The sequence below is a fragment of the Arvicanthis niloticus genome, unplaced genomic scaffold (assembly GCF_011762505.2).
Source record: "Arvicanthis niloticus isolate mArvNil1 unplaced genomic scaffold, mArvNil1.pat.X pat_scaffold_727_arrow_ctg1, whole genome shotgun sequence".
Lineage (NCBI taxonomy): Eukaryota > Metazoa > Chordata > Mammalia > Rodentia > Muridae > Arvicanthis > Arvicanthis niloticus.
In genome coordinates, this window is record NW_023046332.1 from 1 (window position 1) to 59,201 (window position 59,201).

A 59,201-nucleotide genomic window follows, 5' to 3' on the forward strand; every position below is an offset into this window, starting at 1 on the left:
GTCTCAGCCGCTGAGGAGGGCGAGGACTCTGAGACCACCTGGGTTATATAAAAAGAAAAGGTAAGCTTTGCTAAAAACAAAGCAGGAAGCACTATTTGTCACTGGAGAGGATAGCTCAACTCTTACAGGCTCACAACCAAAAGAACAAAAGGTTTTTACAGGGCTGGGGATGTGGCTCAAATGTCAAGCGCTTGTCTACTGCATACAAAGCCGGTTCCGTCCCTAAGACCTAAGAAACAAAACAAACATGGATAGGGCACGATGGTAAACACCTGTCATCTCAGCACTCAGGAAGCTGAGGCAGGAGGATCATGAATTCTAGGCCAGCCTAGGGTATATAGTGAGATTCTGTCTCAAAAAACAAACAAATAAATAAAACAAAAAGAAAGAACTAAGGACTGCTGTCCGGCCTCCACACAGGGCATTTCTGGGGACAGGCTCTGATGACTGCCCACTTTGAGCGGTGTTCCCATGTTCTTATGCACCGGCAAGAACTCCTCACTCTTATGAACCACACAGCTTGAGGGCTGGGCTGAGTTCCATTTCGCAGATGAGAAGAGCAAGGCCCAGTGTGATTGGTGCCTCTCTTGCAAGGTGATGCACATGTAAGGCACAGTGGGAAGCAGCTGCCTGGTTGCCTGGTGGCAGTTCATGTCATTCAGGATGTGTGATGTGCCTAAGGTTACCAAACTAGCAGCTGGCTAACTGAAGAGCTGAACTAGAGAGGTGCCCAGGGCCCCAGTCCACCCCAGTTTCTGGCATTCCTCCTCCAAGGATCTTCTAGGACCCACACTCCACCCTCCTCAAGCCCTGGCTGTGGCCCTTACCTTGAAGGAGAATTCAAGTTTGACCAGGAACGGGAAGTTGACCGCCTGCAGGATGCGTTTCTCATTCAGAGTGTGCTCAATCTGCTTCAGCTTAACCACCTAAGGAGAGCAGAGGCCGAGAGGGGCCTCAGTCCCTAGCCTGGGTCAGAATTAGAAATATAGGACTGGGGACCATTTCTTCAGTCAGAACGATGCAGATAACCACAGCATGGCTGAGTGCTGAGAGCCAAGGGGCCACACAGATCAGAGCAGACAATGTGAGTACAGGAGCCCCACAGGACAGAGGAACCAGAGCTTGGGAGAGGGAGCCTCGGGCCTATTGATGCCCAGATGAGGCACCTGGCAAGATCTGGAAAGCAGGGGGAAGCAGGGAAGGCTGCCTGCAAGAGGAGGGACTCAGCTGACACCACAGAAGCCCAAAAGCTTTGGAGGCTTAGAGATCAGCTCCCTTCTCCAGGCAAGCATTTCTGAGCTCGTGTGGTGCTGAGCACGGAACCCAGGGCCTCTGGTGCTAGCTCTCTGTCACTGAGAATACTCCTGGTCCGTTTCAAACTTTGTATTTATTTATATTTATGTTGGGGGCAGCCTATGCACAATAAGGCATCCATGTGGAAGTCAGACAACAGGCTGAGGAAGGCTGTCGCCCTTTCACCAAGTGAATCCTGGATGTCAAATTCAGGTTGTCTGGCCTGGTAGCACCTTTACCTGCTGAGCCACGTTGCCAGCCCCATCCTACCCCAGCTGCTCTGAAGCTTATGTGGAACAGTCATGACAGGGACAGCTTTTCAGTCTCGACACCTTTTCTTGCCTTTCCATGTATTTGTAAGTACAAGATGATCTGAGTTTGGTGCATACTTAAAAGACTGAGGCAGGGGGATCTGGAGTTTAAGAGCAAATCTGGCTATACAAAGGTGCTAGCCTACGCTGTGTGAGACCTATTCCAACACACACACAGGCACATATGCACATACCAAAAGTAAAATACAGAACATTCCAAAGCTACCTAACATGGAAAAAAAAATCACAAATGTTTCACTAGGCATAGTGGGGCATGCCTGTATTCTTGGCATTCAGAATGACTTCTGGAGGACAGCCTAGGCCACATATCGAGACCCTGTCTCAAAAACAAGGCAGTCAACTTTGATCCAAGTCTGGGTTCAATCCCTAGAACCCACAGGGTAGGAGGAGAGAACCAACTCCTGAAAGTTGTGTCTGGCTACACTTTTGCGAGGCTCTCCCCAACCTCCCAATTAAAGATGCCATCAAAACAAGCAGCAGCAACAGCAACCAAGACTGACATGGAAATGCACGCCTATAAATCCTAGCATTTCAGGGGCAGGAGAATCAGGAGGAGTTCAAGGCTATCCTTGGCTACACAGAGTCTAAAACTAGAACTTTGATCAGTAAGACTGTCTCAAAATCACCCAGCCTTTACAGATATTGGTAGCCTGGAAATGACTAGGACAGGTCACTGTATTAACTAGAAATTATGGTTAAAATCCATTGCAGGGCTGGAGACGCAGCCCTGCAGGACAGCATTTGCTTAATGTGTGAGGTCTTGAGCTCTACGCCCAGCAAGGAAGGAGAAAAAGCAGTTCACCTGTTTCTTTGTACGTGTTTGATGGGCTGACTAGAAACTGTGGAAATACCTCTTGTTACGGTACGGGGTAGCTCAGCAGTAGGGCAGGCACCGAGAGTGTGACAGGCCCAGATTTAACTTCCAGTACCACACAAAACCAGTTATAAACTCTGGTAAAAGAAATTCCGTGACTCAGGCTGGGTTTCTGTTGGTGGACCTGTTCCATGGCACTGTTAGCATCAGACAGGGGTCAGAAATCTTCATGGGTCTGGACAGCTGGCTTAGTGGGAAAAAAAAAAAAAAAAAAAAAAATGTGTGGACTTGGGCTGGGCTGGAGAGATGGCTCAGTGGTTAAGAGCACTGACTGCTCTTCCAAAGGTCCTGAGTTCAATTTCCAGCAATCACATGGTGGCTCACAACCATCCGTAATGGGATCTGATGCCTTCTTCTGGTGTGGCTGAAGATAGCTATAGTGAACTCATTAAAAAAAAAAAAAAAAAAAAAATATATATATATATATATATATATATAAATGTGTGAACTTATTTTGCAGAAGACTGGAGTTTGATTCCCAGCACCCATGTCAGGTGTCTCACAAATGCCCATGACTCTAGCTCCTGGAAGATCCAATGATTCTAGCCACCACAGATACCTATAAACCTACCTGTAAGCACAGGCAGACAGGCAGGCAGGCAGGCAGGCAGACAGACAGACAGAGTTACACCTAAATAATTTTAAGGAAAGCCTTTATGGAGGGGTAGGAGATGGTTCAGTTGGTAAAGTGACTACCGCACAAAACATGGGAATGGATCCGAGTTCAGACCCCAGCACCCATGTACAAGCCAGGTTGTGGTGGGTCCATCTGTAATCCCGGCACTGGCACAGGGAAGCAAGTGAATCCCTGGAGTTTCCTAGTCAGCCAGCCTCACTCCAAGTTCAGTGGAGACTCAGGCATGGTAGCACATGCCTTTAGAAAAGGGAGAAGAAGGCAGATCTCTTGAGTTTGAGACCAGCCTGGTTTACAGAGTGAGTTTTAGGGCAGTTAGGTCCACATGGAGAAACCCTGTCTCAAAAATCTAATAGTAATCGCAATAACAACAGCTGATAATAATGTGGAGTGATTGAAGAAGAGACCCAGGAAAGACCTCTGCTTTGCACACATACACACAAAGACAAATACACACACAGTCTTTATGAAAAGCTACATATGGTGGTACACGCCTATCAATGCCAGACTCTGGAAGCAGAGGCAGGAGGATCTCAAATTTGAAACCCATCTGGGCTACACAGTGAGAGCCTATTTCCAAACAAAGCTTTTTGTTATTTTGAGACCAGACCTCACAAAGCCCAGGATGGCAGTGACCTCGACTTGGGGATGATCTGTATCTTTATCCTGCTTCTGGCTCGCCCCCTCAGAGCTGGGATGCTGCACACACCATTTTGTTTGGTTGTTAGGTTTTGGGTTTTTTCTTTTTCTTTTCTTTCTTTTTGTTTTCGAGACAGAAGGTCAACTCACTCTGTAGACCAGGCTGGCCTCAAACTCACAAATCCACCTGCCTCTGCCTCCCAAGTGCTGGGATTAAAGGCGTGCGCCACCACTGCCGGCTGGTTTTATTTATTTATTTTTTTTCCAAGAGTTTCTCACAGGGCGGTGGTGGCGCAACGCCTTTAATCCCAGCACTTGGGAGGCAGAGGCAGACGGATTTCTGAGTTCGAGACCAGCCTGGTCTACAGAGTGAGTTCCAGGACAGCCAGAGCTACATGGAGAAACCCTGTCTCGAAAAACAAACAAACAAACAAACAAGAGTTTCTCTGTGTAACCCTGGCTGTCCTGGAATTCAGTCTGTAGACCAGGCTGGCCTCGAACTTAAGAGATCCAGCTGCCTCTGCCTCCTGAGCATTGGGACTACAATGTGCCACCATGGCCAGCTTCCACCATATAATTCTGTGTGTGTACCTAGACATGCATACACATGTAGAGGACAGATGTAGACACTGAAAATTTTCTTCACTCATTTGCTATCTCCTGTTTTTTGTTTGTTTGATTTTTGTTGTTGTTGTTTCTCTTTTTAAGAAAATCTTTAGGGCTGGAGAGATGGCTCAGTGGTTAAGAACACTGACTGCTTTTCCAGAGGGTCCTGAGTTCAACTCCCACCTCATGGTGGCTCACAACCATCTGTAATGGGATCGGATGCCCTCTTCTGGTGTTTTTTTTTTTTTTTTTTTGGTTTGTCGAGGACAGGGTTTCTCTGTGTAGTCCTGGCTGTCCTGAAACTCACTCTGTAGACCAGGCTGGCCTTGAACTCAGAAATCTGCCTGCCTCTGCCTCCCAAGTGCTGGGATTAAAGGCGTGCGCCACCACTGCCCTGCGCCCTCTTCTGGTGTGTCTGAAGACAGCAACAGTGTATTCATACATAAAATTAAATCTTAGGAAAAAAAAAAAAGAAAATCTTCTGTGTGTGTTTGAGTCTGGGTGTGTAGCAGGTGTGGGGATCAGAGGACCACCTCAGGGGTCGTTCTTTGCCTTCCATCTTGTTTAAGGATAGGATCTTGCCTGCTGCTACATGACAGGCTGGCTGCCCTTGAGTTCACAGGGACTGCCTGTCTCTGCCCTATCTCACAGGAAGAGTGCTGATACATGTGCACGCTACTGTGCTGGGCTATGTGTCTGCTCTGGGGATTGAATTCAGGTCCTCATGCTTGCCTAAGAGGTGACTTCTCCATTAATACCTCTTCAGCCCTCCAGCTCAGTAAAGTTTTTTCTTTAAATTCACTTATACTATGGTATGTGTGCGTGTCTGTGTGTGTGTGTGTGTGTGTGTGTGTGCATGCGCAGGGGTCAGGCAGGTGGATGCTTATGCCATGACATACTTGTAGGTCAGAGGATGCAGGCGTGTTTCTGTCCTACAGTGTGGGTTCTGGGGATTGTACTTAGGTCATCATACCTGGTAGCAAGCACCCGTAACACCCTCAGCCATCTCGCCAGTCCTGTCTCTACCTCTACCTCATTTTTTTGAGACAGGGTCTTTCTCTGAACCTGGAATTGGTTATGCTTGTTGGCCAACAAGACACACACACACACACAAAGTTTAAAAAAAATTTTTTTTAAAGAACTTCTCTGTAGGCTGGGCAGTCGTGGCATGTGTCTTTAAAGTCAGCACTTGGGAGCAGAGGCAGGGAGACCTTTGAGTATGAGGCCAACCTGGGCTACAGAGTGAGTTCCAGGCCAGCCTGGGCTACAGAGCACTACACAGAAATATTTTGTCTTGAAAAACAAACAAGCAAACAAAAAACAACAACAAAAAAGACGTCCTGCACTTCTGTGTAATCCTTGTTTTCTCGGGTTAATCATAGGGCTGGATGGGTTGGGGATGCAGCATTTCTCACCCTTGGGTCTGAGAGATTGTGGATATGAATGTGGCTGAGTTCCCATGGGGACAGGTTCCAAGACACTACCGATCACAGATGGCAATCTGTGGAGCTCTGGCCTGTGTGTGCGGTGACACTGCTTGCACGGAGCTCTGGCTCGTGTGTACGGTGACACTGCTTGCACGGAGCTCTGGCCTGTGTGTGCAGCAACTTGCACAGACCCTCAGACCCTATTCCACTTTTTTCATCTCTTGCCGATGTGAGGATGGAGTCCAGGGCCCTGAGAATGCTGGTCAAGTGCTCTGCCTCTGAGCGCACCCCAGCGGTAGACAGCGCACCACCAGCGGAACACTCACAACGCTTAAGGAAAGACGCACACATCCCTCCACTCTCTGGACTCAGCACAGTATTTTGCTTGTGGCAAGGCCAAGTTGCCACTGGACCTTTCTAAATCCTGAGGTGCAGGGGAAGGCTGCACTGCTAATTTACAAACAGCTGCATGTATGTTCTGGTGGAGCCCTTGGCGCTGACAGCCGGGTGAGGTGAATAAATGGGCAGAAAAGCAGTATAGGTGATGTGGGCCTAGCACGGTGGGCAGCCGGGAGAGCCTGGCAGCTGCTCGTCTTACCTTCTGCTTGTCCAGGATCTTCATGGCGTAGTGGCTCCCGGTCTCCTTGTGCTTTACGAGCATCACTCGCCCGAAGGAGCCGGTGCCAAGGGTCTTGATTCTGTCAAACTGATCCAACTGGGCTGTGTTCTGTGGGCAAGAATGGGAGGGGTCAGGGCCACCTCCCAGCAGCCTTCTGAGCTGGGGAGTCCCCTGTGTCACCGGCAGAGGGGGCCCTGGGGAGTGGGTGGAGATGACCCAGGGGACATTCTTTCAGGCAGGGTGGCAGGGGCCAGATCCGGCCCTGGCCTGGGGCCCAGGAGCTGCTGGCAGCTGCATGGAGAGTGGGGGCTGCCAGGTGCAAGGGTACAGTGGGTGGGGGCCCAGCAATGAAAAGTGGAGGCACCGTGAGCACGTTAGAAGGGACTGGGGCAGGGCTGGGCAGGGCACACAGTGACCGAGCTGGCGACTGTAGCCTGGGTACCGCTTACTCTGAGGTGCTCACCTGAGAAGGGGTCTCCCATTTTTTCAGGAAATCTTCCTTGGCTTTGGCTAGGAACTCTTTCACTGAGGGAGAGAGACACAAGTTAGGTGATGAGCCCTTGCTTCGAGGCACATCAAGTTTTCCACTCTGGTAGGAAGTGGGGTATGGTTCTTTCAAGCCAGAATCTGTTATTTTACCAATGCCTTTGGGAGATCCTAGAGGCAACTTGGGGCATTTGATTGGGCTAGGGCCCAATATCCCACTAATTACAGAGGTAGGTATCAGATTCTTGTAACACCCAAAGAGGGCACATGGGCACTTGGGAAGACAGGACCAAGAGGCACATAGGCCAGTCCACCCCGCTCTCCCCAGCACTAAGAGACATTCCTTGGCCAGGGTTGTGCCAGCTGAGGTATTAATAGACTCTGATCTGGCTGCTCCTCTGTTGAGGCCAGGCCCTAGTGGAAGCCTACAGGGCTAGTGGAGCAGGTGCCCTTGGTGGGCTCAGCTGTCACCTTGGCCCCTGCTGGCTCTGGGCCTGCTTTTGCTGAGGGGAGAATCCTCGCCCCCTGAGCTGCTTCACTGGGTTTCTCCCTTCAGGCACGCTCGTCCCAGGGCTTGCAGCATTCTGAGGCCAGCATCTCACTTCCTAATGTAGAAGCTGTCCCTGGTGACTGGCTGAGGCACCCATTTCATTCTCTTTGATCTGTTTGACAACCTTCTTTACATCTGTTTTAACCACTTAATAGCTCAGGAAAATGAGGCCTAAAGACTGAGAGGCAGCTGAGGGACAGGACTTCAGGGTGAGAACTCAGAATCTGTTGGGATGTTGGCAAACTGTATGTCTTTTGACAACTCATCTCTCTCTCTGGGCCTCAGTTTTCTATAGGAGCAAATGGGGATAAAAACCATGAGGACTTTGTAGGGTGCTGGTGGGGAGACAGTCCTGATTTCACCCTTTTAAAGAGCTGGAACAGTGGTCTGGTACCAGGTTTATGGTATAGAAATGCCAGTCATTCTATCTAACGGTTAATCTTAGTTGGCAAATTAACTATATCTGGAATCTGCTAAAACCCCAGCAGTTGGGCACACTGGTGAAGGGTTTTCTTAATTGGATCATTTGAGGTGGGAAGACCAGCCCTAAACCTGGGCCACACCTCCTGGCAACAGCCCACATAAAAGGACATGGAGGAAGGCTACTTTGCCTTCTGCCCGCTTGCCCACACTTGTACTGGCCACTCATCTGTCCTGTTGCTGGTGCTAAAACCTACTTCTTCAGTATTCCAGTGCGGACTGAAGACCACCAGCTGTCCAGGAATCTTCTGGAACTCCAGCACTAGATTGGGACTGCTGACACATCCAGTCTTGGGACTGAACAACAACCCAAGCCACAGGCTATACAACACTCTAATGACCCCATATATAAGTACTCACTCCATCAGTTCTGCTCCTTTAGAGAAGTATGATCAAGAGTCTCTTGGGATTTTTTTTTTTCTTTTGAGACAGGGTCTCTCTCTACATAGCCCTGGCTGTCCTGGAACTCACTCTTTAGTGATTCCAGATTAGCCTCAAACTCAGAGCTTTCTGTGCCTCTGCCATCTCTTGAGTGCTAGGATTGGAGGCTTGCACTACCACATCTGGTAGAAAATCAAGGTCCCTCCCTTGATTTTCTGAGACAGGATCTTACACTGTAGCCCAGTGTAACACGGGGCTCACTATACAGCCCCGGCTTCCCTTTACTCAGAGCAGTCCTCCCGACTCAGGTTCACTAGTATGGGGATGCATATGAGCTACTATACCTAGACATTTGGGGTCACAGCACAGGGGGGACAGTGCCAGGAGGAGCAGGATTGGAGTGGCATCACAGACTTAAAGTATCGAGATCTGAGGCAGGATCCTGCTATCAAGGCCAACCTAGAATATACAGTAAGAACCTGTATTGAAAGAGTAGGGGCTGGAGCTGAAGCTGAAGCTCAGTGGTAGAACACCTGCCAGTGTGCACAAGGCCTAGGCTCTATCCCTAGCGAGACAACACAAAGAATATACTGGGCTATAATCCTAGAATTAGGAGGCTAAGACAGAAGGATCTCAAGTACAAGGCCTCTCAAAAACAAAAACAAAAAAAAAAAAAAAAAAAAAAAAAAAAAACAACAAACAAAAACAAAAAAAAAAAAAACCAACCAACCAAACAACAACAACAAAAAAAAAAACATGCAAAGGAGGTGGTGATGCAAGAACACGTGCCTAAAGCAAGAAGCCCACACTCACCTGCTGCCTGCCTCTCCCAGCAGAGTATGGCATGGGGGTTAGGTACCATGGGGCAAACTGGGGCCCACCAGTTCCCAGCCAGGATTCAGGGTGCTGACTGAGGCTTTAGTCCCCAGAAAGTGCAGCGCAGGTAACCCAGGAAACGGACAGCCAGATGGGCCCAGAGGAACAGCTGTAGCCACAGCTGGAAGGTGACATCGTCCTCACAATCACTACTTCCAGACCCCAGATCCATCCCAGGCGGCCCTGGGTTCTATCTGCAATCTCCTCTTTGCTGGAGTAACAAGTGCCTCTTGGTAAGGTCTGGGGGTTGGGGAAGGAGTTGGTTGCCACGGAAGCATTTAAAGGCACCTGCTCCAGGCTGGTCAAGGACTGCAGAGGCTCTCCGTGACAGTGGGAGGTAGGAAGATTCTCTAGAGGGTGTCCCCTCTGGTTGGCCTGCTCTTCCAAGGATGCCCACGGCTCCCAGAATGTCTCCCCAGTGGAACAGTCTGCACACGGTCCATGTACCAGAGTACTGCCCACAGACAGAGGTGAAGGAGTTAAGGCCCACGCAACAGGCACCCGCTCTCCCAGAGGTTTAAGAAAGCCCCAGAGCTACTAATTAGCTGAAAGAACAGCTGGGAAGGAAGGCCAGGGTGGAGAACAGTAGTAAAAACCACTTTATCTTCTCCTTTGAATTTCCTCTCAACACAGAGCCCCCAAATCCTGTTCCCTTGAGAGACATGGGCATATCTGGTTCTGTCTTGCTCCTCTGCAGGGGCGGAGAGGGGAACGGTGTCCCGGGATGTCCTTGGCCTCTGTCAAACCTTGCCCTGTGCTTGGCTCTGTTCTCAGCCATGAAAGTCCAAACCGGAAATGAATGGCTAAAGTTGAGTGGGGGAGGGGAAGATAGCTTTAATCATCTTCCTTCTTTCCAGGCTCCCAAAAGCTAAAAGCTCTGCAGCAGCCTTCCTGGGGCTGCCCGGCACCTATGGACTCATGCTGCCAACAGGAAGAGGACAAGGAAGGTAGCCCAGCAGCTGCTAGCTGGTGGAGCCTGCTGCCCTGCCCACTTCTCTCATTTGGAAGGGAAGGGTGCCATTGGCCTCCACTCTCTGGATTTGATATGCCGTGAAAACTCCAGACATCTCTAGGAAAGCCAGTGCCACAGCAAGACATGGAGATCACCTTGGATTCAGATACGGGGTCACAGCAGCTAGCAAGAGTGCACTGCACTATATCCCCAGTTTAAGGGGAACCCCACCAATACTAGGTCTCCTCTGTCTCCAGGCAGGGTTCAGGGTATCAAGCTCTACTGTACCCAGGTCTAAGGTGGACCTATCTTTATTCTGGGCTGAATCCCAAAGATGGTATGACTACTCCATGCCCCTGTCTGAGCTGGAGCCCCACTCCAGGTAGACCATCTGCTTTGGTCTGAAATGGACCATTCATCCCTGTTCTTCTTTCTCAGGTTCCCTAGCCCAGGATTTTAGGAGAGGGGTTTTCAGGGATATTCAAGGGTCCACAGACTCCTTCTCTCCACCTGCTCCCCTAAACCCCATCACAGCCCCTCCCTGACTTAAGGGGCAGACAGTGTCTAGGAAGTTGCTATAACAACAGGGCTCAGCCTCACCATCGTTGGAGCTGGAAGCCATTACTCAGTCTTTCTCAGGGCACTAGCACTACGGTGGCTGGGAAGCCTCATAAGATCTGCTGCACCAGTTTGGCTGCCAATCCTTGGGGGGACCCTGCCTGTAGAGGGAGCCAGGGAGTAGGGTGGGAACAGGAAGAGAAACTCAACCTGCAGACTAATGGGTGCAGGGGAGGGGCAGATAGAACCCTTCAAACTTCTGTTGGCCTGACTGGGGAAAAGGCAAAGCTGCCTGGGGAGACCCTCTTGGGCACCCATACAACTGCCGATGATAGCAAGGTTTTGACCCTTTTGAGCTTCTATAGGATGTTAGAAGGCAACAATTCTTTCCATGTAGAAATGTCCTGAGGATGTCTTCCCTCAGTGACTGGATCAGTTTGTTTTGGAGACTTCTTCAGGGCTCCCTCTTACCATGCCTGCCACTCTCCCTGCGGGTCAACTCCCTGGGGTGTGGACTGGCTGAGCTCTGAGCTCCACTTGGCTGTTAGTCCTGGGAGCCTCCTGAGGTTTGACCTTCCCCTCTGTCCTCTAGGCTTCTCACCCTGGCCCCTGTCAACATATATGTCATTTAAAGGTGAGTCTTCCTTTACCTTATTCTATACCGTGCTGCTTCTAGACTCTTGCCCTCTTTCTTGGTCAAAGAGACAGCAAACCTAGCCCCACCTGGGCATTTCGATGGCAGTACAGTGGGCTGTAAGATGCCTGTTTGGTGCCTAGGAAGACTCAGGCAGCTTCCTGACCTCAGGGGGGCAGATGTGCGGCAGATGAGGTGCAGGTGCCCTCTGCAGGCTGGTGTGGCTACTGCCCTGTCTTGCTTAGAAGAGAGTACCCGGCTTTACCTCTTCCTCTAAAGAACAGCCTCTTTCTTACCTCTTCTAAGACAAGAGATGCTTCCTTTCTCACTCTGTTCCTCTCTAGGGGTAGAGGGATGTCTCCAAAGTCTGACTAGGTCTCAGGGGCAGAACACAAAGTTATTCTGAGGATGCTTTAACATCCAGTTATATACATACAGATGTTTCGTGGCACTAGGTAGGGGTTGAACCCAAGGCCTTGCATATGCTATGCAAGTCCCGTACCACTGAGCAGGGTCTCTATCTCTTATTTGCTTTTTATAGAGCGTCTCCTTAAATTGCCCAGACTATCTTAGAATTTAAGGTTCTTGTGGTTAAGGTGTCCAAGTAGCTGGGATGACAAGCCTGTGCCAGAGACTACAACAGGTTCTCAGTCTCAATCTCAATCTCAGGCAGGAATAGCTTAGGACCTATGAACAGAAATAAGCAAAGTGTTTATTTCTTTTAAAGGCTGTGTGTCATTTGCAGCCCAGGTTGGCCTCAAACTCAGGTCCTTCTGCATCACAGTCTCTTGCTTGTTATGGGTTTGAGACGTTGGCCCTTTTATTTTTTAAAAAAATGTTTTACACATTTATTGTGTGTGTACACACATTCTTGTGTGTCAGAGGACAACTTGGAGGAGTCAGTCCTCTCCTCCCACCATGCAGGTCCCAGGGAGACAATTCAGACTGGCAAGCTTCGCGGCGAACATCTTTCCTGAAGGCCATCCTGTAGCACACGGATTCTGTATGTTGACACAAGGTCTTGCTGCTCCCCACGGCAGCCTTTCATTTTTGGGCTTCAGGGATCCTTTTGCCTCAGCCTCTTGGCCTGCTGGTAGTGTCAATATACACTATTATGCGGTTTGTTTTTTATCATTTTAAGAAAATATGACTGGGGTTTAACTCCTACCAATGCTTGAAGGATAGACATGGTGGTGAATGCCTTTTAATTCCAGCACTTGGGAAGCTGAGGCAGGCAGATTTCTGAGAGTTTGAGGCCAGCCTGGTCTACATTTCAAGTTCCAGGCCAGGTGGAGCTATACAGTGAGATCCTGTCTTTAAAAACCAAACAAACCAAAGAATGTCTGAGTTAAGACATTCCAGGGTCCAGGAGATGTTCTGGTAGACAGCTCTGGATGTAAATTCTGCCTGTATGCTGTCATCTGTGTCAAACTCAGATGGCTCATTTGGACAAAAATCATCAAAGTAAGTCTGCCTATGAAGACCATTTAACAGAGCCCTCCTGGGTGCACGGAGGGCTGCTCGCTCCTGCTCACTTCCCGAGCAGCTGGCCAACTCAGACTCGGATCTTTTCTTGGGAGCTTCCCTCCTCTGTGTGTGTATGCGTCTGATACGCTTAATGCTTTCTGAACTGTGCTCAGCTTTCAAAGGGGCCACTGCAGTATGCAGTCCACCGCACGTACCATCTACCTCCTGGTGGGCCTCACCTGCCAAGGGGGCTAGCCCTTCTCCTTCTGCCCTGGGGCCATTCAAGCCCAAGCCCAAGCCCTTTTTGGGCACTACCCACCTGCTCCTCTGTCATCAAGCCCTCAACTACAAGCACTTGCCTCTCTGTCCCCCGCCCATCAGTGAAATGCCAGGCCTCTTAAGGCTGCTTCTCTGGGCTGAGCTGTGCTGGTTCAAAGTGGGGGGAGGAGGAGGGGCAGAAAGTTCTTGGGCTTCTTCAGTGGCATTCTGGGGATTCAGACACTCAGAAGGGCAGAGCTGACCAGAGCCTCCTATTTGGGTAACTGAGAGGGGTTCTCAGCTGCAGTACGGCTTTAGCTTGGAATGACACCACTTTAAGGCGCAGAAGTATTGGGGACAGGGCCCAAGGCCCTTTCTGAAGTGATTTCAAATACAGAATCACTTTTTCCCTGGCTGGAAAAATTCAGCATATTTTGGGGTGGGGGAAGAGAATACGCCTCCCTTTGGGTGAGCTCTCGGTATGCACACACAATCCATCTATCTTAAGCAAACCAAATCACTAGCTGTCACCTACTGCTGGATGGCGTTACCACAATCCATGCAATTCTTCTTTCTGACCATCCCAATTCAAGTCAAACGAACCTTTGCTATTCATTTCATCCTCAGCTTTGAACCAGCCCTGGGGACTGGGTGAACGACAGAACCGCAGTTGTGAACCGACCATTTATTGAGGGGCCTTCCAAAGAACCCAGACCTCAGGGCAGGCCAGGAGGGTGCTCTGCTGCTTTACCTCACCCGCAACCCATGAAAAAGGACAGACGCAATGGCTCTGAGCAAGACCAGCTCGAACTTGGATGTGGAAGCGCAGAAGCAGCTCTCTATGTTCATAAACAGTCTGCCACCACAGCCAGGGCAAGACAATTGCACGGAGGAGGTGGAGTGACAGGATGAGAGGGGCAGAGGGACCCAGAAAGATCTTGTCCCCCATGCCAAGTGACACAGAAGGGAAAAACAATGCAGGAGGTAGCCCTGGGAAATATGCTCATGGGGTGGGGTGGGGGGGTTGGAGGTGGGGGCTGTGATGAAGTGAATCGGGCAGGGGTAGGAGAAAGATGGCGGGGGCTGGAGGGGAGGGGTGTGGTCACCAAGTGGCCAAGGTCCCTGCAGCGTGGACCCCACAGCACTCCCGAGACTGGCAGGAGCCTGGATCAGGGTCAGGCATTGGGGCGCTGTGTGGGAAAGGTGAGTGACGAAGTGGGAGGGGGGATTAGAATCTGGGGAAAGGGACTAGGGGAAGAGGGGGTGGGGTGGTGACAGGGCCCCATCTGGGGCCCCGGCGGTCATACATGCAATGGTTGGCAGTGACAGCTGGGGGGGGGGGCATGGCCTTTGCAGTGGGGGATGGTAGGCCATGGGCACGGGGCCCCAATTGGGGGCAAGGTACCTTTGCGGTGATCGGACCCCAACATGGACAGGGAGCGGGCAGGGGTGCAGGCAGACAAGATTGGGGGGGCATATGGGGGAGGGGCCATGCAGTGATGGGCATTGCGCGGGCAGGCCGCACGCAGCGAAGATCAGGGTGACGGCCGGGCACTCACCGCTCTCCTGCTCGCTGCCCTTCTTGGCGGCGGCGGCGTTGCCCATCGCGGCGGCGTCGCGGCCGGGGCCAGTCCCGGAGCTGCGACGCGGCGGGTGCTAAGGTGGCCGGCGGCCCCGGAGCGCGCTGGGCAGCGGAGGCGGCGGCCCCTGGGGCTGGCTGCGCTGGCTGCGGCGCCACGACCCCCGCCCAGCCCCTGCTTCCCGCGTCTCTCTGCGCCCGCCCGCGGGGGAGCCTCAGCCCAAGTCCTCTGTCCGTGACGCCCCGCAGCCCACCGCCCATTGGTTCAGGCCTCTCTGATTGACAGCCCCACGCTGCTGTCCATTGGGCCCCCGGCACCCTCCCGCGCCATCATAGGCTGCTGGATGAGTGACGCGAGTTGCAGACTCTCGGCCACTCACGGGCTCGTGAAGCCTCAGTCGGGCGGGCGAACGCGCGTGATTGGTCGAGAAGCCCATAGGGCTTGGGGCTGGCCCTGCGAAGCCGTCGATTGGAGGAGACGCGCGGCCCTGGCGGGTGTCAGTCCCGGGGTGGGAAGGCGGGGCAGCGGCGCAGGCTGCGGCCCGGGCGGCGGGCGGGGCGGAGGCTGCGGCGGCAGTGGCTGGAGGGTGGCCCGGTGGCAGGCGCTGCGAGGTGCGGGAGGCGGCCCGGCGGACGCCCGTGCGCCACTGTACGCGCTGCAGTCTCCCGCCCCTGCCCAGTGCGGCAGCGGCCACGGGCCAGAGGAGGTTGACGCCACGGCGGGCTGGCGCAGCGGCTGTCCACCTGCCAGCGGGGGAGGGGCGGGCTGGCGCCCAGGGTCAAAGGTCGCCGGGCGCCGTTCGGCGTCACTCTTAAGGCCTGACACTGAGCAGCCGTGATCCAACCAGCTCGGGGTCCGCTTTGGTTTGCTCGTGACACAACCGGAGCTGCAAGGGGATGCTGGACCTAGAACTGAGGGCGGGCTGGGCGGAGGCTCTGAGTCCACTCTTAGTTGAGGCTCAACCTTAGGCCCCTGAAAAGTAGTAACAACAGACGCCAGCCAAGTATATTACTTCTTGTACCTAGCACGTTGGGACTGTCATACTCCCATTTTGTGGAGGCACAGTCAGACGAGTTCCTTGCTCATAACTAATCTCCATTGCCTAGACATTGCCAGCATAACCTGCTCTCTGTGGGCAGGTGGAGAGCTATTCTCCATCCTTTAGGATGCTCATTTTTAATTTTTATTTTTATGCAATGCTGGGGATTGAGCACGATTCTTACTCCCTGCTAAGTAAGCATTGTACCACTGAGCTAGAACCTCACTCATTCAAGTGCTTTTTTGTCAGAACGTGGTCAGTTTCCCACTGTGCCATTGACACCAGGGGCCTGAGCATTCTGCTGGAGGAATCTTCTGCACACTAGGTTGGTATTAGAATCCCCACCCTCACACACTGGGTGCTGGTACTCTTCCATCTTTCTGCTGCCTGGGACAACACAAACCATCTCCAGATGCTGCTATATGTACTCCTGGAAACAAAATTAATCCCCACCCTCGAATAGGAGCTCTGTAATAGATGGTGGCCAGGGTGGAAGGTGCTGAAGGGACAATGAGCTACCCCTCCCGGACTCCAAAGGACTCTGAGTTACATATAACCATAGACTCACTGCTCAACACCCAGCTTCTAAGCCAGCAATGATACGTACTCTGGCTACCAGGTCAGCTGCAGTCCCCTAGGGGGAAAGAGAGTACGGTTCCTCTGGATTATGAGAGTTGGTTGAACAGACAAATGCTTCATCTCTGATTTGGGGAGTTTTGCCACAGCTAAGTGAAATTATCTAAATTGTGGCTGTGTGTCCTTGGGTCACAATGTTGCTCTATGCTTGAGGGTCAAGGTCAGAGTGAGAAAAATCACTGGCCATCATCTCTACTGAACAGCTGGCATAAAGCTTGGACAAAACAAAACCCAAAAAAGTAAAATAAAATTGGGCAAAGAAAAATAGGCTTTGACACTCAGGTTGTGGAGCAAACTGTATAACCAGGTGAGACTGAAATTAGGGGGGCAAGCAAAGGGAGAAGGTCCCGCCACTGTAAGGACAAGAAATTACTCCTGACATGAAAGTAACAAAGCCATTCAGCCACAGGAGAGCAAAAAAGAAACAGCATATTACAAAAAAATTTACAGGCACTAGGTGACTTAAGTGTACTGGCTGCTTTTTTGGAGACCAGTTCAATTCCCAGCTCCTACACGGAGATTCACAACCAATCCTAGGGACTCTAAAGCCCTCTTCTGGTCTCTGCAGACACCAGGTGCTTACTTGGCACACAGCCAGCCATATAGGCAAAATATCCAAGATACATAAAATTAAAGAGTTTTAATCCAGGCAAGGTGGGACATGCCCTTAATCACAGCACATGGAAGGCAGAGGCAGGTAGATTTCTGAGTCGGAGGCCAGCCTGGTCTCAGATGAAGTTCCAGGATAGCTAGAGAAACCCTGTCTCAAAAAAACTAAAACAACCAAAAAACCTCCAGCAAAACAAAACAAAAACTCAAAATACAACAAAACCACCAATACCAATAAACCCTAAAGAAAAACAGAAAAACAAAAACAAAAAACCCACCAATATTAAAACAACCCTTTTCCAGGTATGCTATTGTACACTTTCAATCCTAGCACTCAGGCAGAGGCAGAGGCAGAGGCAGAGGCAGAGGCAGAGGCAGAGGCAGAGGCAGAGGCAGAGGCAGAGGCAGAGGCAGAGGCAGAGGCAGAGGCAGAGGCAGAGGCAGAGGCAGAGGCAGAGGCAGAGGCAGAGGCAGAGGCAGAGGCAGAGGCAGAGGCAGAGGCAGAGGCAGAGGCAGAGGCAGAGGCAGAGGCAGAGGCAGAGGCAGAGGCAGAGGCAGAGGCAGAGGCAGAGGCAGAGGCAGAGGCAGAGGCAGAGGCAGAGGCAGAGGCAGAGGCAGAGGCAGAGGCAGAGGCAGAGGCAGAGGCAGAGGCAGAGGCAGAGGCAGAGGCAGAGGCAGAGGCAGAGGCAGAGGCAGAGGCAGAGGCAGAGGCAGAGGCAGAGGCAGAGGCAGAGGCAGAGGCAGAGGCAGAGGCAGAGGCAGAGGCAGAGGCAGAGGCAGAGGCAGAGGCAGAGGCAGAGGCAGAGGCAGAGGCAGAGGCAGAGGCAGAGGCAGAGGCAGAGCCGAGGCAGAGGCAGAGGCAGAGGCAGAGGCAGAGGCAGAGGCAGAGGCAGAGGCAGAGGCAGAGGCAGAGGCAGAGGCAGAGGCAGAGGCAGAGGCAGAGCAGAGGCAGAGGCAGAGGCAGAGGCAGAGGCAGAGGCAGAGGCAGAGGCAGAGGCAGAGGCAGAGGCAGAGGCAGAGGCAGAGGCAGAGGCAGAGGCAGAGGCAGAGGCAGAGGCAGAGGCAGAGGCAGAGGCAGAGGCAGAGGCAGAGGCAGAGGCAGAGGCAGAGGCAGAGGCAGAGGCAGAGGCAGAGGCAGAGGCAGAGGCAGAGGCAGAGGCAGAGGCAGAGGCAGAGGCAGAGGCAGAGGCAGAGGCAGAGGCAGAGGCAGAGGCAGAGGCAGAGGCAGAGGCAGAGGCAGAGGCAGAGGCAGAGGCAGAGGCAGAGGCAGAGGCAGAGGCAGAGGCAGAGCAAGGAGCAGAGGCAGAGGCAGAGGCAGAGGCAGAGGCAGAGGCAGAGGCAGAGGCAGAGGCAGAGGCAGAGGCAGAGGCAGAGGCAGAGGCAGAGGCAGAGGCAGAGGCAGAGGCAGAGGCAGAGGCAGAGGCAGAGGCAGAGGCAGAGGCAGAGGCAGAGGCAGAGGCAGAGGCAGAGGCAGAGGCAGAGGCAGAGGCAGAGGCAGAGGCAGAGGCAGAGGCAGAGGCAGAGGCAGAGGCAGAGGCAGAGGCAGAGGCAGAGGCAGAGGCAGAGGCAGAGGCAGAGGCAGAGGCAGAGGCAGAGGCAGAGGCAGAGGCAGAGGCAGAGGCAGAGGCAGAGGCAGAGGCAGAGGCAGAGGCAGGGCAGAGGCAGAGGCAGAGGCAGAGGCAGAGGCAGAGGCAGAGGCAGAGGCAGAGGCAGAGGCAGAGGCAGAGGCAGAGGCAGAGGCAGAGGCAGAGGCAGAGGCAGAGGCAGAGGCAGAGGCAGAGGCAGAGGCAGAGGCAGAGGAAGAGGCAGAGGCAGAGGCAGAGGCAGAGGCAGAGGCAGAGGCAGAGGCAGAGGCAGAGGCAGAGGCAGAGGCAGAGGCAGAGGCAGAGGCAGAGGCAGAGGCAGAGGCAGAGGCAGAGGCAGAGGCAGAGGCAGAGGCAGAGGCAGAGGCAGAGGCAGAGGCAGAGGCAGAGGCAGAGGCAGAGGCAGAGGCAGAGGCAGAGGCAGAGGCAGAGGCAGAGGCAGAGGCAGAGGCAGAGGCAGAGGCAGAGGCAGAGGCAGAGGCAGAGGCAGAGGCAGAGGCAGAGGCAGAGGCAGAGGCAGAGGCAGAGGCAGAGGCAGAGGCAGAGGCAGAGGCAGAGGCAGAGGCAGAGGCAGAGGCAGAGGCAGAGGCAGAGGCAGAGGCAGAGGCAGAGGCAGAGGCAGAGGCAGAGGCAGAGGCAGAGGCAGAGGCAGAGGCAGAGGCAGAGGCAGAGGCAGAGGCAGAGGCAGAGGCAGAGGCAGAGGCAGAGGCAGAGGCAGAGGCAGAGGCAGAGGCAGAGGCAGAGGCAGAGGCAGAGGCAGAGGCAGAGGCAGAGGCAGAGGCAGAGGCAGAGGCAGAGGCAGAGGCAGAGGCAGAGGCAGAGGCAGAGGCAGAGGCAGAGGCAGAGGCAGAGGCAGAGGCAGAGGCAGAGGCAGAGGCAGAGGCAGAGGCAGAGGCAGAGGCAGAGGCAGAGGCAGAGGCAGAGGCAGAGGCAGAGGCAGAGGCAGAGGCAGAGGCAGAGGCAGAGGCAGAGGCAGAGGCAGAGGCAGAGGAGGCAGAGGCAGAGGCGGCAGAGGCAGAGGCAGAGGCAGAGGCAGAGGCAGAGGCAGAGGCAGAGGCAGAGGCAGAGGCAGAGGCGGCAGAGGCGGCAGAGGCAGAGGCGGCAGAGGCGGCAGAGGCAGAGGCGGCAGAGGCAGAGGCGGCAGAGGCAGAGGCAGAGGCAGAGGCAGAGGCGGCAGAGGCAGAGGCGGCAGAGGCAGAGGCGGCAGAGGCAGAGGCGGCAGAGGCAGAGGCGGCAGAGGCAGAGGAGGCAGAGGCAGAGGAGGCAGAGGCAGAGGAGGCAGAGGCAGAGGAGGCAGAGGCAGAGGAGGCAGAGGCAGAGGCGGCAGAGGCAGAGGAGGCAGAGGCAGAGGAGGCAGAGGCAGAGGAGGCAGAGGAGGCAGAGGAGGCAGAGGAGGCAGAGGCAGAGGAGGCAGAGGCAGAGGAGGCAGAGGCAGAGGAGGCAGAGGCAGAGGAGGCAGAGGCAGAGGAGGCAGAGGCAGAGGAGGCAGAGGCAGAGGAGGCAGAGGCAGAGGAGGCAGAGGCAGAGGAGGCAGAGGCAGAGGAGGCAGAGGAGGCAGAGGCAGAGGAGGCAGAGGAGGCAGAGGCAGAGGCAGAGGCAGAGGAGGCAGAGGCAGGTGGATCTCTCTGGTCTACATAGTAAATCCCAAGCCTGCTGTTTATGGGTGGATGGGGATGGGGTGCAGAAAAAAAAAAAGCAGAACAATCTAAATGAAGTGCTTTTATTCTTAAGCCAACCATAACTTTTAATATAAAACCTTTTAATATACACACTGCAATCACAATAGCATACATGTAGCAGCAAGGGGACCAAGGCTTAGGGTAGGGGTAGATGGAGCGGGAGTTTTCAGGTCAGCCTGCCAAATACCTCCTTTATCCCAGAATATTTAGGTACCACATGAGAATGAACATGTGGTCAAAGCAAACCCTGATGACTCCATGGGGCCAGAATGCATGAAGCAGGACCTCCAATATACCTCCTACCCAGGGCAATCCTCTCAGAAAGCCAGGCTCAGTCAGGCGGTGAAAAGGTGGCTGTGACCAAAGTACCTACCATCCCTCACTAGCCTGGGGAGCTCACCTTTGGGGAGTTTTATAGTACTAGTTAGACTGAATGTCCTAGACACTCTGAAAGGACAGCCATTGTATTGGGTTGGCCTTCTAACCAGGACTCCTTCCTTGCCTGAGTCTCCAAGAACTCAAGTTGGAAGGAATAATAACCTCTGGCCAATGCTAGCCAGGCACTACCCAAGCAAGCCTCAAGGTAGGTGGTATTCAGAAAGCTTCTCATAGAAACTGATAATATAGAAGGAAAAATGACGCAAAGAATGAGAAACACAAGTACCTGCTTTTTAGAGGTCAGTAGATCATAAGTGAGATGATTCTTCTGGACCTGGATGGAAAAGATTGGGGCCCATTTTTTTTTTTCCTTGGGGCTGACAGGTCTGGAGACAGCTGGTGGTCCCCAAATCCTTGAGATGACCAAGCATGACTGTCTGAGGGCTTGTAGGTCCCCTCCAGGTGTGCAAGGAGACTGCCATGGGTCCTACTGAGCCCTATCTGCCTCCCCTGTCAGATGCAATCCATGGAGTTTTCAGGAAGGAGGCCTGGGATGCAGCTAGGGAGGCCCAGGCTTTTGACGGGAGTGCAACTAAGGGGAAGGCCGAAGTCCACATTGGGGTCCTGGTTTTCTATGGCTTCCAGCCTGTCTGGATTGTTGTCCCAGTTGATATGGAATCGGGTCACCCGGGGGTTAGAGGCCAAGATGTTCCGCTGTAGCTATAGTAAGAAGAAGAATGTCAGCCCCCACCACCTAAGTGTTTATTATTCCCTCAGACCTCCACTTGGAGCATGAGAGCAGACTCAAGCGCCCTTGCTGCTCAGATGCAAAGCCCTAGAGATGTTTGTACATTCTGGGTAGAAATAGGGCCTTCTCATCCTGGTTTTGCTCATTTGTTCTTTTGGTTTGGGTTGTTCTGTTTTGAGAGGGTCTCAACTATGTAGCCGTAGCTAGCCTGGAACTATGTAGAAGGTGGGCTTGAACGCATGACATCTGCCTGCATCTCCCCAAGTGCTTTAACCCCCAGTACTGGGGTTAGAGGTATGGACTACCATGCCTGGCTTATTTGATTTAAAAAAAAAAAAAAAACTTGTATATGGGTGTTTGGCTATACATATTTCTATGTCCCATATGTGTGCCTTGTGCCTTTGGAGGCCAGAAGAGGGCATAGATTCCCTAAAACTGGAGTAAAAGTTATGTGCCACCATGTGGGTGCTAAGAATTAAACCTGGGTTCTCTGGAAGAGCAGCAAGTTCTTATCCACTGAGCCATCTCTCCAGTCCATTCGATTTTTTTTTTAATATCTTTATTTTTATTGTATTAATGTTTTGCTATTGAGATGTCTGTCATGTATATGTCTGATCCCTGTGGAAGTCAGAAGAAGGCATAGATTCCCTTGGAATTGAAATTACAGGTGGCTGTGAAGCTACCATGTGGATGCTAGGAATCAAACCCAGGTCCTCTGCAAGAGCAGCAGTGCTCCTAACCACTGAGCTATCTCTTCGGTGCTCCCCAACCCCTACACATCTGGAAACAGGGTCTTGCTATATAGCCTAGGCTGGTCTAGAACTCATTATGTAGATGAGGCTGGCCTCTAACTTATGATACTCCTGGCTCACCATTCTGAGGGCTGGAGTGCTGAGATCAGTGTGCTCCACTGCACCCAGCTCTAGTCCTCATTCTGTTAGGCATACCTCCAGAAAAAAAAAAAGACTTACTGTAGCTCTTACTGCATTCCTAGCTCTAGCTTAACACTGCAGTCAGTATGATCTATTAACCTTGACTGACCTTGGCTCCAAACCCCCCTCCATTGTAAGAGAACTGGCCTGTCTAAAGTAGAAAGTGCAGAGACAGGTCCCACCTGAGAGAAGTCTGGCTTTGGGGGTGGGTTCTCCCGAAGCTCTGGGTTTGGGTACTCATTGTTGACATAGTAGCCAACACGGATGAACTCTTGTCCATGGTAGGTGCAGGTGATGAGAACCACAGTCACACCCACGGCGTCCGTCTCAGGAATGAGGGATGGGTTTGGGGCATCAGCCTAGGGAGACATATCCTGTGCTTTAGCACTGCCAATCAAGCCCAAATGTCATTAACACAAAGACTACCAATGAAGTGGGACTAGACAGACTGGTGATACAGATGACCATAAAGAAGAGATCATGAGTTTGATTTAGTAGCATGTTCACCCAGCATGCAGAGCCCTATCTTCCCTCCTCAGTCCCTCGTAATAATAACAATAAGAAACTCAAAACTGTTTAAACTTGATTAAGAGACAAAGGTGTTCAGGTGGAATATGGTGTACAAGGGGAATGACAATGAGATGAAGCTAGTCAGGTGGCCTGCTGGGTCAATTAAGGGCTTGGGAAAGAGCAATGCTTAGCAGGAGGTAAGGTCTGAAAAGACTGGTGGGCCGGGCAGTGGTGGCCCACGCCTTTAATCCCAGCACTTGGGAGGCAAAGACAGGCGGATTTCTGAGTTCCAGGACAGCCAGGGCTACACAGAGAAACCCTGTCTCGAAAAAAGAAAAGAAAAGAAAAGAAAAGAAAAGAAAAGAAAAGAAAAGAAAAGAAAAGAAAAGAAAAGAAAAGAGAGAGAGAAAAGAAGAAAAGAAAGGAAGAAAAGAAAGAAAGAAAGGAAGGAAGGAAGGAAGGAAGGAAGGAAGGAGGAAACTGGTGGTCTGGCTGCCGGAGGGCTGTACCATAAGTAGGGAGGGCCAGGCAGGAGTAGGCCTGGAAAGGAGCAGAAGCCTAAACCCCAGCAACAGAAAAAGAGTCACAGATCAGGGTGTTTGGTTTTTGGATGGAATAGTTTATGTTGGTGCAATAAAAAACCAATACAAATGAAAACATAGACCCTTAAACCAAAACCACCACACAGCTGAGGCATCACCAGTGGGCCTGCTCAATGGCCAAGCTGCATGCTCTGGAAGTAGGCCTTGGCTGAACACGGGGCTCAGTGGGCTTGAGAGGAGTGTGTGAGGGCAGGTAGCTTGCAATAGGAAAAGCAGTGGGAGGGAGGTGACGGATGGTGACCTTGGACATAGCACTACTGGAAAGTCACAGCCCATCTTTGTATTCATTGGTTCTGAGTTTACAAATCTGACAACTTGATACATCTAGAAACTTCAAAATCAACAAGTATAGTACTTTCATAATTGCTTACAGACATGTACATAGCAAGGAAAAACCCTTTGCTCGGGTTCTTGCTTCAGCTTTCAATACACCTTTTGGTTTCTTATGGTGAGTGTGGGTTCCTGTTTGTCAGCTTGTGAACAGTTTGCTGCACATTCCAGCACCACAGTATTTGTCTCTCTCCGGGCCTAGAGACATAAAGCTAAGCAACCATGAAACCCTGGAACCTTTCTTTGCTACACTGCCAACAATGCCAGGGCAGAAGATAAACAAGTTTTATATTCGTCACCACCTTTACTACACATCCTTGTATCTGTTCGTTAAGACAGGGTCTCACTATGTAGCCTCGGCTAGCTTCAAACCCAGAGATCTGCCTGCCTCTGCCTCCTGGATGCTCAGATTTAAAGTATAGCACAACCTGCCTAATTGTTTTTTAACAGCATCTGGCTGTGTACTCTAGGTTAGCCTTGAACCTAAAGCAATCTTTCTACCTTGGCTTTTCACATACTGAGATACAAACACAAGTACCACTAGCTACCAACCTTTAACAGAAACTGAATACTTGATTCTTCATTATGCATACAAATGTTTAACTCACTGATGCCAAATTGAGATGTTTTAAAAATGAGTAAAGACTTACATCATACAGCAAATAGCAAAATAAATAAAGATCCCCAAATGCAGTGCTGAAATGCTGCCTGGGTGAAAGCAACTTATGAAAACTATCTGTGCTGGGTAAGCTTTGTCCAGATATGTTAGTGCTTTCTGCTGTGTTCCTGAGTCAACACTTACTAGTGAGGTATTCGAGACAGGGTCTTACTACATAGCCCAGGCTGGATCCAAACTGTGTGTGCTGGGTATTAAGTATATACTGCTGTGCCTAGCTCCGGCTGATGAACAAGTAACAATAACTCTTAATCATTATTCTTCCTTGAGGGAAATAGTTCAATATTCATGAACTATGTTTATGGGTTTTATATAACTCCTGTGAACAGATCACAAATTAGTGGTCCAGCGGTCATTAAGAGCTGTGACCCAGAGGTCCCCACCTCTGGGGAGGGGTAGGACATCTGATGAGACTGGGTGAGTTCAAGGGTGGTAGTCCTTTAAAAGACATGTGGCTCAGACAGGCCTTGAACTTGTCCTTCTGCCTCACATCCTGAGTAGCTGGGATTACAGTAGTTGTGTCACCAGTCCCAGTTTAAGCATTTGAACTTAAGCCAGACTGCTAAAATCAGTGTGCTTTCAGGTAAAAGAGAAAGGTTCTAGGCTTGGGTGTGGCTCAATAGTGGAGTGCATGTTTAGTATGTCAGGCCCCGGCTCCATCTCCAGCCTGAGACATTTCTGGAAATGAAGGGCTAAGGCAAAACTTACTCACCTGAAAGACGAACATATGCCTTCCTGCAGGAACAGGACCCACCAGCACTGAGTCTAGGATCTGATCAAACTCCTCACTCTCAGCTGAGCCCACATAAATGATCTTCCACTCCAGGTCTGCAAGAACACGGGGGAATAAGGAAATTGAGGACTGAAATAGCTGGCGAGCACGGCAAGGGTCTTATGGTCAGCATTAGGCAAATCTGAATATACTAGAAGGTCCTCTGAACTGGTGTGTTTGCTGGGCAATAGGCTCCGGCACCACAATCCTGAATTAGAGCAAATATGAAGATCTACTTTAATGGAGACATTTTTCCTGTGGGCCTAACTAGGCCAAGTGACCTTGACTCTGGCTCTCCAGGGAAACTTAGGCCTCTCAGTAGCTGAGAGGAATTATATAGCAGAGGCTGACTCAAGAATCCTGTGACATCAAGCTTGTGAGGGAACAGCAAGGAGTTGGGCTACCTTGGTCTCTAGATAGGAAGTGCCATCCTCTTTCACAGAAGGATTGGTGCCACCTAGTAGAGCAGATCCCTCGATAACTGGGGCAGGGTGGGCAGATTCCAATCCAGCAGGAGAGCCAGGTGGCAGGAGGAGAAAGGCAAATCTGCAGGGGGGGGGGACGGACCAACTTGTCCCAAAGTTGTCTACATCTGGCACCAACTCATGCCTACTTGTGCACATTGTGGGACAGAGGCTTTGCCAACAAATGGTGTGTGACAAGGCATACCTCCAAACCCTGACTCCATACTCCATTGCTAAGTGGGCTCAGTCCTGGAGTATACCAACAAGAGATAAAGAAAAACGTACCTGAAGACCCTTCCTATTAATCTCAGGAGAGTCCCTGGTACCCCATAGCCTCTTGTAGGGGGGCCAAGTGTTACCAGGAGCAAGGTCATGCTAGTACAGAGAAGCTTGGCATCAGACCCAGAACTTATTTTAGGCTCTTTGAAATACACAACCCTAGCTCCAGCAGCTGGGAAAAGTTGCACAAGCTGAGATTTTCACAGAGAGCTCTTGGAAGCTGCTCTGGCTTCTTGGTCCTGTGTGGTACAGACATCCAACACTGGAAGCACACAGATATCAGATCATACTATAGAGTTTGCCACCTGAACCACAAAGCTTTCCTTTACATCCACGCCCTTGTTCCTTCACAATTTCACCTAGGTCTTTCTAGGTGACCCCATGACCATGGTTCACTAGGTTCAAACTCCAGCCTCAGTATTTTGAGGAAATTATTTAGCTATTTCATTTTTCTTGAGCTTTATTTTCTTATGTACCTTTCAGTAGTGGGAGGTATTAAAAAGGAACGACTAGCAAGCTTCCCGGCTCTACCACCAACCAAGTTCCTGCACTATGCCCACCACCGCAGGCCCCCTCAGTCCCGATGCCTGGCCAGCCAAGTGCTGGCAGGCAAAGGGCGTACCTGTTTTATCTCATGAAGTCTCTGACTCAGAGCTCCACAATCTCTCCACCCAGCTTGCTAAGTTCCCACTAGTGGGTCACTACCATGCCATCCCCATGCTTTCAAAATCCCCATGGCCTTTATTGGGCACATCAGGCAAACCCATGCTTTGCCACCGTACCTTCCTCTCTTGAACTCAGTCTAAGTTCGATTCCAGAAAAAAAAAAAAAACACCACGAACTTAGCTTAGAAACAATGGTAATTCAATCTCTAGGTGTAACAACTAAAACCTAACCTTGTAATCCTTATTAAATCTGATACCAGGAAACTCTATCAGCTGCATCTTTCCCATGTTCTATCCCAGTTCCAAAAGCCTCATTTCATCTACAGACCAAAATAGTGTCCAGAAAAAGGACACAAATTACAGGTTAGGACAACTTAGTTCTGCCAAGACAGAATAGGCTCGTCCCTTAATAACTCCTGTTTGTCAAAGGTCTGTCAGATGATCCTGGGCCAGAAGGCTGAAGCTCCAACTTCCCAATTTACTGGGGCTGTATGGATAAGCAGCTGTCTCTACAACTTGTCTCAGTTCTGGAAGCTGTGTTTAGGCTTCCTATATATTTTCAGTTAATATCAGTTGTTCTTGGATTTCTGACGGGGTTGAAGACTTACAGTCTCATAGCCAACCCAGGCTATTTACATTAAGAGAACAGATTTGAGAGGATTGGTTTTCAGATGGCATTTAATCTGAAGCCAGGACATAAGTACAGAACTTTAAGTCTTTAAGGTTAGGATAGAGGACACTGTAAAATATTGGACTGGGCATTATGTCTATTTTATGGTATACCTTATAAATTACAAAATGGTAATAGCTGTGCTCAATTTATATTTTGAGATAAAGTTTTGTGGTTTTTTTGTTGTTATTGTTGTTTTATTCTAACAGAAAGGGTTAAAATGTTGCTGGAATCCCCTGTCCAATCTATTTGCAGCAGGAGGCCTGTAACCTGGGCAGGAAAAAGGGATGGCGGAACTAAGAGTGTGCTGATGGAGGAGGTCACAGGGGAGAGGAAGATGAAAATAGAGGCGTAGGCCAGCATGGCTTTAGAATCCCTCAGGTAGTTCTGGATATCAAAATATTAGGATAATTGGGATAACTTGTCTAAATTGGTGGGCATCTTCTGTACTGAGATTTATTTATGTATAAATCTGACTGGCTAATTGTAAGCTTTAAGAGTTTTGGTTTTAGGTCAAGCAGTGGTGGCACAAGCCTTTAATCCCAGCACTTGGGAGGCAGAGGCAGGCGGATTTCTGAGGTTCCAGGCCAGCCTGGTCTACAGAGTGAGTTCCAGGACAGCCCGGGCTACACAGAGAAACCCTGTCTTGAAAGCCCCCCACCCCCAAAGAGTTTTGATTTTACAGGGTTACTGGGTATTGTGATATCTAAACTGCAAGGTTGGCAGTCATTACATGGAGCTAGGCTAGTGCTGTGAATGTGGCATGAGTTGGCCTAGAGCCCTGGAGTCGTTGGAGTTGGTGGGCAGAGGCAGTGACCATGTCAATGTCCTCGGGGGCTCGGGGGCCAAAGAGCCTGCCGAGATGAGAACACCTGGCTAGGGCCAGATAGCCCACCGGTGTTGTGGCATAGGTGGGAACTTGGTGGTCCTATTTAGTTGCTAGAATGTGGGACCGCCTGGGCTGAGTTGGCGGCAGAGCTGGGAACCCTGCTGGCCATTCTTTAATACCTCCCTACGCCTTCCCTTTTATTTTATGTGTATGGGGGTTTGCCTGCTTATGTGTCTGTGTACCCTTTGGTGCCGTGTGCCCACAGAGGCCAGATGTTGGGTCTGCTGGAACTAGAGGTACTGTAGGGGGTTGGTCTAGTGCTGCTTATATTCAAATGCTAAATTTTGTACCCAAGGTCCGCTTGCTCCATTATGAGCATATCTTCATGTATTCCAGCCTTTGGTGTGTCAACCTTGCTCCCCATGTTATCCCTGACTGGTTAATAAAGATGCCTACAGTATGTAGCTGTGCAGAAGAGAGGTAGGCAGGACTTCAGATCCTGGGCTTGGGGTCTCAGGCCAGAAGTTACCATGAGGTAGGTGGATTGTGAGTATATGACCGTGAGTGCTGGCCTATTGGAGTAGAGTGGCCCAGGCAGAACATGGCAAGTTATTGACTGGGAAGTAGACAAAATAATATAAAGGTTGATATCTGCCCAGCTCTAACAGTTTTGTGCGTATTATATATGTAAAGGGTTTTTGTCTTTATTTGAAAACTATATGGTTTTACGTGGGACAGAAATCCCCAGAATAATGTTTGCCACAACATTTTGGCAAACCAACATGGAATGAAAACTTACTTAATACCCAAACTGAAATTTCAAATTTCCTGGATGAAAGGTGTGTTGTCCCATTAAGATAGAAGTAGTTAATCACCATGTGGGTGCTGGGAACTAAAGCAGGGTTCTCTGGAAGAGCACTCAGTACTCTAACTACAGAGCAATCTTTCTAGCTATCCTAGCTATTTATTTCTTAGGAGTGCTGCTGATGAAACTTTGGGCATGCACATGCCAAAAATGTGCTATACATCTATCTGAGCCATGCTCCCAGACCCATGGATTTAGTTTTATAAAAGAACATTAGAACCAGTTATTCTGGAAGGATAGAAAAGTATGTGACCCTTGCTTGATCTCACTTTCTAAGATGTGCTCTGTCAAGCTCTACTTTCTTTAGGCCCCTTACCCAAAACCCTATGGTATCACATATTCATACACTTAATAATGTGTTGGAGGGAAGGCTAGGCAAAAAGAACTTGACACAGAATAGTCCCTTGTGTCCCCAAGGCACCTAATATTGCTTAGTCTAGGTCAATACTTTCGGCAAAACCTATTGAAAGAAAGATTGTAGTGTATGCTGGAAGCCAGCAAATGATGAGCCCCTTCTTGACATGGGCCAGAAACAGACCTGAGAATTCACAGGAGACCACATAAAATACTGACTGGCTGCAGTCAGAGCTGATCAAATCTTCTACAGAAACAGATGATGAAACAAGGGCCCATAAACTGCAATCACCTTAAATTTGATAAAGTTTTTTTTTTTTTTTTTTCATATTTTCCTTCAAAAGATAGAACTGCACTGGCATATGCCTTTAATCTCAATATGTGAGATTAAAAAAAGACAGAATTGGGTTTTAGAAATGGCTCTGAGGGTTAAGGCACTTGCTACAAAATACACAAAATATAAAGATTCAGCTCAATCTCCAGAAACTACATGTAGAAGGAGAGAAATAGCTGCAGCAGGCTGTCCTCTGATCTCTGAAAGCACCAGCACATACATACACATATGCAAAAACAAAAGAACAGAGGACACAGTCTTCCTATGGAATGTAGGCTAGTCCCAGAACTTATGACATACCTGCAAGCCTTCCAAGTATTGGAATTACAGGAGTGCACCTATGTGTGTCTCTTATTGAAACTAGCTTACTTTGTCAGCTAGTCTGGTAGCCAGTGAACACTTAGGATTCACTTGTCTGTACGCCTTCCCATTCTCCTGCTTGTACCTGAGTGTTGAACAGTGAAACTCAGGTCTGGTTCTTCCTGAGCCATTTCCTCACACTGGAATGCAGTGGTTTTGAACAGAGAGAAATTAAATATTTAATTTCAGAATATACTCAGCTTTTAGCACCTGTAGGTTATATAAACTGAACCAATCAGATAGAAAATATTAGAAAAACAATCTGGGGCTGGAGGTAAAGCCCAGAGGTGGAATGCTCATCTAGCATCCATGATGCATGGGTTCCATCCCCAGCACCACACACAAAAAACGAATTTGTACTGAACACGAATATGTACTACTTTTTTTGTTGTTGTTGATTGTTCATGTAGCCCTGGCTAGCCTAGAGCTCAGAGATCCACCTGCTAAGCCTCTTGAGTGCTGGAATTAAAGGCATTTCATGTATTCTCTAAACAGCATATAACATCTATTTCCACAGTACTGACACCAAGTTAGAATAAGTCATGTAGAGCTGAGATGGCTCAGTTATTACAGTGCTTTCTATATAAGTATGGAAAAAAGATCATAGTGGCTCACTTACAACTCCAGCCTTAGAAGGTGGACACAGGGGACCACTAATGAATTGGCTAGTAAGCTTAGCCATACCACCAAGCCCTGGGTTTAAGAGACCCAGTCTCAATGGATAAAGCAAAAAGAGTGTACTGAAGAGGATTCCTGACATCAATCCAAGAACTCCCTCATACACAACCTGTCTGCCCCATCTCCCCCCCCCCAAAAAAATGGAAAAGAAGTCACATGTAGATAATTAGTCTACAGGAAGGGGCTGACAGTTGTGGTACACACCGTGTAACACTGGAGATGGACCAGAATTCAAGACTAGACTCTTGTAACATATTACGTTCAAGACCAACATAGGGTTCATAGACCCTGTTCAAAAGAACCCTAATAAAGTCTATGCAAACACTATACCAGTTTATTTAAGGTCCTTAAACATCTGTGGGTACTAGTACCTGAGGAAGTTATAGCTCTGAGACCAATGGTGAAGACTATTTCTTCAAAAATAGGTGTGGACCATCAGGACATTCATACAGTATAAAGTATAAATAGTGACCAAAACATAGGATTGGATTTCATTTTTTTTAAAGACAGGATCCCACTGCATAAACAGGCTGACCTTGAATTCACAAAGATCCTCTTGCCTCTCCCTCTCAACCACTGGGATTAGAAGTGGCCACCATTTTTGTTTTTTGTTTTTTTTTAAATATATGTATGATGTTTACATCCATGTAAATGTGGATGTGTCTAAGCCATGACGTGTATGGAGATAAGAGGAGAACTTTAAGTATATTACACTGTCAGCATATACAGAGAGCTTTTGGGGAATCTTTCTCCGTAACACTTATCCACCAAGTTATCTCTGTAGCCCTATTTGGTTTTGTTTTGAGGCTCTAAGTTGACACTGACCCTTTTAGGATACACACCTTTACAATTTGGGAAAACAAAACCAAAGCCAAAAGTAATTATTTCTGAAAAATATTACTAAAGACATGTAAAAATTTTTTAAGATTCCCTGAGCTTATTTTAGACAGCACTGGGGCAGAATCCAGAACTTGACATGCTAGACAGTGCTTAATGATCCATACCTCAGCCCATTCCTTTCTTTTTCCCCTCCTTTATTTCTTGAGACAGTTCTGTATAGCCTTGGCAATCCACCTGCCTCTGCTTCCTGAGTGCCGGGATTAAGGGTGTGTACCACCGTGCTCTGGCCTTCTTTGCTTGCTTTTTTCCCCCCTTCATTGTTTCTTTTTTTCTGTCTTTTCTTTTCGAAGACAGTGTCAGGTAGCCCAGGCTGACTTGGAACTTGCCATGAAGCTAAGCTTGGCTTTGACCTTCCAATCCTGTCATCATTCTCTCCAACCCCCTCAAGAGCTGGGGTCACAGGTATGTGCCATACTTCCTGCTTCTTTGAGAGCAGGTTTCATTATGTAGCTCATGTATCTGCTTGTGTGTAGCTGGGCACTGTTTTCTTTTTTTAAAACTTCTGTGTATCATTCATTGGTCTTTTGTTCATATACAGATCAACACTGGTGCACAATATCTGGCTTCTTTGACTTCTTTGACTGGTACCTGTTGAAATTCTCCACTGTAGAGGGAAGCTGGGCCAAATTCACTAATGTAGACCCATACTTTGAACTGTCTACTTCTAGATGTTGAAGAGAGGGACCACAGGGCTTCAGAGCTTTTCAGATGATGAGGGCTGAGGAGGCTTGTCAGGTTTCAACAGATAGTGTCAAAATGTAACGGAAGCAACTTCTCTACTATTCATGGAAAGGAGGCCAGAAAGATGAAGGCCATCTTGCAGGCCAGTCAGAGTGTAAGGAATATAACCAACCAACATAACTTAAAGGAAAAACACCCTCTTCTATCTTTTCAAAGGGTCCTGATGTGACAAGAAATTCTATGGTCATTCCTGGTATGTTCTCCTAAATAGACTGTTGAGCTGGTGATACAGCTCAATGGCAGTGCAACTGTTTAGCATGTGTGTAGTCCTGGGTTTGATTTCTAACAACAACAACAATAACAACACCAAGAGCTACCACATACAGGACCCCTCCACCTCCACAAAAAATAAAGAGGATAAAATTAAATAAAACTTGCAAGTAGAGGCTGGGGAGATGGTTCTGAATTTAAGAACACTTACTAACCTTACAGAGAACCAGGTTTGGTCCCCAGAAGACACACAGTGGCTTATAACTGTTTCTAACTGCAGTTCAGGTAATCTGATACTTTCTTCTGGCCTCTGCAGTCACTAGGTGCACATGTTGTGCCCATACATGTATGGTGGCAAAATACACATAAACAAACAAAAAAGATCTACAAGTAAACGTTTTCTTCCTTTTCTAGTACTGAATCTGGGAGCTGGCTAGATGTCTCAGTAGATAGTATTTCCCATGAAAACCTAAGTACCTGAATCCAGGGTGCTGAAGAGCTAGTTCAAGGTTAGAATCCAGTATGATCTTAAAGACCAGGTCTGATTCCCACACCCATGTCAGGAGTCTCAAACCGGATACAGAGGATCAGATGTCTCTGTCTTCCAGGGGCTCCCATGCATATACCACCACCAACATAGACACAAAATAAAATTAAAAAAAAATTTTTTTAATTTAAATTTAAAAAGATGGGGCTGGAGAGATGACCCAGAGGATAAGAGCACTGACTGCTCTTCCAGAGTTCCTGAGTTTAATTCCCAGCATCCACATGGTGGCTCACAACCATCTACAGGGGGTCTGATGTCCTCTTCTAGTGTGTCTGTAGACAGTGACAGACATACATGAAATAAATAAATCTTTAAAAAAAACAACATGAATTGCCTATTAAAAAATAAAAATAAATTAAAATAAATAAATAAATAAATAAATAAATAAATAAATAAATAAATGGAATGAGTTCACATGTGGTGGTGCACATTTTTAATCCCAGCACTGGAGAGGCAGAGACAAGTAGATCTTTGACTTCAAGCCCAGCCTGGTATACAGAGTAAGTTCTAGGCCAGCCAGAACTATAAAGTGAGAGTCTGTTTCAAAAACAAACAGAAAAGGAAGAAAACCCCAGGCACTCAAGTGGTGGCATAAATTCATGTAGACAAAACACACACACAAAAATAAAATAAAAAAGTGGAGAGCAATTGAGAAAGACCACTTGATGTTTCTCTGGCCCACAACCACAGACAAATTAAAGTAAAAAAATAAAATTTAAAAACAATCTGAACTCAGAGACAAACTTCAATGATACTGCTTCTATATCTGGCTGACTTGGAAAATCACCCTGCTCCTATTAAGACATGACCAGCAAGCAGGCTGACTCTAGCTTTATTGTTCTGATTCTATAAATAAGGAATAAAAGTGATACTAGGCAATGGCCATGCAACCATTTTAAATGCAAGGAACACAAACAGGCTGACTGAAACCTGATTCTCTCAGCATCTGGGAACTGTGAATCCCTTAATCTATCAGCTCCTTATCTCTCCTCTTGGCTTCCAAATAAGTCATATTCCACATTGTTACTCTACCTTTTATTTATTTATTTACACCCTGTCTTGTTCCAGCAAGGATTTAACCCAGCTTATTCTATAGTTAGTCATAAGCAGATTCGTTTAAACTTAAGGAGTAAGAAAATTAGGGAGAGGCTGAGCCACTGGCCCACCCCAAGCAACACACACAGCAGCTCCAAGTGAACAGGAGTGGCTGGCCTTGCCTGAACACCACCCAAAAGCCACCAAGAGGCACTAGCTGCCACAACCTAGCCTCTTCAGAGCTCCACCTCCTCAGCTGCTACATCATTTTTAACACTCAGTAGAGAAATGGTCTCATGGAATGCTTCCCCTTTGAAAGCAGGACTTGCCTTGCTGTGGAACTGAGATCCAAAATGACCTCACATTTTACATGTTCATAGATTTATTTGAAAGGTCTTTTGCTCTTTATGGCTCCTGTCCTCTCATCTGTAAGATGAGAGCCATGTCCATCTTTATGTCCCACAGATGAATTAAGTCATTCTGTGAAAGATCCACAAAAGCCAGTGGCCTCCCAGATGATGGAAACTGGATCCCATCCCTGTTTGGCCAGTTCACCCTCTCCCCAGACTAGGTCAGCCCGTCAAAAGGGATGAGGGATTCCTTGCACTGGAAGCTAGTAGAAATCTCAGAAACTGGCAGAGGCCTGCCTGGCTGTGGCACCCTCACCTGAGTACATTCACCCATACCAGGAGCTGGGAAGACCAAGTTACCTACAAAGACTGGATTCAGAAGCCCCCATCTCTCCTCAGGAGAAGCTCATACATCGGATTTGGGACTAACCTAAAGAAAGAAGCCCTGATATAGGCAACACTACGTTGTTAACAGTTGGCAAGCAGGAGTTGCTGGGAGCCATAGGGTGGAGGAGGTCTTGCCACAGGCAGACAGGGAAACAAAAGAGGGTCTGGCTGGTTTGTAGGAAAAGGTATCCACAAGGAAAATGAGGGGACAGTCCTGGAGGTTGGGTTTCCACAGGAGGACAGATGGAAGGTTTCCTAAGAGGAAGGGTATAAAACTGGGGTCTAGCCATAGGGAAAAAGGCGTGGCTACGGGTCTCCAGGAAGCCAATGTGGGCTGACACCTCTGCAAGGAAACCGTGCAAGGACCAGTGGTGCAAGACGAGAGGTGAGGAGGCCTCCACGCGACAATGCAGACTGTACACAGAGTCGTATCTACCGAGAGGTCGGAGTTGGGCCATGGCGTGTCACTAATGGGAGACTCAGTTGGCCCAGGGAGACTGGGAGTGGCAAAAACGAGGGCAGGAGGGTTTGGGGGTCCCCTGCACAGGCCCAGCCTCACCGTCAGACAGGGCCTCACTGCATTCGAAGCTGATCTCGAACCGGAAGGGGCTGTGGAAAGGGCTCGGGTTCTCCAGCACAGCCACATTCAGCACCGACACCTTGGCCATCACCTCGCCCGGGAGCCGCAGCTGCTATGGAGCCTTCTTCAGTGACTTGCGACAGAGAAGGACGAGGACGGCAAGACAGAAACCTCGCCGCGACACCCAACTCTTCTCTCTGAAGCGCTTCTCCGGTAAGCGCGCTCCCTTCAAATAGCCGGCTCCGCCCTCCAGCCAATCACCGCTAAGGATCTATGACGGCACGAGACGTTAGCCAATCCGAGTCGCCCCTCGGCGCGCGCCTGGACCCTCAGACCAATCAGAGAAGCTCCCTCTTCACGGTCCACAGGAGGCGGAACGATAATCTCTAGCTTCGTAAAGGTCTATCGGGAACCAATCCCTAGAGTCTCCGACTGGAATAGCTTGCTCCGGGGTGGGCGGAGTTAGAGCGCGGAACTTCTCTTGTCCAATCCCAGGGTTACCGCACCAGCATGACCCGCCCCTCGTTCCGCTTTTCCGGTAGCGGCACCTCACAGAGAGCAGCGCCACCAACGGCCGAACGGTGGCGCGCGACTCTCACTAAAACGCGCAGAGAGGACAGTACTTGCCCGCCCAGTGATTGACTATCGATCGAGGGCGGGGCTGAAGCGGGATTCTGAGATGTGATTGGCTAATGTGGTGGGTGTGAGGAAAGCTGTGCTGGAGAGCTTTGGAAATCGCACGCCCTCACAGTGAAAAGCAATAAAGAGGAAAGAGTGGCTTAGGCGGCTTAGGCGGCTGTCAGCAGGTGAGCGGTTCCGGGGACCACCCTGAGGGGTTCCTGCCTTTATAAAACAGCGGTCGTGGAGAATGTTTGGATCGCCCCTGAGACAAGATGGCGCAGCGATGGGGGGCGGCTGGTGGGGGGAGATACAGGATCAAGTCTCAGTCCGAAAGGAGTTCTAGTTTCCTGGACAGACCAGGGTTTGAATCCTGCCTCTGCACTCCATTTTTCAGCCCGTTGAAAAACTCACTGTCGTGACCGGGCTTGGTGGCACAGGCCTTTTATCCCAGCACATGGGAGGCAGAGGCAGGTGGGCCTGTGAGTTCGAAGCCAGCCTGATCTGCAGCTCGAGTTCTAGGACAGCCAGGGCTACACAGAGAAACCCTGTCTCAAAACGAAACAACAGTTAACTGCCACTGTTTATGATGATATAATGCAACCGAAACTTACTTTTCTCCTTACTTTCTGGTTCTCTATACCCTGTCATAGTTTCTTACACAACCTTTTATCAATCACATCTAAAACAAAACAAAGAGGTAGATGCATGCCATTAATCTCAGGACTCAGAGATAGGCAGACTTCTGTGGGCCAGCCTGGTCTATACAGCGAGTTTGGGGAAGTAAATAAATTAGTTTTCACACTTGGCCAATGCAAAAAGACCAAGAAGCAATGAATATGCTTTTTAATAGTACTTAACTCAATAGAACAAAAATAATAATTTCAAACATGACCATTATAAAAACACTAATGAGGTATCCTGCATCCTTTTACTCAGAAGTCTTTGGGATCCTGTATGTGTTTTATGTTTCAAACACATCTGTAACCTAGCATGGGACTGTACACTTTGATTTGAAAGAGGTATTGGACCTTTTATATTTCACAAAATTTATAGTCAAAAATGTAATTTTAGCACTTGGGAACCAGGTTAGGAGTTCAAGGCCATCCTTGTGAGTCCATGAGGAATTTGAGGGCTAGAGAGGTGACTCGGTGCTTTAAGAGAGTATACTGCTCTTGCAGAAGACCTGAGCTCAATTCCCAACCCTCTCTAGCTTCAAGGGATCTGATACCCTCCTCTAGTCTCTGTAAGCCTCTGCACTCATATATATATATATATATATATATATATATATTATATATATATATATATATATATATGAATATATATATATATATGAATATATATATACATATTCTTATTATTTAAGGACTTTTCGAAGGCTGGAGCAATTATTCAGCAATTAAGAACACATACTGCACTGGATGATGGTGGCACACACTTTTAACTCCAGCACTCACAAGACAGAGGCAGGCCGATCTCTATGAGTTTGAGACCAGCCTGGTCTACAAATTGAGTTCCAGGACAGCCAGACTACATAGAGAGACCCTGTCTTGAAAAATCAACAACAAACAAAACAAACAACAAAAACCAATAAAACAAAACCAGAACAAAAAATCCCACATACAACTCTTGCAGAGGACCCAAGTTCAGTTCCCAGCATACATATGGAATGGCAGCTCACAACCGTCCATAGCTTCAGTTCCTGGGGATCCAAACCCCTCTTCTGACCATTGAATACACTAGGCAGCCATGTGTTGTGCATGCATATAGCCCAAGCAAAACACTCAATAGGATATAAAAAATAAACGAGTCTTTAGAAAAATAGCTGGGTGTAGTGGCACACTCCTTTAATCTTAGCATTCAAGAGGCAGAAGCAGAAGGATCTCTGTGAGTTTGAGGAACCCCTGACATAGTGAGTTCCAGGACAACCAGCTCTACACAGTCCCCCTCTCCCCAAAAAAGAACAATAAAAGGAAAAGAATCTTTGAGTTCATGTACTTCCATGCCCACTGTTCCCAAGTATGGTGGTTCAAATGAGAATAGCTCCCGTAGGCTCGTATGTTTGAGTGCCTGGTCCTCAGATGGTAGAACTGTTTAAGAAGGCTTGGAGAAGGCCTATCACTGGGAACAGGCTTTCTGAGGTCTCAGAAGACCAGCAGGCTTCCCCCTGTGTTCTCTGCTTGCAACTCCAGATGTGACCCCTAGCTGTTCTGCCACCGTGTTTTTGTTCCACCACTGTGGGTTCTCAGCCAAATCAGACTTTCTTTTCTAAATTGCCTTTGTTGTATTTCTCAGCAACAGAAACGTTAACTAAAACAACTACATACTTAAGAAGCTCACCTGCCAATCAGTTGCTCTGTCTGTTGGTGATGGTGCACACCTTTATTCCCAGCACTCAGGAGGTACACGCAGGTGGATCTCTTGAGTTTGAAGCCAGCCTGGTCTACACAGAGAAACCCTGTCTTGGGAAAGGGGTGGGGGTTGTCCCCAGAACTGAAATGAAGTAGTTAGGCCGTAGCATTTGGGAGGATAAAGATAGAATTGTACACAATTTTGAGGCCAGCCTGGACTATATAGTAATGCATTATCTCAGAAAATAAGACCAACGATGAAGTTGCCATGTATTTCCTAGACATAAGCCAAGTTTGTTCCTCTCCTTTTGCACCATGGACTACTTTATCCCTCCACTCATCCTGTTCATACCCCAGCAAAGCTTATCAGCCACAATAGTCTGGTCTTATAAAGCAAGTCCTGTCTGTTTCGTTCTTGTACAGCTGGCTGAATAATCTTCAGCCACAAGCCAGATCATATTATTATTCAGTTTAAAATGAAACCTGTTTATCCTGCTCAGAATGAAACCTAAGATCTTTACTATGGTTCAAGAGGCCCTTCTTGGTGGCCCTGATTGACCTCACTGGCCTCATCTTCAGTCTCCAGTCACTACTCAAAACCTTGCTGGCTTTATGTCTTCTTCTCTTTCTTTTATTTTTAAATTTTATTTATTTATTGTTTATATGAGTACACCATCGATATCTTCAGCCATACCAGAAGAAGTCATCAGATCTCATCACAGATGGTTGTGAGCCACCATGTGGTTTGCTGGGATTGAACTCAGGACCTCTGGAAGAGCAGTCAGTGCTCTTAACTGCTGAGCCATCTCTCCAGCCCTATTTCTTCTCTTTCATCACACAGTCTAATTTCCTGCTTTAGGCTTTGAACTTACTGTTTCCTTTGCATAGAATATGTTTTCTCTGGGAAATCACTTGCTGCCTCATTCCCACTATTAGGAATCAACTCAAATGTCCTCAGAAGTTTCCTCAGACCACCTTGTCTAATGTAGTCCTTCTCATTTGTATACTCTGGATCTACTGCTTGATAGTCAGTCTCATCGGCTACTTACGTCCTCTTTGTACCTTAGTTTTCTCATATTTATTGCATTTATTAGTTACTTTAAAATATTATTTTATATGTATGAGTGTTTTTCCTACATGTATGTCTGTGTAGCAGGCTTGGTACACAAAGAGGCCAGAAGAGCATGTTAGATCTCTTGGAAATGGGAGGATCAGGTGTCTGTGAGATGTCTTGTGAGTGCTGAAAATTGAACCAGGGTCCTCTGCAAGAGCAGCAGCAAGTATTCTTACACACCAAGCCATCCTCCAGCCTGTGCTTATTTTTATTTGTGTGCTGGAACACAGAAGTCAGAGAAACAAATTGTATAAATTGGTTCTCAGAGATCCAACTCAGGCCATCAGGTAAGTGCTGTTTATCCACGGAGCCATCGAAACAGTGTGTGTGTGTGTGTGTGTGTGTGTGTGTGTGTGTGTGTGTGTGTGCGTGCATGCGTGTGTGTGCATGTGTGTGTGCGTGCGTGCGTGTGTGTGCACGCGCGTGTGTGTATGTGCGCGTGCGTGCGTGTGTGTGTGTGTGCACATGCACATGTGTGTGTGTATGCGTGCGTGTGTGTGCATGTGTGTGTGCGTGCGTGCGTGTGTGTGTGTGTGTGCACGCGCCGCGTGTGTGTATGTGGCGCGTTGCGTGTGTGTGTAATGGGTATTTTACATGTATATATGCCTATCTATCACTTTTGTGTGTCTGGTGCCTACAAAGGAGAGATGAGGGCACTGGATCCTCTGGAAATGGAGCTATAAACAGCCGTGAGCTGCCATAGGGTGCTGAAACCTGAGCCTCTGCCAGAGCACCACGTGCTTGTACCCACCAAGCATCTCTCCAGCCCTGCCAGCCTGGGTCTTTGACACAGGGTTTCACTTTGTAGCAGGCTATCAGATCTAAGGATCCTCACCACCCCCTGGTTATGGGGGATGGAATCCTAGTCCTTTGGTTTGTCAGGCAAGCACTCTACCCTGAGTTACAGCCTCAGACCCGTATGCTAGTTTTGAACTGGGCTTTGTCTTATTATCTTATTTCTGATTGAAAACAGAAATCTCATCTGGCTCCCATCTTACTGTTGTGGCTCAGGAGCTTAACATGGGACCTGGCACCCAGGTAAAATGGCCGAGTTTTAAAGACATGATCAGTCATATACGGTCTTAGAGTAGTACTTGAAATATGGACAGCATCCAGGAAAGCCAAGTTGTTGGTAAAACCTAGAGACAAACAGCTTTTTGACATTGAGGCATTTATTTATTTATTTATTTATTTATTTATTTTGAGACAGGGTTTCTCTGTGTAGCACTGGAACTGGAAACCACTCTGTAGACCAGGCTGGTCTCAAACTTGGAGATCTGCCTGCCTCTGCCTCCTGAGTGCTGGGTTTAAAGGTGTACTTCACCACTGCCTGGCTAGATTTTTTTTAATTATGTGCATATCAGTGTGTGTATATTGTGTTTGAGTACAACTATCCTTAGAGACTCAGGGAGTGGTCAGATATTTTAGATTAATATTGCTAGGTTTTTTTGTTTTGGTTTTATTTTTGTTTTGTTTGTTGTTTTAAAGATTTATTTATTTTATGTATGTAAGAACACTGTTGCTGTCTTCAAACACACCAGAACAGGGCATTGGCTCCCATTACAGATGGTTGTGAGCCACCATGTGGTTGCTTTAGAATTGAACTCAGGACCTCTGGTAGAGTAGTCTATCCTCAACCACTGAGCCATCTCTCCAGCCCCATTTTTGTTTTGTTTTTTTTGTTTGTTTGTTTTTTTTTGTTTGTTTTTTTCGAGACAGGGTTTCTCTGTGTAGTCCTGGCTGTCCTAGAACTCACTTTGTAGACCAGGCTGCCTCGAACTCAGAAATCCGCCTGCCTCTGACTCCCAAGTGCTGGGATTAAAGGTGTGCGCCACCACCGCCCGGCCCCATTTTTGTTTTTTAAGACAAGGTCTCTCTACATAGCTCTGGCTTTCCTGGAAAGCTCATCGTGTATACCAGACTGGCCGGAAGCTCCCAGAGATTCTCCTGCTTCTGCCTCTGGAGATCTGGAATTAAAGGAATTAGGTAACAACCTTGGCAAATTATTTTATATGTTTGAATGTTTTGCCTATGTGTATGTGTGTACACAGGTACTAGTCTGGTGCCCACAGAGGTCAGAAGAGGGTACCAGATCCCCTGAAACTAGAGTTATGGATGGTTATAAGCTTTCATGTGGGTGCTGGGAACTGAACCCACATCCTCTGCAAGACAAGTGCTCTCAAATGCTGAGCCATCTCTCCAGGCTTTCACTACTTTTTAAAAAAACTATTTCAAGCCAGACATGGTGGTGCAGAGCTCTAGTTGTAATACTCAGGACCAGAGGCTGATGGATCTCTGTAAGTTCCAAGCCATCCTGGTCTAAGCCTACCAGAACCACACAGTGAGACCCTATCTAAAAAGGGGGTTAGGGGAAGGATTGTACTAGTTAGTATGCTTTTAAATTTTCCCAGTTTTCATTTCTAATATAGTAAATGTTAATATCGTCCTCATAAACAGTAGCAGTTGATGGCTAGACAGGGCTTCTTTGGCAAGGCTCATTTGCCTCTCAAATGCTAGGATTAAAGGCCTGTGCCATTATATCTGGCTGTTCACGTAATCTGAGACTTGTAGACCAGCTGTTCCTTCCCTGGAAATTTCTAATGTTGCCTTTGTTGTACAACAGGTCACCTTCTATCAAGTTTTCTCAAATCTCTGCCCATACCACATTGTCTTAAATATCACCACAGTATAAACCAGCCCCATTCAGGTCACTTTCTTACCTTGTTCTATCTTTTGTTAGTCTTATGCCTTTTTCTTTCATAACAAGTAGAGGCTCACAAATACATTTTTTTTCTACAAAAGTAAAACATGTTTAATACAAAGACAAACATGTTTCAAGAAAGTAAAAATTAGCCACTACACGTAGACTGTTAATATTGTGGTGCACGGCTTTATATTCTACTTCTGCTATATGTACAAAGAGAAGAGTATAGTTTCCTCAGAACTGGTCAGGTAGAACATCTCAAGAGATTAGATTTCAAATGGTTCTGTTAGCATGGTATGGCTAGTCTAACAGTGGCTGTCTCCTGATGGAAAGTCCCATAATCCAATAGTTGTTCAGTCCATGAGGCTGGATATCTCAAATGGTCTTCAGTATACACTGGGATCCTGAAGAAGTAGGCTCTAATACCAGTGAAAGAATGAATTTACTTACCAGTGATAGTGAGGACTGGCAGGCAAAAGCCTTTTTCCATATCCTTTATCTAGGTTTCCACCAGAGGGTGTGGCCCAGATATAAGATGGGTCTTTCCATTTCAGATGATCCCATCAAGAAAAATCCTCACAAGTGTATTCAGCAGCGTGGATTTTATTTCATTCCAGATGCAGTCAAGTTGACAACCAAGATTAGCTATCACTAGTCCACTTCTCATCAGCTGGACATAATCATGCATCCTTATGTCAAGCTTAATTTCAAATGAAAACAGTAACTGGTCATAAATTATACCTAACATGATATAACTATCCTATGTACAACCAGAAATGCATTATATATTTTAGAATAGGTAGCATGTCCTTTGAGGGACAGTCTTTTAATATTTCAAAACTTAAATATGATAACTGATATTATCTCAATTGATGTAACATTACATGATAAAGAAACCAAGGAAAGAAGACACAAATATCTATGCAAACATGTTCTTAAAAAATATGACAGACACACTCATGTGTATGATTCTTGTTTCTGAAAACGCTCCCATGACCTTAGATGGTGTGTATAACTGCCTTCCTCTACTACTCATTCTGTATTTCCTCAACCTTTGAAAGCACTTCAGCGGGTCTGGCTCTTTTCCTGGATGAGTGACTCATACCTTCATTCCTGAAGAGTCTGTGACCTTTGACATCCTTCCAGGATTGGGTAGTTTTCCCACTGACATTAGTCACGGGACATGGTAGCATGGAGAGACATCCTAAGATCACTGGCACTCCAGACATAATCTTCCTTGCCTCCATTTTGAAGAATCAATCAATTTCCCCATGGTAATCTTTGTCCTTTCTATGAAAGAAGTAGTCAGTGTAGTCAGGATGCCACCAGGTCATTAGGGTGTCACCTCAGGGAATGGTACCATCTGGAGGGTGTTAGTATTGGTTCCCTGCTGTTGGCAGACCTGCACTCAGTAGCAGCTGTAGCCAGGTCGGCCTTAGTGAAGTAACAGTCCATGTGTCAAGCTAATGTATAACCTCCATCTGTGCCACCATGGCCACTTTGTTCATGGGTCCATTGGGCAGTGACAGGGATGGCTGAGGAAAGAGACTGTCAAGAGAATGAGGCAGTCTACTTGATTATTGAACTCTTCTGATGAAGTCACCCTTTTGATGCACATTCCCTGGAACACAGGGAAATGAGCATCACATCACATCCTTTGCCCACTGGGGAGCTCTACCCACGTGATTCTTCCCCAAGTTCCTGACCATCCAGCCGAGCCAGTGGCCCCTAATAAGTGAACAGTTACACATCTGGCCATATATTTTTCTTTTCCAAACAAGATTTCTGACCATTCTGTACTGCCCAAAGTTCTGTCTGCTGTGAAGATTTTCCTTTTGCCGTGTCTCCCAGGTTATTCCAGAAAGGGGTTGTGATGCTGATGCTGTCCACTTCAGCATACTGCCTCCATAAGACCCCAAACTATCAGTAAACTAGGCCTCGTCTTCCCGACCTCAGTCAGCTGATCAGATTGTAGTGTACCTCATGAGACTGTAGGGAGTGCTTAGGACCAGAACAGCATTGTAAAGGGCAACAGATTTGTATAACTTGCTTGTGTTCAGTCCCAAGCAGGTTTACACCACTTCCATTTGACAGTGGGTTTACCGCTGTGCACGTCCTCCTTCCTGCCGTGCTGGCTCAGATAACACCCAGCTCAGAATGGGCAGCTCAGGTCTCATGGTAACTTGGTTGCCTATTACCAAATGTTCAGTCTCATTATGGCCCAACAGCAGACCAAGAGCTGTCTCTGAAAGGCAAAATACTCTGCAGATGATGGTAGATCCATGTTCCAAAATCCGAAAGGTCTTTGTGATTTACCTATGGAAGTCTGCTAAAGGCTCCGAACAGCATCTCTGTTTTGCCACTAACACCTCAACTACCACTGGGTCTGTGGATCATATGGTCCAAGTGGTAGAGCATCCTGCATAGCAACCTGGCCCTGTTGAAGAGCCTTCTCCTATTCCAGGCACCACTCAAGCTAGCAGCTTTCAGAGTTTGTATATGGACAGGAGTAACACAAGTGAGAAATGTTCTGTCTTCAGAATCCAAATATGCCCAATAACTGGGGGCTAGGTACAATAACTTATCCTTCACTTTAGAAAGAATATCTCGTCGTTCCTTGATTAAATTTTCTATAGTCAACTGTCATTTCTCCACAATCCCATCTGTCTTAGTTTGGGTTTTATTGCTGTGAAGAGCTGCCATGACCAGGGCAACTCTTTTTTTTGAGACAGGGTTTCTCTGTGTAGCCCTGGCTGTCCTGGAACTCACTCTGTAGACCAGGGCTGGCCTCGAACTCAGAAATCCACCTGCTTCTGCCTCCCAAGTGCTGGGATTAAAGGTGCTGCGCCACCATCACCTGGCGACTAGGGCAACTCTTAAAAACACTTAATTGGGGCTGGTTTACAGATTCAGAGGTCCAGTCAATTATCATCATGGTGGGAAGCACGGCATTGTGCACATAGACTTGGTGTCGGAGTTCTACATCTTGATCTGAAGGAAACCAGGAGGAGACTACCATCTTCCGTGGGCAGCCAGGAGGAGGCTCTCTTCCTCGGTAGGTGGATCGATCTGAGCACTCAGAGACCTCAAAGCCTGCCTACACAGTGACACACTTTCTCCACCAAGGCCACACCTCCTAATAGTGCCACTTCAACGGGCCAAGCATATTCAAACCACCACAGCATCTGTCTTTTGCACTGGCCAGATAGGAGAGTTAAAGAAAGATGTGGTGGGAATCACCACCCCTGCATCTTTCAAGTCCTTGATGGTAGCACTAATTTCTGCAGTTCCTCCTGGGATTTGATGCTGTCTTTAGTTCACTCTATTCTAGTAGAGGCAACTCCAGTGGCTTCCATTGGCCACTTTAACCACAGTAGCCTTCACTGCACTAGTCAGAGAATCAGTGTGTAAATTTTGCCCAACTTCTAAGTATATCCCAGTGTATCTAAGTATATCTCCATTCTGGAGCTGAGGAAATGACTACAGGATGATTTCAAGGTCCCACTAGACCTACTGTGAGTCAGAACAATCACGATTCCAACAATCACCTGACCTCCACAAGCCCCTGCTCAAGGCCACAATGGATCTTGAGATCTCACTGAAACGGTATACAAGATACTCCAGAAAGTCTGATTGCTTCCTTTCCCCAGTATACAGTTACCTTTTGTAAAAAGTTGTAGGTCCTTCTGAGGACAGACTGGAAAAGGCTAAAAATAAAGCTTATAGGTACTTTAAAAAGGGGGAACCTGGCCTTCTATTCAAGGGGTTCTGGGTCTATAAACTGCCTCAAGTCTGGAAATGGTTCACAGGCCTAGATTCCTTCTTGCCACCATCCAATGGAGCCTTTCTATGTTTTGTTTGAGAATTTTCTGAGCAGCAACACTAAGGTCTGGAACAGAAAGAGAAGGTAACAACAAATCTCTTCCAGTGTGCTGGTGCCCCCTCAGCACTTTGAGTCTTACAGGATTAGTGAAGGGCACGTTTCCTAGACGGTCTCTTTGCTGGTGCCCCTCACCACTTGGAGTATTACAGGATTAGTGAAGGGCACGTTTCCTAGACGGTCTCTTTGTGGAGGATTAGGTTTTATACTGTGTATCCACTTTTGTTTGGTTTTCAAGACAAAGTTTCTCTGTGTAGCCCTGGGTGCCCTGGAACTTTCTCTGTAGACCACCTGCTCTGCCTCCTGAGTCCTGGGATTAAAGGTGTGCACCACCACTGCCTGGCTACACCATTTTATTTATTTGTTTGTTAACAAATGTGTGAGCTTCCATATTAAACTAAGACTGTCCAATTTAGTGGGCCCATGTCAGTAAACTCAGCCTGATCCAGTTCTATATTTCTTTCATCGTCATCCCTTACCCTCCTCCCATCCCCACTGGTTTTTCAAGACAAGGCTTCTCTGTTGTAGCTTTGGCTGTCTTGAAACTTGATATATAGACCAGGCTAGCCTTATACTCACAGAGATCCATGTGCTGTTGCCTCCCGAGGGCTGGGTTTTCACCAAGGGATAGTGTTTGCCACCATTGTCCGGGCACATCCCACATCCTTAAATCCATCCCCACACGCTCCCCGGACTTGTGCTTGGATAAATTAGCAAACTCAGATAGCTCTTTAATGGTGTGGTGCCTCCTTGTGGACTACACTTTCTGTCTCCCCTCTAGGAGCCTTAAGTCTAGAGGTAACTTCTGATGGGCCCTGAAGGATATCCCTATTGTCTTGCCTGGCATCTCCTTCAGGAAAAGCCACTGCTAGTTTAGTGGATAAGAATCTATTCCTTAGATGAAGGCTGGTAAGCCAGTACTTCAGGCAGTTGGGGTGTATCTTTTGATAACAGTGGAGAGACCTCTCCCCCAGGAAAGGTAAACTCTTGAGAACTGAAGGTTCAAGATTCTCAGCCTCAATAGTGTTCTCCCATATCTCTCTACCCCTGGTAAAGGTTCCATTCTTCACCAGTTAATGTTCTTTTACTACTGACAGCTGTGAAGAGCTGTGCTGGGGGACTGAGCCTGGGTCCTCTGGAAGAACAGCAAATGCTCTTAACTGCTGACCCATCTCTCCAACTAATCATATAAACAGTTCAGCTAATTTTATAACAAGGGCTTGAGTTTGATTTTCCCATAACTTGGGCTTTGTGGCTTTGACACTTTGAAACTTTTAGGCTGTTTGTGCCCATCAGTTTTATTGATGAGTTCATTGTTGTTCATCACCATATTCTGATGCTAGAAGCTGGTCATTTTATCACGGAGCTCACGATTTTCCTTTGTCAGTTTATCCAGAGATGCTAGAATGACCAACGAGCATCATTGTTTTCCCATAGATTATTGACTTTATATAGTCACTGAATTCATTGCTCCTTACAACAGTGAGTCAGTACAATCAAATGCATTTGTCCCTTGAAGTTTGTAAATGGTTCACACCATAGCTTTTTTACTGTTCTCTGAGTTTCCAGGAGAGGCGTCAGTAACTAGGTGTCAGGAAGTTGGGAAGTGCATTCCAGATACTTAAAACATTCATCTGTGCTCTACTGCCAAGATATGTATTAGGGCTCCCTAGGGGAACAGAAACTGATAGAGTTGATATGAATATATACTTATGTATTATGGGGATGAATATATATATATATATATGTGTGTGTGTGTGTGTGTGTGTGTGTGTGTATAATTTATTGGCTTACAGGCTGTGGTCTGGCTAGTCAATGGTTGTCTCCTAATGGACAAGAATCCAATAGTTGTTCAGTCTACAATGCTGGCTGTCTCAAATGGTCTTTAGAATACACTGGAATCCTGAAGAAGTAGGCTCTAATACCAGTGAAGGAACGAATTTACCAATGATAGTGAAGATAGATAAAGAGCAATAGCTTTCTTCCATATCCTTTATATAGGCTGCCACCAGAGGGTGTGGCTCAGATTTAAAATAGGTCTTCCCACTTCAGATGCTCCCATCAATGTACCAGTAGCTTGGATTTTAGTTTATTCCAGATGTAGTCAAGTTGACAACCAAGAATAGCCATTACAGTCATCATTCCACTTTAGAATCTAGACAAGTGGCTGGAATCTGTGTCATGTGTCCATGCTTGGCTGTAGCTATGTGTCTAGGCCAAGAAGGGCTTGTGACTCAGTGGGCAGGCCAGAGACCTAGGTGTGTGTGTCTATGTGTGTATCTAAGTATGCATCTCCACCTGTAAAGTGGGATTATAATTGTATCTGTGCACCCTTCATTATGGGTGCAGGTCAGAGGAAACTGCCCAACAAACAGCCAGACTAGGCAGATAAAAGGACCCCACATATAAGCACACAAGTGCACATCAGTTCCTGGTGTCTGCTGAGGGTTCTAAGACTGTTTTGCTTCTATGTAAGTTACATGGACCACATGTATGCCTGTGGAGGTCAGAAGGTTCAGATCCCTTAGAACTGGAGTCACAAGTGGTTGTGAGCCACCATAGGGGAACTTGTGCAAGAGCAAGTGTTCCTTACCACAGACAGTCTCCCCATCCCCTTCATTTTGATGAGCAGGGTTTCACTGTGTAGCCCAGGCTGACCTGACTATCTTGCCTCAGCTTTGCACATGCTGAAATGACAGGCCTGTAATACCAAGCTCATCCAGCCTCAGAGTGTTCAATGTACATCCTGGGACTAAGGGAGCATCTTTCTGTCCACCAATTGAATCACACCACGCTATCACTTCAAGAAATTTTAATTTCTTTATTGTTTGACTTTTTTGACCTCAACATTTTTTTTTTTAAAACTTTTTGTTTTTTTTCTGAAACGTTCTTATGAGCCTTTTGTTTATTCTCGTTAAATGCACTCGACCCAAAATTGGTTTGGCATATCGAAAAGGAGACCAAGGAGGGGTAGGGAGTAGGGTGTGGGAGCAGGGGAGGCCCAAATGGACTAAGAAATTGAGAATGAGAGGAACACAGAGACAGCAAAAAAGGACACAAAGAAATAAGTTGGATAGCTAGGAAAACCCAAAAGAAAAAAAAAAAAAAACTTAGAGAAAAAGAATGAGCAAGATTTAGGAGCAAACGAATTCAGGAGCCCGAGGAAGGGAGGAGCCCAAGACCCTTCTCTGTACCGACCCGCTGTGGTGGGGGCGTCAAGGCACCAGGTCTGGTTTAGGGTAGGGGACACCTGGGCTCTCTGGGGTGGCTTTAAGCTGGACTGTAGTGGATCCAGCCCCACTTGGGGACCTGCCATGTAGCTCTGAGGCCTGGGAGTGAGTTACTCCCTGTGCTAGCGATTCCAGCTCGAGCAGGAACCATGGGCCCTACTCCACTACATCCCTACCCTCCATAGCCCACATTTGGAGAAGGGCTGTATAGGGCAAGAGGGCACAGGACTTGTGTGCCTGCCAATCCCAAGGAGCTCTTTACCCCACATCTTCCAGCTTTACCGGTATCTGATGGCCTCAGGCCTGGGCTGAGTTCAAGTCCTCTGGCTCATAGGCCAGCCACAGCAGGGTTCCAGATGCAGTGAAGCTAGGCAAGGGCCATGAGCCCTTCATATTCTCTTCATACCTGCCTGGCAAGGCTGTCCCCATCCTGTCCCCTCTTCCCTATCTAGACTTCACCCTTGGTCTTCTGGCAAGACAGGCTAAAACTACCAGAAAAAACCAGAGATGGAATAAACCCTGCCTTTTTCACATGTTTCCCTCCATGGGGCAAACCATTATCTTTGGTCTGGCCCCTTTCCCCCTCATTGATTGGGGACAAGCCAGTCCCAGCTCCTTAGAAGGAGAGGGCTTTCTAGCAGCAAAAAGGGTCCTTCCAGCCACTCATCCACCTCCTCAGCTCCTTCCTAGAGTCCCTCCCCCATAACCCAAAGAAGCTCATGGCAGCAGCAAGCTGAGACCAGAGGATGCTTGAAAACTCATGGCACTTGTGAGGAAGGAGGCAGGGAAGAGATAAGATGAAGTCAGCAGAGGTTGCCACCTCTGGAAGATGGCAGCAGGATTATGCTACCCCCAAAAAACTGGGGGGAGGACAGGCTGGGCCGGAGGTGCTTAGCAGACACTCTAAGCCTGCCAGAGGTCTTGGGATGGGGGGGTGGGGAAGGAAAATTGACCTCTCACCTTTGCCCCCCACCCCTGAAATGACATTGCTATTGCCATCCCACCCTTCAGCCCCAGGAACCACCACTGTCTGACCTCCACTCCCTTCCTTTCTCAGGATGGGACACCAGGCCTCTTCCTGCCTGCCATGAGTCCTGAAGTGGATAGACAAGAAGCAGGAACTCAAAGGGGTAGTGCAGCCTCTTGGCAAAAGCATCTTTGGGTGTGAAGATGTCTCCTGGCCAGTGGGGCAGGGGACAGGCCTCTGGCCCTGGGGCAGGCAGTGAGGTACACGCCCCAGGAGGCTGACTGATGCAGGGAGGACAGAGCAGAGGTGAAAGGACCAGTGCTGGGAAGGACAGGTTCTTTGTTTCGCTGTTGCTTCTAGATTTGTTTTGTCTCTGGAGTGTAAAAAGCTGTCTGGCGGCTGCCCACCCGGCTGGGATGTACACATACAGGAAGTCCTGGCTGCCAGGGCTGGCCGCTGCTCTGTTCCGGAGAAAGTCCGGGCTGGCCTGGGCCGCAGGTGCCCGGTGGCTTCAAGTGATGAGATTTTCTTACTTTTTTTTTGTCTTTTTTTTTTCTTTTCCATTTGTTGAAATATTTACAGCAATAGGGGAGGAAGAGAGAGGGGTAAGAGGACCCCCTAGGGAAAGATCCAAACCCAGGACCCACTCCTCAGGGAGCCCCAGACCCCAAATCTGCTCCCCAGATAGCCCAGCCCACAGGACTGGGAACTGCCCAAATATGGCCACTCCAGTGGGTTAGGGGCCCTGCGGGAGTTGTGCTTCATCAGGAGTCACCCCAAGGGAGGGGGTCATTGGGTGCACTCTGGGGGTTGAGGGACAGGCTTGCTTGGGAGACAGGGACCAATAGCAAGGGAGAAAGGAGCTTCAGAGAAAGTTCCACCATTAACCACCAGCTTCCACAGCCCCATCCCCTGGGCCTGGGCTTTCTCGTGGTGCAAGGCCCAGTCTCCAGGAAGCAAGGACTGTAGGATCCTATCCATCTGTCCCACTGTTCCTTTCTGGTGGATGGAGAAGAGTGAGCAGCAGATAGGGTGGATCCTGCAAGGCTTTGGCCACCTCAAAAGCGGCAACCCCCTATATACTTAGGGAAGCCTTGTCCCTTGCTTTCCCCCTCCACAGGCAGGGAGCTTCGGAAGTTGGTCACACCTACCAGCTTCTCTTTCACTCCCAGGGCCCTGGGGGCTTCTCCTCAATGCACTCCCCTAGAGAGGCTGGGGCTTGTGGCTGGTGGAAACCCTGTCTACTAACCCTGGCACCTGGGGCCCAGGTCATAGTCCCGAAGGGGACCGTGGGGCCCACAGGCAGAGGGGCACCTGGAGAGAGTGGCCCACCAGCCACTGCCTCCGTCAGTCTCTGCTCCCACCAGAGCCCCTCCTGGATTCCCTCCCTGGCCAGGCCTCTGGCCTCTGGTCCATGAGGCCCCTCAGAGACTAGTGACCAACTGCATTTGCCCATCCCCATCGGGCCCTGGCCCCTCGAGGCTCGGGGCTGCCAGGTAGCCCTCATGGCTGGGCCGCCGAACCTGGTAGTAGCCCTGTAGGGGATTCCGAGCCACCAGGGCCGGCGGGCGAGAGGTGTAGTAGATTTCTGGGGGCCCAGGGGGAGCAGGTGGGGCGGGGGCAGGGCCTCATTAGGCCCTTCGGGGCTGCTGTCCGGGTAGGAGGGCGAGTCCCGCAGGTTGGCCCCGCTGGCATAGAGGGAGTCCCGGCCGGGAGGGGAGGAGAGGGGCCGGCTGGGGCCCCATCCTCTGCCGTACAGCTTTCCGACTCATCCAGATCACTCTGGTACAGCACCGACTGGGCCCGGGGCAGCAGCAGTGGCTCCTCCAGGGCCTTGTAGAGAAGTTCAATCTCTGCCCGGTCAGCACCCCCCGGCCCACCGGCCTCGTCCTCACTGACCCCTGGCACAGGGGGCACAGGAGGCTCTGGTGGAGGCCCTTTGGCTCCCCCACTGGCCCCCCGCAGGTTGTTGTGCACCAGCTCTGAGATGATCATCTTCTCAAAGGCGGCAGCATCCGCCAGGTTCCGGCCTCGGGGCGGCTCAGGACCCCCATCTCCTGGAGGGAAATCACCACTTCGCAAGGAGTAGCTGTTGTTGAAGTTGCCGTTAAGGGGCAGGGTGTCCATGCCACAGGCTTCCCGGCCTCCCAAGGGGTGCTCTGAGGGCAGAGGGAGCAATAAGGATGGGGCTGGTTGGATAGGTAGCCTAAGGAGCTGGGGTCTGTCCCAGGCTCTTCCTCAGCTGCAGTAGGGGGGTGTGCATTAGGACCAAGCCTCCCAGAGTCTTTGAGTTCTTACACAAGTTTCAGAACTTCAAGTGGAGCCCTGCATATCCAGGTACACCCCCTAGGCTTGAACCCCTCACTTTCATTCTCTACCTGAGGGTTCCACCTGGCCACCATGTCAGAGCCTGTGGGTAGGGGCACCCCAAACGTATAGTCCATATGAGAGGCTACAGAAGGCTACTGCCTTGTTCCCACCCCACTTGGAAGTGCTTCTAGGAGGCAGTGGTACTTACTGGGTTCCCTGTAGCTTCCTGTAGACGCCAGCCCACAGAAGAAAAGACAAGAATGAGTTAGGCAGAGGCCCCTTAGGACCTGCCCTTGGGGCCTCCCAATCTGGGACTCTGCTCTTCCCTGGATGCCAAGGCAGCCTAAGTGTCCTCACCTGGGGAGTTGAAGACTGGGGGCGAGGAAGGATTGAAGCCCACGGACTCTGCAATGAGTGTATTGTATGGGCTAGTGCCCCCACGGGGCTGGAGCACGGGGTTGGTCAGTAGGTGGTTCCCCATGGTACCTGCCCAAGGGAGGGGGTAAAAGGTTACAAGGCAGCCCAGAGACCTGGGGTGGGAGCTTCTGAGAGGAAGCAGCGCTGGGGGTGGGGGTGTGTGAGGAACTCACCTCGGTTCAGGGTGGGGGTGCTGTTGATGTCACCTGCCATAAAGGAAGACTCTGTCTGCTTCCTCACGGTGTCATTCCACATCCTCCGGATCCGGCTCTGGGGACACAGCCCAAACATGAGGGGGTCTCTAGGGCCACTCTGCCCTCCGGGGTCTTTCTGAGATTCTGGCAGAGCATTCCTGCCTCTTGGCCCCAGAGAGACCTGGTGGATATGCCTTCCCTGCCCGGGTACCTGGGTCCCTGTGTAGTATCGGGTGTTACTTCGCATGGCTGAGGTCTTAAGGGAGCCGTGAGTGCCCCCAGGGGGGGAGCGGATGCAGCAGTAGGAGTGGCGCAGGCACTTGCTGTACTCCTTGTGCACCTGTGAGAGAGGGGACAGTCAGCTGGCAGTGTCACTCTCAGAACCTGCTACCTAGACTGATTGTCATCTTAGTGGTTGGCAGGTCACTGGAACTTTGGCCCATAATCTTTTATCCACTATCAACTTTCTTATTCATCCGTTCATCCTCCGACTTCACACATCTTTAAAAGAACATGTACAGCGGGTGGTGGTGGCGCACGCCTCTGGTGAGGCAAAGGCAGGCGGATTTCTGAGTTCGAGGCCAGCATGGTCTACAAAGCGAGTTCCAGGACAGCCAGGGCTACACAGAGAAACCCTGTCTCGAAAAAATGGAAAAAAAAAAAAAAAAAAAAAAAAAAAAAAAAAAGTAAGTCAGGGATAGAAGAAAAGTTTACTAACATGGTAAGGTTTACAAACTAAAGAACATGTACTATATGCCAGACAAAGGGAACATATGCTCTCCTGATCCTCCTGCCCCTCCCTCCCCAGAGCTAGGATTGTAGGCATGCACCACAATTCTCATCATGTGATGCTAGGGATAGAACCCAGGTTCATGGAGCTAGGCAAGCATTTACCAACTCGGCTATGTCCTCAGCCCATATAGGATTCGTTTTTGTCACTATCTTAAGACACACAGAGGGCATCAGATCCCATTACAGATGATTGTGAGCCACCATGGGGGGAATGAACTCAGGGCCTCTGGAAGAGCAGTCCATGTTCTTCACCACTGAGCCATCTCTCCAGCCCCTCACTTGTTCTAATTCTCCCTCATGTTGTTTTCTGAGACAGGTTTCTCTGTGTAGTCCTGGCTGTCCTAGAACTTGCTCTGTGAACCAGGCTAGCCTCAAATTCATAGAGATCTGCCAGCCTCTGCCTCTTGAGTGCTGGGATTAAAGTGATGAGCCACCACCACCTGGCTCCTTGTGTTTTTAAGCCTGTGACTACACATGTGCACAATCTGTGTAGTGTCCTCAAAGCCAGATGACGGAGCTGCTCAGCTCACACTGCTAAGGTTGACTCCCAGTTGTCTGTCACCCAAGGCTGGGCCTCGTGACTCACAGGGCCACAGAACATCCACAGTGAGATCTGCTTTGTGCCACCACCCTTCTAGAATCATCTTTCCTTCTGACTGAATACTCCCCACCCTGCCTCTAGTAAGACTCAGATGGTCCACATTAGGGAGCACCCGAGCCTCATCCTGGCCTCCCTCTCCTAACGGTCCAGAATACCTCTGAGGAGAGCTCTACCATCCTCACCTTTTTCTGTAAGGCGCAGTGAAAGACAAAGATGAAGACCCCCTGGAAGGCGTTGAAGGTAGTAAAGAGATACGCCATGACCACCGACTCCTTGTTGATGAAGAGGAGGCCGAAAGCCCAGGTGAGGCCCAGCAGGAAGAGCAGCGCAATGGCACCCAGCGCCCAGGACCTGGTGGCCAGGGGGACAGGCAGTCACACAGTACTCACCAAGGAAGACGGCCCAGCCTCAAGCCTAAGGTTGAGGAGGTCTTGGGAAGGCCTGCTGCTCCCTGCCAACTTCATCGTTTCAGCCAGACTGCCAGCCCACTAAAACTTTCTTTGTGGCCTGTTTTCCAGGTGTCCTCACAGACTCATTGCAGTCGCAGGCCGGAAAGCACAGGCTGGATGGACTGCTGCCCTTTCTGGTTCTGTTAAATAGGGCCATCCCAGGTACAAATACGCTCTCACTGAAAACCCCGCTGAACGGTACCAGTAATAAAAAGTTCCCCAGGGTTAGAGGCTCACTTGATGTTGTCAAGGCGACTGGAGTCGGGCTTGAGCACTGATGAGCTTCGGATCATCTTGTGCAGGGTCACCATGAGGAACACCAGGTTCACCTGGGTAGGAGCACAGGAAGCAGGCTCAGGCTGCGGTCTAGCCCCTTCTCAGCACCTGCTTTGCCCACCATTGGCAGCTATTTGTTATCACTGCTGTGAGGCCAAAGGTTGTGGCTTGGCATGAAACAGGGGCTTGGGCCATAACTGCAGGGTCATTGGCCTCAGTGCCAGGGACTGCTGACTTAGTCATCCTGGCCTTTTAGCTGCTCTTCAGGCTGTGTGTGTGTGTGTGTGTGTGTGTGTGTGTGTAAGAGAGAGAGAGAGAGAGAGAGAGAGAGAGAGAGAGAGAGAGAGAGAGAGAGAGAGAGATAGCATTAGGGGCCTTTTGCATCGTGGGCAAATGTTCATCACTGAGCCACGTCCTGGCCCCTCTGCTTGGTTCTGACAGTTTTTACGCTAGTGCCTTGTAGAGCTGGCAAGGGGCCCAGGGCTTAGGGTCAGGACCAGCTTGAATGAAAGGAGGCCCAGTCCTTGGAGTGCCACTCACCACAATGACAAACGAGACGGGCCCAATGAAGCTCCAGATGAAGTAGTTATCCACCCTCAGCCAGCAGCTACAAATAAAAACAACCAGAGTGGAAAGATGCCTGAAAGCCCAGCTACCCCACCCTAGCCCAAAGAAAGCCAAGAGCCAAGAAGATGGAGACCACAGGGACAACAGGGTGACTCACGCCTTTTCAGTGCCGTAGCTTCGGTAGTCAATGGCTGCTGCAATGCCTACCACCAGGGCTGGGAAGCAGTAGCCGCCCAGGTAATAGTACTTGGTGCGCGAGTACTCGCTCTCGAACACCTCCACCAGCAGCAGGTAGAGGTGCACGCCCTCCAGGCACAGCCAGGAGAAGGCGGCCAGGAAGAAGTAGTGCAGCAGGCCCGCAAAGATGGGGCAGGCGACCTGGAAGAGCAGCTTGGTAAGCGGCTGGTCCACACGCTGCAGCCCTTCCCACTGCCTAGCCTTGGCCCCAAGTGTGCCTCACCTCATACTGAGTTTTGTCTATTCCAACCAGGAAGAGCAGCTCTGCAAGGAAGAGGTTGATGCACAGGTTCTTGTGGATGGTGTTCCGGTCAGTCTGCAGGCCCCGCAGGAAGCAGAAGGTGGAGATGCAGATAGCCAGACAGACCAGAGAGATGACAATGCCAACCCAGGTGATGACTGACAGTAGCAGCTCATTAATACGGCCTTGATACTGGGGACAGGAGAAGGGGGTATACTCAGGGCTTGGCCAGGTACCAGCTGAAGGCAAGGCCGTAGGCACAAGGCCCTCCAATGCTGCCCAACCAGCCACCAAGCTGGGCCCCATCCCTGTGCAGGCTCACTTCCTCATGCTCTGGAAAGCTTGTGACACCAACTTGTTTCTCCAGAGTGCCTCAGGGACAGAGCAAGCCAGATGCAAGGCCTCATGCCCCAGGTAAGACTGGCGGCCCCCCATGCCCATGAGCTGGCTTGGTAGGCATCGCCCATGCTGTGTGCTCTCTAGGATGTCATGCAAACCTAGGCCAGCAATAAGCAGGCCTGCCCGGAGCAGCAGAGCACTGGCCAGCTTACGATCTCTCGGTGAGCCATGAGTACTGCGAAGTTGGTGAGGTGGCTGCAGGCACATGTGGTATGGGTCTTATTGGACTCCACCAGTCGGCAGCCCTGGGTTGACCAGTAGCCCAGCATGGAGCGCTCTGAGTAGTTCCAGAAGGAGCAGTTTGCATTGAAGTGGTTCTTGGCCTGTTACATAGTGGTGGACAGAGTGTCGAGATTACAAGTTCTGTTCTTGCTCTCATACCAGCTACAGGGACAGTGACAAGCATGCAGGAAGTGTCTGGGGGCGCCAAGGTGAACACCAGCTCCATGGTCCAAGCTGAAGCAAGGGAGCTGAAACTTACTCCCAGGGGGTGAATGCATGGTTGGGATATGTAGTCTAGGAACAGAGGATGCTGGGAGTTTGAGGGGTACACCTGGGCTCACCTCCAAGTGGGCCACAGTAAAGATGACAGGTCCATGAGGAAGACACGGCTGGACTCCTTGTTGATAGATGCTGCAATGACCTGTGAGTTGACCACCAGGGAGGCACCTCCAGGGCCACTGGACCCTGCCTCACCTGCCAGCTTCACTGTGGCATTTTCCGTGGACAAGAAGAGGCCCAGGTTGTTGTAGAGAATGAAGACAACCTTCACAACACCTGAGGAAGATGGGCACAGGGAGATACAGTGGCCATCCTTAGCCATAGCTTTCTATTGGGGTTCCATGGCTCTCAGATAAAACAAACCTGGGCTGTCACATGCCAGCAGCTCAGAGGCCATTCCACAAGACCATTGTCCCTCAGTAAGTAGTTTAAATGACAGCACAATGGCTGGTTCTCTGACCCATTTTACTTTCTTTTCTTTCTCTTTTTAATTTTAAAGATTTATTTATTTTATGTATACGAGTACACTGTAGCTGCCTTCAGACACACCAGAAGAGGGCATCAGATCCCATTACAGATGGTTGTGAGCCACCATGTGGTTGCTGGGGATTGAACTCAGGACCTCTGGAAGAGCAGTCAGTGCTCTTAACCACTGAGCCACCTCTCCAGCACCACTTTTACTTTTTGTACTCCCTTGGGCAGGTCCCTAACCTCCCTGTGCCTCCATCTCAAACAGGGCCAGAACCCAGGCCTCTGCCTCTGCAGAGCATTGGAATATATACCCACACGAGCGGCCGATAAACCATGATCCAAACACATGACTACTGTGTGCATACAGACGCAAGATCAAGGTGCAAAGTGGGCAACACGCACGCGCGCGCGCACACACACACACGCACGCACACAGACGCCACAGGACACTGACCATTGCGACTGTTCTGTTTGATGGTGTTGGCAGACAGCTGAATGGAGTTCTCGCTGGGATACTCCTGGGGGAACACCAACTCCTGCACTTGACCCTCCGTGTTCAGGACAGTTACCTCCAGGACTGTGTGTGCAGGGGAAGACATGCTATCAGTGTCTATCCCCAGAGAGGGTTCATGCTAAACCATGAGGCTTGCGGCAAAACTACAGGCCCAGGAACTGGGAAACCAACACCCCCCCAGAGTTTGAGATTGACCCTGGAGTAGCTGCAGTACTTACCCACGTTTTGTTTGGCAGCCAAGAAGCGAGCAGGTTCTCTGACATTGTCAGCCAGCAGGAAGGCGCCCTCCTCCAGGACATCTAGAAGCATGGTGGCTGTATGGACCTGTTCGGTGGCATTCATGTCTTTCCATGACTCAAGTGCCTCTGGCCGGAGCAAGTTGTCCACTGTCTCCACCACAGCCTGTGGATAGCACGGACAATGAAATGAGTCTCTTACATCCCCTAGTTCCTTGGGACAGTCTTGCCCTCTCCTCTCCCTTCCATTCCCAAAGTCCCCAGGAAGCCAGGGCCCCTCATTCCCAAGAGCTGGGCCTTCCTGGGCTCACCTTGATATAGTCCTTGCAGGTTCTCTCTCGCTTGTGCATCTAGAGAAAGAAATGGAGGGAGTGGCAGGTGGAGACTGCACACAATGCTCTCCCTACCCTTAGTAGATCACTCTTCCAGAGGCCTTCCTCAGGCACCCGACCTCTTAGGAGTACCCAGGGCAGTGCAGCAGCCCCTGGGTCCCACGTCCCTCACTGGTCATGGCAGGGTGGCAGCAGGTGCCGAAGCACAAGCCAGAGCCTTCTTATATGCCCACCTTATTGTAGTTCTTGCCGGCCGACTCGCGTTCAATAGGCCGGAGAGCCTGGAGCTGGGCATCCAGGATGTCCAGCAGCTGCTCCATCAGCTTCACCGAGGAGGACACGTCCCCAGCATAGATGGAGCCCCGTGTGTGGCGGGCCAGCTCACTGGCAATGTTAGCCGCATTCTCTC

General features: G+C 49.3%; 2 protein-coding genes and 1 pseudogene across 4 annotated transcripts; all 3 read right to left on the minus strand.

Moving 5' to 3' along the window:
* Positions 1-524: 524 nt before the first annotated feature.
* On the minus strand, positions 525-14,886 carry LOC117702349 (cAMP-dependent protein kinase catalytic subunit alpha-like). Of its 3 annotated transcripts, none has more exons than XM_076706435.1 (4): positions 9,135-9,330; positions 6,888-6,949; positions 6,404-6,532; positions 525-926 (listed from the first exon to the last, which is right to left on the minus strand). In XM_076706435.1, the coding sequence occupies exons 1-4, from the start codon at positions 9,181-9,183 to the stop codon at positions 804-806; spliced, it is 363 nt and encodes a 120-aa protein (XP_076562550.1). In that variant the 5' UTR covers positions 9,184-9,330; the 3' UTR covers positions 525-803. The 3 variants fall into 3 exon arrangements, 2 of the variants coding, with proteins under 2 accessions (XP_076562550.1, XP_034349438.1); XM_034493547.2 differs by lacking the exon at positions 9,135-9,330 and adding an exon at positions 14,626-14,886 and having other exon boundaries at positions 533-926; XR_013070392.1 differs by lacking the exons at positions 525-926; positions 6,404-6,532 and having other exon boundaries at positions 9,135-9,632.
* A 5,955-nt stretch (positions 14,887-20,841) lies between these two features.
* On the minus strand, positions 20,842-35,594 carry LOC117702351 (histone chaperone ASF1B). The gene is made up of 4 exons (XM_034493550.2): positions 35,368-35,594; positions 25,081-25,196; positions 22,433-22,609; positions 20,842-21,290 (listed from the first exon to the last, which is right to left on the minus strand). The coding sequence occupies exons 1-4, from the start codon at positions 35,474-35,476 to the stop codon at positions 21,084-21,086; spliced, it is 609 nt and encodes a 202-aa protein (XP_034349441.1). The 5' UTR covers positions 35,477-35,594; the 3' UTR covers positions 20,842-21,083.
* A 15,070-nt stretch (positions 35,595-50,664) lies between these two features.
* On the minus strand, positions 50,665-59,196 carry LOC117702350 (adhesion G protein-coupled receptor L1-like; annotated as a pseudogene).
* Positions 59,197-59,201: the final 5 nt, after the last annotated feature.

Bases quoted from the DNA above. Each gene is read 5' to 3' on its own strand.
- LOC117702349 (XM_076706435.1), bottom strand. From the start codon at position 9,183: ATGGTACCTAACCCCCATGCCATACTCTGCTGGGAGAGGCAGGCAGCA. The intron at 6,950-9,134 runs GTGAGTGTGGGC...TCTCTCCCTCAG, and splicing joins CTGGGAGAGGCAGGCAGCAG to TGAAAGAGTTCCTAGCCAAA. The intron at 6,533-6,887 runs GTGAGCACCTCA...TCTTGCCCACAG, and splicing joins AATGGGAGACCCCTTCTCAG to AACACAGCCCAGTTGGATCA.
- LOC117702351 (XM_034493550.2), bottom strand. From the start codon at position 35,476: ATGGCCAAGGTGTCGGTGCTGAATGTGGCTGTGCTGGAGAACCCGAGC. The intron at 22,610-25,080 runs GTGAGTAAGTTT...ATGTCTCCCTAG, and splicing joins GGCATATGTTCGTCTTTCAG to GCTGATGCCCCAAACCCATC. The intron at 21,291-22,432 runs GTGGGACCTGTC...TTCTTACTATAG, and splicing joins CAAAGCCAGACTTCTCTCAG to CTACAGCGGAACATCTTGGC.